The sequence below is a fragment of the Vigna radiata genome, chromosome 6 (assembly GCF_000741045.1).
Source record: "Vigna radiata var. radiata cultivar VC1973A chromosome 6, Vradiata_ver6, whole genome shotgun sequence".
In the NCBI taxonomy this organism is placed as follows: Eukaryota; Viridiplantae; Streptophyta; class Magnoliopsida; order Fabales; family Fabaceae; genus Vigna; species Vigna radiata.
In genome coordinates, this window is record NC_028356.1 from 33,918,704 (window position 1) to 33,990,792 (window position 72,089).

At 26.7% G+C, this 72,089-nt stretch overlaps 3 protein-coding genes and 1 pseudogene across 4 annotated transcripts in view; 3 read left to right on the top strand and 1 right to left on the bottom strand.

Moving 5' to 3' along the window:
* LOC106763752 overlaps positions 1 to 59 on the top strand; it is a 771-nt gene extending 712 nt beyond the window's left edge. The window contains exon 2 of the mRNA XM_014647913.1: positions 1 to 59. This exon is cut by the window's left edge and continues 387 nt beyond it. Within this exon, the coding sequence (XP_014503399.1) occupies positions 1 to 59 (59 nt within the window).
* A 32,174-nt stretch (positions 60 to 32,233) lies between these two features.
* On the top strand, positions 32,234 to 38,240 carry LOC106765067 (homeobox protein knotted-1-like 1). Of its 2 annotated transcripts, none has more exons than XM_014649560.2 (5): positions 32,234 to 33,149; positions 33,283 to 33,405; positions 33,683 to 33,815; positions 36,437 to 36,693; positions 37,683 to 38,240. In XM_014649560.2, the coding sequence occupies exons 1-5, from the start codon at positions 32,718 to 32,720 to the stop codon at positions 37,884 to 37,886; spliced, it is 1,149 nt and encodes a 382-aa protein (XP_014505046.1). In that variant the 5' UTR covers positions 32,234 to 32,717; the 3' UTR covers positions 37,887 to 38,240. The 2 variants fall into 2 exon arrangements, with proteins under 2 accessions (XP_014505046.1, XP_014505047.1); XM_014649561.1 differs by having other exon boundaries at positions 32,236 to 33,149; positions 36,440 to 36,693.
* A 7,352-nt stretch (positions 38,241 to 45,592) lies between these two features.
* Positions 45,593 to 47,732, top strand: LOC106763753 (annotated as a pseudogene).
* A 5,736-nt stretch (positions 47,733 to 53,468) lies between these two features.
* Positions 53,469 to 55,368, bottom strand: LOC106764097 (homeobox-leucine zipper protein HOX15). The gene is made up of 3 exons (XM_014648322.2): positions 54,744 to 55,368; positions 54,539 to 54,618; positions 53,469 to 54,051 (listed from the first exon to the last, which is right to left on the bottom strand). The coding sequence occupies exons 1-3, from the start codon at positions 55,293 to 55,295 to the stop codon at positions 53,739 to 53,741; spliced, it is 945 nt and encodes a 314-aa protein (XP_014503808.1). The 5' UTR covers positions 55,296 to 55,368; the 3' UTR covers positions 53,469 to 53,738.
* Between the last annotated feature and the right edge of the window lie 16,721 nt (positions 55,369 to 72,089).

Genomic DNA, 72,089 nt, shown 5'->3' on the forward strand with positions numbered 1-72,089 from the left:
CATGTGTTAATGATGTCTACATTTGGCCATCGTCATCTTCATCTGTCAACCATCTTTAACTAAATAAGTTAGTAGGTTGGCACCACAAGTTAGGTCATCCCTCCTCCTCAATTTTCAGTTTTCTTTCATCTATATATAGTTTTTACTAGAAATTTTGGATATTGAATAATAATACTTTTATTGTGTTTGTATATATATGTGTATGATTAGTGTATGATTAAATTTATGAGACAGATTAAAAAAATTTACTTCCAAATTCACTTTTACTTATCTCCAAATTCACTCAAATAAACAAAAAAGAAATTATGTTCAAATCCTCTCAAATCCACTTAATTACTCCCGCCCAAGAACAAGGAATAAAAGAATCTTATACTTATGCTCAAATACATAATATTGGTTTGACATCATAAAATCTTAAGTTTGGCCTTATAAAGATATATTTGACTAAACTCTTTTTAACATATCTTTAACTATATTTCAACTTTTGAAAATTTTGACCAATGCTTTAATAAAATTTTTTTATCTAAGCATCTTTGTCTTAACCTTGGTCCGGACATTTTTTGACATAATATAATCTAAATATTCCCTAAATTACCCTCAAACAAATAATTTTTTATTCAGACTTAATTAATATATTTTTGGTTTGACCTTAACTAAGACATTTTTTTTTACTTAATCTCAATCTCAATTTGACATCCTTGGTCTCTACTTCAATTAGAGCATCTTCATATTATATTGACTATCTAAGGCATCTTTAACTCAAATGTGTACAATCTCAATTTTGTTTGGATTATTTTTTCCTTAATTGTGGACAAACAACTTTTAACAAGAAATTATAAACTCAACCCTCATTTAAGTATTTTAATTAAGTTTTTAGCTAAATTAATTTCAACTCGATTCCAATTAAAGTATTCTCAAATTGATCTTAAATAAAGCATTTGAACTTAAATATTAACGAAAGTATTATTATGTAGGTTTTATTGACATTATCTTCAACTAAATTTTAACTTAATCTTAACAGAAGCGTTTTCAACTCAACTTCAACTAATCTTTTAATTTGTTTATACTAATGTTTCCTACATGATTTCAACTAGAATTTTTTCAATTTGGTTTCAACCAACATATCTTCGATTCAGTCGCAACAAAAGTATATTTAACTCAATCTCTTCCAAAATACGTTGAACTTTGTTTTAATAAAATTATATTTAACTTAATTTTCTTCCAAATCTTTAATATGGCATTGAATCAAAATATTTCCACTCCAATCTCGGTTGAAGAATTTTCAACTTAAATTTTAGGAAAACTATCTTTAACTTAAATTTGACCACAATATTTCCAATTTAATTTTCAGTTATATTATGTCAGACTTAATCTAATTTCAAATATTTTCAAATCGATATCGTCATAATATTAAAAGAATTAATCAAATTATTAAAATTTAGTATCTATAAGCCAATTCCAACCCACATGATTTTTAACTCTTCACCTTGAAGACTTATTTTAAGCATTAAGTAAGCGGATTAAAACTAAATTTAAGCCATTTTAAAGATTCTATCTACTATTTAATGCTGTATGCAACAGGTCGATATTCTTAACGTTTAACCTATAACTTTTATTATTATTATTATTGATCCTTATTTACATTAAATAAAAAATTTATGGAGCTTATTAGTTTGTGGGAAATTTATTTTTTCAGTTACATTTCACTATTTTTTTAAATATTTTTATTAATCCTTTTAAGATTCTACATAAAGTATTGAAAGGTGTTTATATTATTTTTCTTTTTCTAATTTCTAATGATTGTTTGCACAAGGTGGTGATGATGAAGATGAGGGTCAACGCCATCTATAACTCGAAACTTAATCATATAGATGACATGTGGAAAACATGCAACGAGATGAACTACTAATCAAGATAGAATTGAATCGAACATTTCCTAAATCATCAATTCAATCATGGAATCATTTATAAATGTTTTTTTTTTTCATCAATCACATTGGATATTGATGAAAAATGGAACATTTTCTTATCTCAGATTCTTGCTTTTTGCTGCTTCTGCTATTGTCAACATAGTCTCTTCCATTATTATGACGGTCATCACTAATGGAAAGGTGATTCCTTTCCTTTTATCTTTTTATTCTATTATATATATATATATATATATATATATATATATATATATATATATATATATATATATATATATATATATATATATATATAAATAATATCTATTTAATGGCTTTGAGTGCATAATGTATAAGTGAATAAGGTTTGAAGTGGCATGCATTATAATATTTCTAGACATGATATGAAGCTTTGCAAAAACTATCAATACAAAAAGAGTTGTAATCTTTGAGGCTCATCAATTACATGCAAATATAAAACAATTAATTGTGATTAGGAGATGCATTAATCATTGAATTTAAATTGTCATCTAATCTAATTTTTAATAGTTAATTGTTGGTCATTGTGTTTTGACTCAATTCTATAAATTTCTAACACAATCTGGTGATTGAAGAAGATCTTTTAAACTAATTGATTTTTCACACTTGTTGTCATCACTCTGATATGATGTAATCTCAATTTGTTATGAAAAGGGCAACATCAAATATTTAAATAAAGGTTTATATATATATATATATATATATATATATATATATATATATATATATATATATATATATATATTATATAACACAATCAACTCGTGTTCATTTGAAAGGAAAGAATATGATAAAATAATGATGGAGATAATGATCAGGTCATGGTTTGTGCTAAGAATGATGAGCACAGCAATCTTAAATTTATTTTTGAATAGCTTATATATATAATTTATGGATTTTGAGAAGTGATATTTGCATCCAAAAGATGAGCTCTGTCATCAAACAACACTATATCTATTTTCAGCAATTAGCTCTGGTTTGGGAAATAAAAAGTGAACGGAAATAATAGATAAATAATTAAGAGATAAAAGTAAAAATAAAAGTATTTAATTCAAGAGGAAAGTGAAAAAAATAAGAAATAAAATAAAAATAACTAAAGAATTCTACTTTTTTTTTTGTCTCTCGTTTGTTTTTACTAAACCCTCCCATAATTTCATTTTCACTCATTTCTTTCTTCCTTATTCTATTTTTCCTATATCAAAGATTATTTTTTAAAATACTAAAATCGAATGAACCACTTTAATTAATTTATTTTTATGTAACGCATTATATTTATATTGTAAATATAATAATTTACTTTTGAAAAAAAAAATCATCCTCATATAATTTTTTTTAATGTGTGGAAGCTATCATCTTGATCTTGATTAAATGAATAAATTATAAGGTTAAAGATCTAAATGAAGCATTACTTATGTATTTAATATTAGACCAAATAAAGGTTCTATTTAACAAAAAGTCCATTTAATAGGTATAAAAAGGAATACTATTTACGAAATAAGATGATTTACTAATTTATTATTACATTTATTATATTTGACATGACTTGAACCTCAGTATTTTTGTAAAGACTTATCGTATCTGAATAAAATATAAAGATTCATAATGATAAAGAACACGTCTTAAACTAGAAGGTTAAGAAGAATTCTATAAATTGGAATTTTCAATGGATTTGCAGTATATATAATAACATATATCAAATAATTTATTGGTTTTTAAAAAAAAAATACTTTCACTGTTATTTTTTCTGGAATCTACTGTTTTGATATTTATGCGAATTTTCTCTCTTTCCCTCAAATCGACTTGCTTATCTCTTTAAAATGACATCTTATGTCTTTTCCAAGTTTTAGTCAATAGATAGTGGTAGTTACTGTTCTCACAATATATTAATAAAGAAAATAACACCTTTTATTGACTAATAAGTTGTTTAGGACGCTTAATTAATTCACCTTTTTATTTGCACTGTTTGACAGCAAAGCAGAATAATAATTAATTTACCTAATAAAGCAAGCAAATTCTTTTCATTTTAAAACTTTCCCTTTTCTTTAAGGCAATAATTACATTTAATTATTTTGCAGCTGGAGTTCATTAATATTGATGACTATTACCATATGCTAATTATTTATATTGGAACCCAACAAGGATAGTGGATGATATTGTCGACATCATAGTGTTCCAACGTTTTGATGTTCAATTTGTGAATCAAAAGTTAAACATTATCCCATCGGATTCTTACTATAAAAGTTGATTGGTTGGATTAAAAATAGAGAAATAAGCATTATATAGAGATGAAAGACTCATTGTTTTAAAATTTTAAATAAAAAAGGTTGTCAGTCCCTGATGAACTTCCTCATTCACACTAATAAGATATTGTCCACTTTTGACCAGAACTTATGTCCATCTCTTATTTTTTCTAATGTAGGACTTTCTTTGTATTCAAGAATAATACTTATCTTTTTTCATCTTAAAAATTCTTCAGTTTTGTCTTTCTTACGCAACAAAGCTGTTTGGTATTTTGACTTATTAAATGTGAAAAAGCTAGCTAAACACATTTGATTTGATTTAATGGCAGACATGGGACCTCCATGGATAGTTTCTTGTTTAGCATATAATTTCAATAAAACTATTAGGATTTACTATAATTGATAGTGGCAGGCACATAAGAGAGGTGCTTCATTCCTTACCAGACAAAACTTCATAATCAAATTCAAAAGGGTATAAGAAAAACACAACTCTAAGACTATTTTTTTATTGCTATTATTACTCTTAGTATTCTCTTTTAATCGTTATATAGGACAACATGTGTTACGCCATTCATTTTTATAAAGTATTTCTAATGCGTGTATGCAATAAAATAAGTGATTACGAATATAAAAAATACAAGATCAGGGTTTTTTTTATTTTTTTTTTCCATTTTCAAATAACACGTTTAGATTATGGCTTAGTGTTAATGGAAAAATGCTACGGTAAACTCCATTTCAAAAGGTACAACAACACATTCTACATCGAATTTAGAAGGGTTTTAAAATTAGTTGCAACTATATTTTATTGATGTAGCTATTTGATTTCCAGAAAAAGTACATATTGATGACATCTTTACAACTTTGACACTTTCTTTGACACACAATACACACGCATATTGAGAGAAGGAACACGAACCCTAACTAACTTCTAGAGAGTTGTTACTAATTTTAAATGTACAAACTCTAATTTTATTCGTGTTTAAAAATTCTTAATTTTCTAAGTACAAAAATTTTAATTTCGTTCATGTAAAAAAATTACTTAACACATGTCATCAAACATTCAATTATGCGTCGCAAGAGATGGAAAGAAAAGCTGTGAACACACGTTATCAACGTTAGGTATATCGTTTTTAGCGATTTTAGTTTTGGAAGATACAAAATTAAGGTTTTTGTAAGAAAGAAGATTAAAATGTACCTTAATTTTAAAAATAAAAAGATTAAAAATAAATTTACTTGATAGTTTAGGAACTAAAATCATATTTAATTCTATATTTATGTATTTTCATACGCTTATTTTTTTTCATTTCCCTCTCATTCATTTACATTTATTTCATTTCTTCACATTCATCTCCTTTGTCTACACATATCTCCTCATTTGAATATGTTTCCTTATCATCTTTATTCACACTCTTCTCTTAATTTATTTCATCTTCTATAATTTCTTTTTTATTTTCTCTCGTTTATGTTATTTTTTTAAAGTGATGTTATTAGTGTTGGCCAAACCTATAAATTAAAAAAAAAATTAAAAATAAATTTTATTTAGCGCTGGCTAAATTAAATAAATTTTAAAAACAACACGCTTTAATTAAAAATCAATTTAAAAACTACTAATAAGTTAGTTGCAGTCCTAAATAGAGTCTGTTTTCTAAAACCAAGACTAAGATTCATTATTTTAGAGACCCGTACGCATGCAATACAAATTCAATGTTAATAATTAGGTTTACTTGTTTCTTTTATCCTTAATTTGATTGAAGTGTGTCAAATTCGTCTCATTTTAGAAAAATGTCAATTTCGTTCACATATAGAAAAAAATTGTGTTAATCAAGTCATTCCTTTAAATACAAACTAACGGTGTTAACTGCATTATTTTTGCTTAGGCTAAACTTTCTCACCTGAGCGAGATTTACAGAAAATTTGCTGATATTTTCGCTTAAGCTAAACAACTTTTGCTTGAACTAGATGTCAGAGCGGCTGCAGCAGAATTGTTAGCATGGAATAACAAACCAAGAGGGTTTTTAATATTAATGTGTGCCTTTTAATTTCTTCTCAATTTATCTTACTATGTAAATAATAAATATAAATAAAAGAGTAAGGTTGAGAGAAATTTGCACAGATGATTTTTATACTAGTTCGGATCTTACCAATCCTACGTCCAGTCGCTTATCTCAAACCAAGATAAACAGTTCACTAAGCACAAAACAATTACAAATTACAATCACAAAGAAACAATTTGNAAGAGTTTAGAAATCACCTCTCTTGATACCACAAGAGATGAACCTGCACCTTCTTTGAGTCTTCACAAAGGATGATACACCTCCTCCGAATACATCACGAAGGATAATCATCTTCCAAACACCTCCTTAGACGCACCAAGGATGAACCAGCTATTTCCTCTGTCACCGTAGCAGCACTTCACCAGCTTCACAGACAAGAGTTTCATAAGCCGAACAAGAACACACATTTCTCAAGAGTTTCTGAGTTCTTAAGCACAAGGGAAGAGTTGTTGTTGATGGATAAAGAGAGCCTATAAATAGACTCAAGCAAAAACTCTTCCATTCTTCGAAACTGGCTATTTAACACATTTAATTGATAAATATTAGTGTTAATCGATTAAAATGAGTACAACGGCTAGTTTTCAAAAGTAGAAAACTACAACGGTCACTTTTAATCGATTAAAATGAATTTTAATCGATTAGCTAATAGATTAAAATGAATTTTAATCTATTAAAACAACAAAAGTTGAGTTTTCAGCTTTTACTCGTTTTAATCGATTAATACTAGTTTTAATCGATTAAAACAGTGCGATTTTGACTCTTAACACTAATTACAATGTATGAAAGTACATGGAATCAAAACAAATGAAAATCTAAGTCCTAAACAATAAACTATAATTATTACAAAAGTTTTTCAATGGTAATGGATCTTCAAAAGTCTTCTTGGATATTGTATTATGCAAATCTGTACATCATCAAAACTCCATCTTCATCATTTTGCTAACACTAGATATTTTCGCTTAAGCTAAAATATTTTCTCTTGAACGAAAAATGTCCTGCAACTAAAGTTGAACCACTGAAACTCTTTCGCGTGAGCAAAACTTACTTCGTCTGAAGGTAACGAATACACCATTCAATTATTAAAGACCATGCAATGGAGGTAACATTGGATTCTCTTGTTGGATAAAGTACCATTAAGGTTAAAGTTATTCAAAATAATCATTTCCACCTTTCCATCACCATTGCACTTTATCCTTAGCCATGGCCCATCACACAGATTATTGTCACTCCACGAATCAACCAAAATTTGAGGGTAACCCAACCCCCTAGAAAATCCAATAGCGCCATCACCTCAAATGCACACATAGCTCCAGGCTTTGACAAGCAAAAACCATTGCTTTCAAAACTCACTTTATCCGCTGCAAAATAAGGGATCAGACCCATGAAGTGGTTATTATTCAAATCCAACCGCTCCAACTTCATCCCATTCAAACCACGTGGAATCAACCCAACAAACTCATTCCTATTAAGATCGAAATCCCTCAGCGAGACCAAACTCCCAATGTTCATCGGAATACTCCCACTAAACTTATTCCCATAAAGCCACTAAACTTGTGTCCAGTGAGCACCCCAAGTTTTAGCCCCAAACGAAGTAAGTTTCGCTCATGAGAAAGAGTTTCAGTGGCTCAACTTAAGTTGCAGGACATTTTTAACTCAAGCAAAAATATTTTAGCTTAAGCGAAAATATCTAGTTCAAGCGAAAATTGTTTAGCTTAAACGAAAATATAAACAAAACTTGTGTTTTAGTTTTCTGCAAATCTCGCTCAGGCGAGAAAGTTTAGCCTAAGCGAAAATAATGTAGTTAATACCGTCAATTTGTATTTAACGGATATGACTTGATTGACACAATTTTTTCCTATATGTGGACGAAATTGACATTTTTTTTAAAAGAGAACAAATTTGACACACTTCAACCAAACTGGGGACAAAAGAAGCAATTAAATCTAATAATTACTAAGGTCAGTTTTTATTTGTGAGCATAAACATTAAATTGATGCTAATTATCAATTTTATAGTATTAAACCACATATATCAATAATAAAAAAATAGTTTAAACATTTGTAAATATATTTTAAAATCTAATTACATCTTATAGTTGTTATAAAATATTATAATTCATTTCTCAACTTTAAGGTTGTGTTAGTTTAAGATGATAATTTGAGAAAGAAGGAATGAGTGAATTGTGTAAGATAGAAAATAAAGTATTAGAGTTGATATATGTTTTTAAATAATGAGACTGAATATTTTTAAAAGTTAAAATAATTTACTAATATAAATATAATTTTCTAAACTTGTCTCATTACTCAAACTCAACATATTTGAGAATTCAGACAATTTTAATGGATTAAATAAATAACTTAATGAATTAAATCAGGGAGCAAATTTATTTTTAACATCATACATTCAACACAAATGTTAACATCACATTCATTTAATAAAGTTTATCATAGTATTAATCATGTCAAGAAGATTTAAACATCATTTAACATAATAAAAAACAAATTAACCATTTGGATGACTTCCCTATCAACATTTAATTCCTTTATAATAAAATTACAACAATATTTAATAAAAATGTTAAAATGATATTTACATTTTTTTTATCATTGCAATGATATCCTTTAAATATTTATTCTATTTAATAAGTATTAGAATTCATTTTAATAAAAAAACAAATATGAGAACAAAAACGAACCAAATATACTAAAGTACTAATTAAACCCAAAATTTAAGAGACTCGTATATAATGTAAGAAAGTAAAAATATAATGATTTTAAAATAGTAGAAGTTTGTCCTAAAGTTTGAAAAGAAAAAAGAAATTTGATGTTAATTTAAAATATTGAAGTTTTAAGAGATATCATTATCTTTCCTCTCATATCAAATATGGAACAACGACATCAGTTTTTAGAATTAATCATCGCATTAAAATATTATTTATTTTAAAATTTGGAGATTCTGTAACAATTCTATCTTTAAAAAATATATAATAAAATTAAAAAAGAAAATAAATGTATTTAAGTTATTTAAGGTTTCAATTCTTAAATTAGGTAAAACATATGAAAAACAAATCTCTCAATTAATTGTTAAGAAAGTTTTTATTTCCATATATAACTCTAATATTTCAACCAGAAACCTAGCGAGATAATTAAAATAAATAATGTATTATCTTTTTTAGAATGTGAAAGTTTCACAATTTTACCTTTAAAATACATAAGGTTAAAAAAATTTAAATTATCCCTAATTTTAACTTTGAAATAATATAAAATTATTAGGTATATTCAATAATTATATAATATCATATATATATATATATATATATATATATATATATATATATATATATATATTCTTGATTCTTCTACGAGCAACTGTTAATTTGTTTTGAAAAAAAAAAGAAAAAAATAGTAAATAAAGTTTAATATATAGTTGTTTCGTAAAGTAAGAAATACATACCAATAACTTTTATTTCGTAAATTAGTTAAAAATAGATATAAGTAAAAAAATAATATTGACCGTTTTCTACAATGATATTTCTCTTCTGTTTCACTCCCACCAACCATTGTTTTATTTCCATCTTCACTCCTTTTCCATTTTTAAAACCAAAAACTTTAGTGCGTGCATGATAATTTAAGAATTAATTAAACTTCAAATTTCAAAGTTAAAATAATTTAATTTAAATATAAACTAAAGCTTTTGTTCAGATAATTATCTTATAGTGGCCAAAATATTTTTTTTATTAATGTGTATTCCTTCATGTCGATCACTGACAGGCCTTTTTTTTAGTACATTATCACATCCACATCTTTTCAATGTTCTTTAGGAAAGAACAAAGTCATTACTGCTCACGATTTAAAAGGATAAGTTGACTGAAAAACTATTAAAATAAATTATAATACATTACAGTAATTATTTCTAAAATTTCGTGAATTTAAATAGATATGAAACACTGTACGTTATTTAATAAAAAAAATACATAATTTAGTAATTTAAAATAGAATAAGATGGAGTAAATATTTATAATCTGATTTTTGTTTAAAAATGAGAATGATCTACATCTATATCTAGGGGGTCATAATCCGCGAGTCAATTCGGCTCACCACATGTTTGGGTCGGATTGGGTTTGAAAAAATTGAATTTTTTTTATACGGATCAAATTTCGACTTGGTTCATTTAAATCTGATTAATGCGGGTTGAATTCGTGGTGGACCGGGTTAGTTCGCCAATTCACCTACCTAATTTCTTTTTAATTTATTATTTTATTTATGAAACTTATGGCATATAAAAAACTTATTTGTATGTTTTTTTTTTTATGACATTTAGACTATATTGTACTTTTTATTATTATTTTGAATTGTTGTCAGTTTAACATCATTTTTTGGAAGTGAAATTTGTTTAAATTTGAATATATAAAGTTTGTAATTTTTTTATTTAAAAAAATTGTAATTAAATAGGCTAGTGAGTCAACCCGTTTACCTATCAACTCATGGTGGGTCGAGTCGGGTTCAGATTTTTCTGGCTCGCTAATAAATGAGCCGAGTTGGGTTGACTCACTAAGTGATTAATCCGTAGTAGGCCGGGCCGGATTACCCATTTTGCCAGCTCTATCTATATCCATATTTAGATAATGCAAATATTTTTTTTTTTTGTCAAAATTATGATAGGTTTTAACAATATTTATAAATACAAATTTGTCCAGCTTTTGTATTGAAATCTTTATATATAAGAATATTATTTTCAATGTACATTCGATTAGTATATTTTATTCAACATTGTACCACCACTTGTACCACTTTAAAGGATTTAATAATTGGATTCTTAGAAAAAAGGAGTAATTTGTTTAATCAAACAAACACGTACTTCAAAGTGATTTTTTTTTATAAGAATCTTATTCTTAAAAATGATCTTAACGTGGTATTAAATAATAGAGTCAAACAACATCTATGAATATTAATATTTAGAAAACTATAAAGTCTTGTTGTATAAATATTCCTATTAAGAGTGACAAAACAATTTGAAATGACATCTCCATTCATCTATTTAAATAATTACTTTTTGTACATATTTTAATTTATCAATCCATTTCACTTTTCAAGAAAATAGATCAAGATATGTAGTTGAAAACTAAACATCAACCTTTTGTTTTTCAATTTGAAAAAAAAAACATATTATTTTTTTCAAATTTATTTATTTTGTGGATATATTTTGGTTTGTCAATATAGTGTTAAATTCCAATGAAGTGCTATAGTGTTTTGTAATTTTTGTTGTTTTTCGTATCTAGATTTTATTAGAAATATTTTAAATAATATGTTTGCATGCTTGTTTTTTCAAAAATATTTTATACATTTTATTTTTTATTGTTAGTTTAATGGATTGAATAGTAATCACACACAACATTACAAAAAAAAAATCATTAAATAACAATTAAATTTAAAAACAAAAAATAATTAATTATTATATTTACTAAATTAGAAATAATTTTATAAATAAAAATTATTAATATATAAAATAGTATTTATTATTAATAAATAATTATCATTAGTTTGTAAATTAGAATCTAAATTAGTTTACCACTAACATAAAATACTAAAGTTTTATTTACTTATTATTATTAATTCTGAATTAGTTTTTAATTTAAAAATGCTTAATACATTCTGACTATACTAACTATCAATTCACGATAATACATAAATTCAAATAAAAAGTTTGAAGTATTAATAATAACTCTTTAAATATATAAGCAGATTGAGTTAGACCCATAATACAATAACATGTGTTTATATTTTTTATTGCCTTTCTCGTAGAACCTGCTGATAGTACATGTTTGACCAATATTACTATTTTTACAAAGCTCAACTTTTATACTTATTTTATATTTAGTTTCAAGAACAAAATAAAATGTATATTAAAATAAGTAGTGTAATAAATAACATTATAATAAAGATGATATACGAAAAATATTATCGTTGCTTCTTTATTCAATTTTTCATTATTTTTTCCTTATTGACGCATTTAAATATGGTGATTTTAAAATTGTTAAAATAAGAAATGATGAATTATTAACTGTAGAATTTTAGAAAAAAATATTAAAAATGATGGTAACTTTCCATTACATGTGATGTGATGGATTTGACCAATCTGTAGTACTAATGTAACTGTCACATAATTCGTAGCAAAATTTGTAAAGTCTTTTCTAATCACAAACCATATTTCAATGAATTCCTGGTGACAACTTAAATGTTTTTTTTTTTTTTAATATATGCTTTAAATTCATGTTATAAAGTCATCCTTTACACTTTTGTAATTAGAAAAAATAGTTACTACTCATATTTTTGTTTTAATTTTTAAAATAATAAGGTATTTTCGATATTTTTTCATAAGATTAGTCATTTTTTTTTGTTCTTTTTAAAAATATGATTATAAGAAAACATAAATGAATTTCCAAAAATAATCTATGCATATTTTAATATTATAAATTTGAACACAGTTTCTGTTAAAAAAATTCAATTTTTTTTAAAAGTAAGAGGTTATTTTAAATATTTTTGTTATAAAATTATATGTTTCCTTTTGAAATATATATATATATATATATATATATATATATATATATATATATATATTGTAAAAAACCCACATAATTTTTAATTTCTAAATTAGTTCTAAAACTATTTAATGTTATTTAATTGAATTAAAAATATAAATATATAAAATATTTTTCATATAGATATAAAAAAGATACAATGGACAGAAAAAGAGAAGAAAGCACGGAAAATAAAAAGAAAAAATTAACATTAAAACAATATACCATGAAAGTAACATAAAATAATAAAAGGTTTAATAGTCAATTTTGTCCCTAGTTTCGTTTACAAATCTTAATTTAGTCCCTCGTTTTAAAAGTGTTTGAAATGGGTCCTCACTTTCAAAATTTTGAGTCAAATTAGTCCCTTTTGTTAAACAGAAACAAATGGTCTTAAGGGTTTAATGATTTAGCATAAGATATATCTATAAAATAATATTTCTTCTGCCAAATCATCAAGCTCTTAACGTTGTTTGTTTCTATTTGATCGAAAGGACTAATTTGACTCAAAATTTTGAAAGTAAGGACTCATTTCAATCATTTTTAAAACGAGGGACTAAATTGAGATTTGTCAACGAAACAGAAGACAAAATTGACTATTAAACCATAATAAAAAGTTATACCCTTTATAAAGTAATATTCTATTTTATTAGTATAAAATTATTAAAATAAATAATGAAAAACTTTTAGATTTTTAAAGTTGAATATTTATACTTAAAAAGCAAAAACTTATCATAAAATTTACAAAACTAACATATATATTATATTTTACTTTCAAACTGAAACATAACACCTAAATATATTACAATATTGATATTCAAATATATCTGGATAGATATTTTATTATTAAGCTATGATGGATTGTATACTTATCATAGTGAAACAGTTGGTCCATCTTAAGTTATCATATAATATTATTTCGTTAAAACCTCATTTGCTAATATTAAAAACTTTCAGATTATAATTTTTTCTTACTCTCACCACAAGACCCTCAAATCAAGAATAAATGACCGTGTCAAGTAACTCCAAAATTGAGCTTTTATAATATTCAACAAAGTAAAACAAAAATCATATTGTAAAAGTACTAAATTAAATTAGGGTTAAATATGCTTTTAGTCCCTGAAGTTTCACTGATTTTTGGTTGTAGTCTTTGCATGAAACATTGATGGCATTTCATCCTCTTAGTATGAAAACAAGTATTTTTAGTCCCTAAAAACAAACGGTGTTAATTTTTTTGTGACATGGCTAATGGCACAGCCACGTATTCTCTTTAGACTGCTTGACACGTAGCATTTTTTTTAATTTGGTAAACCATAGCCGCCGCTACCTCCTCCATGGTAGCCACCCAATGACTCTCACCGGCCACCATGAGCTCACCCAAGGCTGTCGTCGCACAACAACCACCGCCATCATCATCGCGCCACCACAAAGTCACACCACCACCATCATCTTCTTCTCCTGCACTCAGAAAAAAACCAACCCAGCAACAGAAAGTGCCCAAACCACCGTGCTCCACCAGCGTTGCAAAGCCGCCGCAAGACGCCTCAGCCACCACCTGCACAAGCCCAATCTCCACCGCAACCAACCTCCGAGAAAATGATATCCAAGAATCCTATTCATGGTCGCCATTTAAAACCCAACCACCGCAACACTCATCTCCTCCATTTGAAACCCATGGCACAACCATCACAACAAAAATTCGTTGCCAACGTGAAGCTTCTCAGGCAGCCAGGGAAACCCAAAAACCACAACCACCATATAAACATCATTCAGAAACCCAAATCGTTACCCATTGTCATCGCAAGAAATCCCCAATCGAAAAAACCCTAATTGCAGTTTTTTTGCATCATCTTCGTCCCAAATCCAATCGTCCCAAATCCAAACTGCGAGTGACGCAGTTTCTCCACCACCTGCAACCACAACCAAACTTGCAAGACAAAACCCAATCGTGAAATCCATCATCGAGATCGTTTCCCTGCGGGAATCACTAGCTTCCACTGTAAGTGTGAGCGGCAGGCACAGGCAAAGGAATTTTTCCTCTTTCCCCTAATCTGAAACCCTAATTTTGGGTGGAGAAGACGTGGCTGGCAAGTGTACAGAGAAGACGTGGCTGTGCCGTTAGCCACGTCACAAAAAAATTAACACCGTCTATTTTTAAGGATTAAAAATACTTGTTTTCATACTAAGAGAATGAAATGCCATCAATGTTTCATGCAGGGACTAAAACTAAAATCAGTGAAACTTCAAGGACTAAAAACATATTTAACCCATTAAATTACTATTGTTAGGCTTGTATAATTTAATAAGTTTAGTTTGATTTCTATATTTTTTTTTTAGTTTTATTTTTAATACATTTTTAACATATGACAAGAATGAATTATAGCATGCCAACTAAGATAAAATTTCCCAGTTTCATTATAACACCAATCTGTTAAGCACTTTTTATCATGAAGACCATCAAATTACCTAATGAAGCCTATCATGGATGTATGTAGGAAAAGTGTGTTAAATTTTTTACATGAGACCATCATGACACATAATAAATACAAACGCTGTATAATAAACACAAACCATGCATATAAAATCGAGATGCCTATTGAAGATGTTTATAATTTTTAAAAGTTAACACACGATTTTTTTATTATACATTTATATGTAAAAGTTAAATTTTGTCTTAATTAGAAAAACAATAAAATTTTGAAATTTAAAAAAAGTAAAACTGAATTTAGAAAAATCCATATAAATAAAATAAATTAAAATTTTTCACGTAGATATTTTTTTTCAACAATAATATGTAATACTTTTATTATTACGTCATCCTATCTTTATCACGTTACAAAATCTTTATTTAATGTCAATTTTTTTTTAAAAAACAAAATAAAATTAAAAAAACCTGGACGTCATAGTTCTATATTAATGAAAAGAATATCAGGATTCAATTAAAATAATTGAAAACGAAATAAAATATTAAAATTTCAAATAGAATATGAAGACGATCTGTGCAATTTAACCATTATAATTTAATATCAAATTTAAATTAAAAAATATATTTAACCTAAAATAGATATTAAGGTGAATGAAGGGAGCATGACATGTGTATAGGTTGTATATAAAAAGAATAATAATACTTAGATAATATTTTTTGACAATATTTAAATATTATTAACGTATGATTATGAATTAATTTTGAACTGACAAAATAAAATATTGTCTTATAAAAAGAAAAAGACCTAAATCCTTAATTGGTTCCCACATCAGTACCTGCTTTTAAAAGTGTATAGATTGGTTCTCCCATGCTTTGTAATTTGTGTCAATTTAATTCCTTTGAACTATCAATTTGGCTTGAAAATTGCAGGTGAACAAGTCATTTTGAGTTGCAGCATGTTTATTAACTATTTGAACGTTTGGACACCTTTTAATTACTGTTACAAACTTGTTTGAAGTGTCATTAATTTACTAAATTGACACAAATTGCAAAACATAGAAAAGTATACACTTTAAAAAACAGGTACTAAACTGAAAATTCCGTATTAAGAAACCAGTTAAAAATTTAAGCCAAAGAAAAATGTACGGAGAAGATGCGAAGAACAGTAAAGTTGAATGACAAGTGAAGAGAAATGGAAGAAGATGGAAAAAGTGGATGGGTCCCACTGTTAGGAGCGCGGGACTCTCGGGGGATGCCTCTGTCGAAACTGCACAGAACCAACAAAACTTAAAAAAGCAATACTAAGGACCTCTTCTACTTTAACTATATCATCTTTTCCCCTTCTAATTTACTGCCATTTTTTCACCCACTTCCTACATATCATTTTATAAATTATCTCACTACCATTTTCTATTAAATATTTGTATTAATAATACATTTTTTTAAGTCAGAAATTAATTTTCTAGAAGTCGAATTTTAAAATATGATAACAAAAATAGGATGAAAAATAAGTTGGAGGAGAATTAAATTTTTAACTGCAATTTTACTTTCGAAGAAATTATTTATAAAAAATAATCCAGTTTCTTTGAAATTGAGCTTAAAAAACAGTGATACGTGTAAATGTTTAAAATAACATCTATTTTGGTATTTCTGAATTTGTTTTTATTAAAATTTGGAACATGAATATTTGAACAGGTAATAAAATCTGAAGAGATTGAGACATTATAATATATGTTCATAAAGTTTAAAACACACGAATTGATCTATAAAAAATTTTCTAACATTCAAATCATTATGAGTTAGATCTTTTTGAATAAAAGAAATAAATTATGAGAGAGTGTATTTTTTATGAAATATCATGTGTATTTATGAATTTATGGATCTAGTTCTCATGTGATAAAAACTCGTAATATAAAAAGAATATCAAATCATATTGATAAATATAATGAATTATCGTATATATGGTAATTAGCGAAATAATAACGACAATGTGATATCTTACATGATATACTATATATTTTGTAAATATATGGTATTAAGGAGTAATCAAACTACTGAGATTTGGTTACATATATTATTAATATATAAATATTTACACTAATAATATATCTCAGAATATCTTTCAACCATTTTAGGTTAGTAAAGCTGAATGAGTTTTATTGAGTCACATCACTCAACATATTTGTTGATCAGGTATGTACATAAGTCTCTCAAGCTCAAAAGTGTAATCAGCGTATGAGGATGCTTTGTTGCAACTGTAACTAAACTTGTGGTGTGTCATAGAAGGCTTTAAGGTTTGCAGGTGGACTAACCGTTCGACGAAATTGTGTGTGGAGGTCTTTAATCATGCAGCCGGATTGGGCAGACTTTGCTGCCATCTCATCTTAGCGATCTTTGTTGTATGAGTATTGTCAACTTATGCAGACTTTGCTCAGTGCTTCCGATTTAGGCAGGCTTCACTTTGTGCTACCGCCTTAGGTACACTTGTGTTCGGTGTTGTTGGCTTACGCATGCTTTGCTTGGTGTGGCCAACTTAGGCAGACTTTCACTTCATGCTCCTGTCTTAGGTAAGCTTATGCTCGGTGCTACCAACTCAGGGAGTCGACATTCCTTAGTGTTGTTGACTTAGGCATGCTTTGCCTGGTGCAATTGACTTAGGTAGGCTTTGTTTTGTTTTGTCGACTTATGTATACTTAGTAAAATTTGATGTGGAACTAAATAAAGTCGATATCAAGTATATGTTAGAAGTTGAGAAAGTGAACAAGATTTAGTTACAAAAAATTCTTAACGCAATGGATGTAAGTTGATTCACTATAACTTTAACTTTCTATTTGGGACCTTTTATTGTGTTCCTATCATGCTATTTATTCTTCCTTTTTATTTATTTCATTTTTAGGTTGTTAGTATTATAGATATGGACTAGTTAAAGTTGCCGATTTAATGATAAAATATGTTATTACTCCATTTGTAAATCATGGATGCCATCTTTCATTTTTAAAATGATTGTACTACTTACACTTTGCCATTCCATGTCCGAGACACTTGCTTGCACCTTTAACATGGGATATTGTTACTTAGTTACATGTGTTATTATTTATGGACATCATTCACAATTTCCCTTCAACTCTATGCTATTAGAAACTTAGATTGGTCGAAGCCCATATTTAAACACTGTGTGCTTTGCAATGAGTCTAAGGATGTGTATCCATATAAATACCATTTTAAAATAAGGTTATTCTAATCCCTGTCTATTTTCTTATCCAGAATGATTATTTGGTGGTTAGTTGTAGTGTTTGAAAATGCATTGGATATGGCCTTAACCTTTAGTGACTGAGTCTGCTTCTTCGTCAGTGACCTTCAAGTACTTGCTTATGTAATTACATTATTCGTCAAGTTATGACTATTTGTACTGAAAAAGGGTCGCATTATTCGTTGTCACCAAAGGTGAAAAGTTGATGTTTGACGATCTTGTAGGGGGCACATATGGTGATATTGTTCAAGCTCATCACGTAGTAAGTGTTAACCTCTTTTGGGTCTGTTTTGGCGGTGATGCTAGGTGACTGATCCTCCGTCGGGAACATCATTTCCATGTGCAGAGTGGACACAACAACTCCAAGCCTATTCATTCTTTTTCGTCTGATTAAAATGTTGTATGATGTGCCTGCCTCCGTTATGAGGTATCGTACCATTACAATGCAACGAGCTTCTGGCCTTCCAACAATGTCGAGCAAATCTATACAGCCTTTGGTGTGGACCCTTTCATTGGCAAAACCGAGTAGAATTGTATCAAATTGGTTGGGATGTCCAACATTTTGAAGGCATGCCAAAATAGGTTGTAATTAGTGTGAATACTAACCTGGATTGTAAGACGCGTGAAAATTGGAAAAGGACTTAAGAACCCTAAAAAATGAAGAGAATGCAAAGAATTTTATGAAATATTTTTTAAAGCACTCACATGGAGAAATGGCTCAAAAAGAGGAATGAACACCTACCTGTCGAGCTTAAATGGATTTAAAAAGGACTCGCTAGGATGTAACATAAGTTTGCTAGTCTGGCCAAGCTATGATGTTGGGCTATTGCACAACCAATCTCCAATTCGAGGCTCTTAAGATGTCGAGATCATAAGTGCTGGAATATTGGGAACTGAGCTTATGGATGCTGAGCTCATTGGAATATGTGCATTAGAGTCAAGTTATTAGGACCGACCTGATGGTATATTGTGATAATATTAGTGTCCTTTTTCTATTTGGTAATCTTGCGCAGTATCAACACACAAAACATATTAAGATTGATATTCACATTGTTGAAAAAAGTAACACGTGATCAAACATGAGTTATTCATGTCCCTTCCCACCCTTAAATCGATGACATCTTCACCAAATGACTACATTAAATTTTTTTCAATGATTTTCAAAGTAGGCTAAACATTCATGAATCTCACACTTAAACTGCAAAGGTGTGATAAATCTAAATTATTCTTCTGAAATTAAACCAATTAGTAATTAATTTTTTTACAATTAAACTAATCAAATCTTTGTAATTAAATTATTAAATATTTTATAATTATACATAATTACATTATTGATTTAGATTATATATATATATATATATATATATATATATATATATATATATGGGGTTTGTTAACACGCGTACGCCTGTTTTTCAGTTGGTACGTTTTAACAATGTGTACCGGATTATAGTAGACAAAAATACCCTCATTTATCATGGATTCTAAGTTTTAAGGTCAAGGATATTTAAATAATTTTCATTCTCAAAACTAAAAAAAAGAACCCCCAAAACCCTTACTCACCTCCCTCATTCCTTTCAACCCTTTCTCTTTCATCTCTCACTTCAACATTTTCTCTGTCATCCCTACTGTTGCCCCAATTGAAAAAAAAAAAATCAGAAACCCTTGCCAAAAGTTTATTCTAAAAGCCTGCAAAAGTTGATTCAGTGATAAAAAAGGGACATAAGGAAATTAAAGAAATAGGTATAGAAGAGCTCCCCAGGTGTACAATTCTTTCAATTCTAGGTTGTAATCTTACATCATGTATACCATACCAAAAGAGAAAGGAAAAAGAAACACTTTGTGTANAGGGGAAAGGACAATAGAGGGAAATATCTTGTTCTTTAAAAATATAATGAAATGTGGTGTAGATGTGTAAATGATGTATGAAAATTTAGTTGATTTATGAAGGTTTTATTTACATGATTTAATTTAAAAATGAAATTTAATAATCATAAGAAGAGAAAATATATAACACATCCTCCAAATGAATGAACAGAACAAGAGCAACAAATTACAATGTCGCGGGTTGTTATGTGTGGCTGAAGGAGAGTATGGAGACGAGAGAGAAACAAATTGAATAAGTGAGGAAGGTGAATTAGGGTTAGATAAGTGAGACGTACGCGTGTTAACAAACCCCATATATATATATATATATATATATATATATATATATATATATATATATATATATATATATATTTAATTCTCAAAATTATATTTCAAGATTTTTCACTCCAAAAATTTAGTTAGGGCATAACAGTGCTAATAAATAATCAAGATTTCTTCATTTGTTTCGAAAATGGTTAAAATTAATTTTAGACTAATATATATTACAAATGGTTTTGACACTAAATTGACAGTTGATATTAATTTAAATATACATTTAGGTAACATCTAATGGTTTAAAATTAAATATATCAAAGTAATTAAATTCTATCCAAAACTAATGCAAAGAGGCAACAGAGTAATGTTTTGGTGGTACATGATAAGGTCTTGCTGTTTGTATATTTCGTTTTTTATTTATTTTACTTATTTTTTACTGTATATTGTAATGATAAAAGATAAAATAATTAAAAAAAAAATGCCGTAAAAATATTAAACGTGTAGAACTGCTATATGGATTAGGTTTCTTTTTGCAAATATGCAATATCTGTGCTGCCAATTTTTAGTGTGTAATGGTGACAGTAATGATTATATCAGTGTTGAGCACACGTGATTTTGCAGTGGTCAGTTCTTTTGAACTTGCTGAAAAATAGTAAATTTAAGGGCTGAAAAATAGTAAATTTAAGGGCAGAAAAATGAAAAATAATAGTGAGTTCAGATTAATTCAATCAATTTATTTTAAGATAACTTGTAATTAAAATTCCGAATATAGACTGAATTACATCATCAATGCTTGTAAAATATAGTATACCCCAAAAGTGCATATTCTTAACTTATAAAATATCTATTAAAAAATACGTAAATGTTGCTTTGTGACTAGCCAAAAATTAAAAATAAAAATACTTTATCAAATGCATAGTGACAATATAAACACCTAAAAAGCATAATGAATAACATCAAAATAAACAAACAATGGCTTAAGCGTAATCAACCAATTCTGATATTATCATCGTGATAATGACATTTGAAATAGTAATAGATGAAGTGAGAGTTCAAAATATAAATTCAATACTAAAATGGTGAAGATTAACTTAGTGAAATTTTGATAAGATGTTAAATTATTTGATATTGTCAAACGTTTAATGATTCAAAAATCATTTAATGGTACAAGATTATTTATCTTGACAAGTTTGTTTAATTACACGAGATAAGAAATTATTTAACTAAAATATTCATGATAAAATGCATCAATTATCCTGTGAAGTTACGTGGGTCAAGTTTCAGACAAATCTCAAATCAAATCATAGAGTTTGTACTACATTCTTAAACATAAAAAGTTTTAACATAACTATTACTTATATCTTTTAATCTAATGATAAATCTTAGGTCCAATGATATTAAAATCACAAATTTAATTTCTGAAAAGTAAAATTATTACTTATATCTTTTAGATTAATGATAAATATTAGGTCTAATAAATGATATCAAAATTGTGATATTCCAATTATATATAAAGTATATTATAATTCAGATAGTTCACATTTTGATATAGAAAAGCAGTTAGGAGTAGAATGGTAGATAAGTTAGGATTACAATCATCCAAAACAACTCTAGAATTTAAAACTTAAACATAATAGAGTATTCAAAAGGACATAGGTTCAAAAACGAAATCCTAAGAAGACTAAGCTGCAACATCAGCATCCTCTAGCACTTGCTCCAGGGGAACCTCCTCAACATCTGCTCACATCCAAGTGGATGATCATTGCAAAAGAAAAACATATACAAGCAATATACAAACACAGAAGCAAACGTGAGCTAGGTATAAAAATCATGTTATACAATCGCATACAACATGCAAAGTTCATTCAAGCAATACTAAATTTGAATATAAAGACTTGTTATACTATGACTTGACTCGTCTGGACTAGAATGATTGTCGAGCTATGGCGGGTCATGCACTCATGGTGACATCTACTGCTTTGCAAAGCCATTGCCAATGGGTTTTGTTAGCAAAATGATGAAGATGAAGTTTTGATGATGTCCAAATCAAGTCAAGAGAAATGAAGATTCAAGAAGATCCTTTGAAGACTTGTTTGGCAATAGAAAGTTTTTGTAATAATTGTAGTTTATTGTCTAGGACTTAGATTTTCATTGGTTTTGATTCCATGTACTTCCATACTTTGTAATTGATGTTAAGAATCAAAATCGTACTGTTTTAATCGATTAAAACTAGTATTAATCGATTAAAACAAGTAAAAGCTGAAAACTCAACTTTTTTGTTTTAATAGATTAAAATACATTTTAATCTATTAGCTAATCGATTAAAATACATTTTAATCGATTAAAGTTGACTGTTGGAGTTTTCTGCTTTTGAAAACTAGCCGTTGTACTCATTTTAATCGATTAACACTTGTATTAATCGATTAAAAGCATTAAATGGCTAGTTTCGAAAAATGGAAGAGTATTTGCTTGAGTCTATATATAGGCTCTCTTTATCCATCATCAGCAACTCTTCCCTTGCGCTAAAATACTCAGAACTCTTTGAGAATTGTGTGCTCTTGTTCAGCTAAGGAAACTCTTGTCTGTGGTGCTAGTACATTGCTACTACAGTGACAGAGGAATAGTTGGTTCATCCTTGGTGCGTTTGAGGAGGTGTGTGGAAGAGGATCATCCTTCGTGAAGTATTCGGAGGAGGTGTTTCATCCTTCATAAAGTATTCAGAGGAGGTGTCTCATCCATTGTGAAGACTCAAAGGAGGTGCAGGTTCATCTCTTGTGGTATTAAGAGAGGTGGTTTTTAAACTCCTACAAATTGTTTCTTTGTGAATGTAGTTTGTAATTGTTTTGTGCTTAATGAACTGTTGATCTTGATTTGAGATAAGCGACTGGATGTAGTATTGGTAAGATCTGAACCAATATAAAAATCATCTATGCAAATTACTCTCAACCTTACTCTTGTTATTTATCTTTATTATTTGCATAGTAAGATAAATTGAGTAGAAATTAAAAGGCACACATTTATATTAAAACTCCTTTTGGTTTGTTATTCCACGCTAACCATTCCGCTGCAACCGCTTTGACAGGTTTCACCCTAAAACACTCACGAGGTTAATCTGTATCGTGCCTTGGAGCATACTAGAAGCCTCCAAAACTAAGACCTCCCACTACTACTCACGACATGATTCAATCTTCTCTACTTGAGAATGATTGACTATTGTGGTTTCAGGATAACCCCCAAGACTGAGCTTTCATGCAAATCATTCTACAAACTAATAGGGCACCACCATGGATCCTCTCCTTGAGGCCATGGAATTACGTCCAATACATGTAGGGCACCACCATGAATCCTCTCCTTGAGGCCATGGAATTACGTCCATGAAACATGCTTTGTTACATTCAATCATCAAACATGCCTCATGCTTTCACATACTTTTATCAAAATAACATTACAAAAATCATACTTTGCAAGGAAATCAACACACACACACTTAATTTACCCAAAACAAATAGCTAAAGAGTTTGAACCGAGCACTTTAGGCTTTGGTCGAGCACTAGGAGCTTTGGCCGAACATTAGGATCTTTGGCCAAGCACTTAAAGCTTTAGGCGAACACTAGGAGCTTTGGCCGAGCACTTAGAGCTTTGGCCGAACGCTAGTACTAGACCAAACACTCTTTAAGAAATCGAGTGTCAGTACAAGGCCAAAAACTCCTTAAGAGACCGAGTGTCAGTACAAGACTGAACACTCTTTAAGAGACTGAACGGTCATGAACTGGTAAGACTCAAAAGAGACTGACCCAATTATGACCTAGAGCAGAACAAGACCGAACGGTCAACACTGACCATCTGTAGCGTTCTGCATAATTTTGCAAAATTCTACAGAATTCTGAGCAACACCCAACATAACCATTTCTAACGATTTTTAATAACTTTTAACACCCTTAATTCCATTTTTATACTTAATTAAACTTACCTAGATGATTCTAAACATTCCAACTACCATTTTAAAGTGATTAAAACTCAATTTCACTTCTAAAACACGAATTTCAACAACTTAGGGACCCAAAACCCAATCCTACCGCTAATTGCACCTATTTTGACCAATTTAGTGAGTCAAGCAAGTCACAATACACCAACTAAGAATGTCCCAATAGTCCAAAAACGCTCTGGACCTCATCGTTTGCTCAAAATCACTACCTTACTTCCTCTAAAATGACCTAAAACACTACCAAATCACCAAGTTTTCTACCTAGCTAAATTTATAACAGATTTCGCAAATTCATTCCCAACCTGATCAATTACAACATATTCAACTCGTTCACATCACCCATAACATCACAGCACATTTCACAGATTTGCACATTTCAGCTCATACAACACGATATGCTTAAGCACATAAAAATACAACTTCAAACAGCATACCCAGTCAGAATTTAACATACATACACCTCATGCAAATAAATTTAAAGAAGTATTTCTAGCTCCCCTTACCATGAGTATGAACTGTTCAGTTCACAGGAACGTTTCAACAGTACCCTACTTTACCCAGCCCTTAACAGCACCCTACCAACCACCAATGTTGATAGAACAACTCTTAGAGCTAATTTTTAAATAGAGATATAAAGTAGAACTCCTATAGTGGCATGCATTCTGGTAAAACAACATGCCCTAGGTTCTAGAAACAACAAAGAAGAGGGAAGACAACTTACCCGACAAAGAACGCAAAACTAATTGGATGGTTTTAAAGCTCGTGACTCCGAGAACAAGTTGACTCCACCTAATCAACAATGCAATGACTCAGTAACAATCATGGTAGAGAAAAGGCAGAGGAGAAAGGGGATAAGAGTTCTAGAGAGAGAAGATCTTTAAGATAATGCACCAGACTTCGAAAAACCTTCTCTAAGATCAAGATGTCTTAATTTCTAAGGACTTGGTTGCATCAATATAAAACCCAACACTTCTTTACCCAAATTTTCAAGTCCTCACGAGAATCATAAATTTGATTTCTAGTAAAGTAATTATTGACAAAAAGAATATTATAAATCAATTATTCCGTGACAAAGATCAAGTAATGTCACAATCATAAAAAGTTAAAATGTAATGTTAAAATTTTTAGAAATAAAAAAACGATTAAATATAGATAAGTTTATTATCATATATTAAGTCACCTACTTCTTGGTGGCTTAAACTTTATAATTATTTAAGTTTTAATCTTTTCTAACTAGTCTTAGTTTAGTATCAAGAAATTTTTATTAAAGTACTATTGTGTACCGATAAGTATATTATTAGAAAGTAAAAATATAGTTAGGATTCTTCATATTTCCATTAAAAATAGTAGTATATCCTAACATTCACATGAATAAAGTGTATCCTATATGTATTATAATTCTAGAGAATCTAGTAATAAAACAATTTACCATAATTAAATTTTTTAAGTGTACTTTTTATATAAGAATAAAGTTGTAAAAAAATGGAAAGACATGCAATGTGAATTTCCTTTATTGCACTTCAATTTAATTTTCAAATACTCAAGTCACAAAAAAATTATATATCAATATGTATTTCATATTTTTGTATGAAATATATGTCATCTGATTACATTGAAAAAAACATTCTTTTGAACTCAATTAATACACATTCAAAAAATATATGCTCTCTCAAAATCTCAATAAGATCTCCAAATAAAATGGAAACGGTCAAATTAAATTCACCATAATAAAGTGTTTACTCCCTAAATAATAAAAAAATGCATATAAGCTGAAATTTAATAAAAATAATGTAAAATTTGATGTATTATATAATTGAGTAAAGATAATGAATACGTCTGCATTATTAAATTGAATATTTCAATATTTCATAACAATTATTGCTACATTAATTATTCTATTAAATCTCAAATAGAAAATTAGTGTTCACCAATGACTTGAGTATAAAGCAATTACAATGTTAATTAAAATGTAATAATGTAAACAAAATAGTTGTGTGGATTTCTAATGAAAATTTGATATATAATTCCACATTTTATTGTTTTTTGTAAACTAAATTTAACAACAGAGTTAAACCCGCCAAACAATTGCACATTAATAATATAATCTCATTACCGAGAGTCAATTAATACTAAACAAGTATAAATATTCAACTCATTAAGTTATCATACTTTCTAATGAAAATTCGACAACGATTCTTTAACTATTCTCAAACCAAATTTAACAATAAAGTCAAACCTATGTAGTAATAATATTGACAATATAGTCAATCTTATATCCGAAGTGAAACAATCTCGGAATTCAGATATTAAATATACATAAAAATCAATATCCAGTTTACTAAGTTTTAATTTCTAATAAAAAATTGACAAAACTTTCTCTATTTATTTTGAGCAAACGAAATGTAACAATAAAGTCTTACCAAAATAATTGCACATTCATAATATATCACCAATCTTAAACTTAATTATTTTTAATTATTTTTCTTATTGTATGAAAATTTATTAAAAAATATAAAATAATAAAAACAAATACAATGACTACACCAAAAATTTCATAAAAATTAGATTATATGACCGTCAAACTATACTTAGTATAAGAAAAATTAATAAATATATGAATATAAAACATTAAATCACTTATATTGATTTTACAAATAAAATTCAAATTAGCTAAATTATCATCTTAATTATTTTCTTCAAAAAAAAATGAGAAACTTTAAAAGCCATATGATTACAAAAATACAAATATCAATGTTATATTCCTCTGATATTCCAAAAAATTACTCGTTGATCCAAGAAAAATTGATAAATGAATCATTCTCTAACAAAAATCTCTTAAAATCCTATCTCATAAAGCATACTCTAAAGAATAGATGATTATCATAAATGCAATATAAAATAAAATTTAGAATTTCTAAAAATGCTAAAAAACTATTCAGATATTCATCATAATTTTTTTTTTAAATTTCAACACATATAGCTAATCCAGAAGAATTCCAAATTGCACCGTCACTATTCAATTTAAGTGAATTAACAAATAAAATTTGTCATAATACATTTGTAAATGAAACTATTGTATCCTTTCTAGATCAAATATAAAATTTTTCATCACAAAAAAATTAAAAAAAATATTATGTGCTTCCAATATTTATTTTTAGTTATACTTCCTACTTCTTATGAAAAACAACATAAATAGAAACAATTGGATCTGAATATGATTTCGAAACTTTTATGCATACAAAAATTAATAAAACATAATCCTTTTTTAGTTCGCTTTATGACTTCGAAATATTAAGAGCCTTACGGAACCTAAACAACTTAGTTGCTTAAGAATGAGTTTAGCTTTAAAGTCAATAAAATTACCCTTAAACATGTAATGTGAAAACATGACTTAAGTTCTCTTCTGAATAGAAATTTGAAGAGAACATTTTAAAATGTTCAATTAAAACATAACATGATAATCAATTATGTTAATATAATCGATAATGTTTGCGTTTGTAGTGTAAACATAATTAATAATCAATAATGTAATAGCGTAATCAATTATATTATGTAATATAACTGATTATTATATTGAATAACATAATTAATAATTATATGATAAAACAATTAAATAAATTTATACAATAATATTGTTAATAAAATAATTTTGAATAACAATAATAAATCTATGTAATAGTAAAATAAAGATAATAGTAAAATAACTAATAATAATAATTATAAATTAAAATTAAAATATTTAGCTGAAAATTAGTTTATAATAATAAGGGTAATTTAAGCATTTTATAAATCCGTTATTTTATAATTTTTTAAAATTTATTATATTAATCAAATCATTTACCAAACATTTTTTTTTTTAATTTTTCACTCTTTTTCTTAATTCAAATAAAATACTCTGGAATTATTTTTCTGTTCATTTTCTTCCTTTTCTACTCTCTAAAATTCATTCTTCAATTAAAAAATGTAGCACACCTTTCAGAACAACACTTATAATTTATAAAATGTCTATTGTTTGAAGAAAACAAACTTTGAAATCATCACTATATAATAAATTTACAAACTCTATTTATGTTGGAGTACAAACAAAGTCCCGAGTAGAAGAAGGGCTGGTTAAGAATTTATATACATATAGATACCTTCAATAGTAAGAGGTCTTTTGGAGTGGTGTCAAAAGCAAATCCGTGAAGACTTAATCCAAAGCGGACAATATCTTATCATGTATAGAGATTTATGTCTGTAATTACATCAATTGTTAGTGTCCAAATCAACAATTTCAATCCATGAAAACAAACTCACATTCATACAATTCACCAAGTTGTATTACCACAAAAACTATTTTATAACATCATAGATTGACTTATTTTTACTCAAGAAATTATTGTTATTTTTTTTTTGTTAATTAACTCAACCAATATATTTAGTTTCTAATTTTGTGAATTATTGATTATTTATTCCAACTAACAATATTATTTTCTTAAGTGGATTTAAAAAAAATAAAGAAAAATAATACATTAAATGTTTTTAATTTTTAAACATTGATAGAAAATTGAAATTCATTCATGTTTCAAAATTTTGAAATAATTTAATTCTTAAAATGAAAAATTGAATAGATGTAGCCACTAATTAATTGAGTTAAAAAAAATTATATGTCAAACAACTTTTCAAAAACTTGAATTACTCATTCTATTTAATAAGTTTTAAATAACTAGAATGTTAGTCTAGATCTTCTTTTAATATATATAAAAAAAAGTAAGGCTATTAGATGAAATGATTAATTCTTAAAAAGAAATAAGAGCACGAAACCATGAACGTGGAATGCAAATGTACAACATAGAATAACAAATTCATGAGATCCATCAAAATCCACGCACTCCCAACCCTGGAAATGTCGTTACAGAAAAAGATAACAAAGAAAACACAGAGAAGAAGTGAAAAAGGAACTTCATAGATAGAATCGGAAATTTGAGGTTCTATTCCTTTAGAACTTTTGTATTTGTACAGTTATATATAATATATGAAAAACATATGAAAAACCTCGTGTTATTTTAACAACATTTTTAATAATTTTTTGATAATAGAATATATGTCATTATTTTATTAATTTGTTTAAATTTATATTTAAAAAAATATTAAAAACGGATCCATCACAAATTATTAGTATAAAAGAATATTTTTTTGGTATGAAAATTCCTAAAAAATAGCTTTTAAACTAGAAAAAAAAAATAGTATATATGGCACGAGACAACATTAAATACGAGAAGAGAAAGAGAATGGGACTTTTAGGTTATATTTCAGCATGTTCAAGTTAGATTTTAGGTTCCAAAAGATGGGGGATTAGGTTTTTACATTCTTTCTATAATATATAGTAATAAAAACATCTTAATGTAAGTTCTATAATTTTTTTCTTTTTCATATAACTATTATGTTACACTAGTAATTATTCATATAGTGTGTATATATAGGGTTTCATTGATTACTAATATTTACTTAAGTAACAATAAATATTGTTCATGATTAATTTTTTATTGAAAAGTCTTTCTAACATTTTTAGTTAGGAATATCAAAGTGAGACAATTTAGTTTATATGAATTGAATTGGTTTATGAAGGATAAACTAAAAATAAGTTAACTTAACCTACCACATCTTTTTGTGAACCAAAATTTTCATCCAACTCAATCAATCTGAAGTTAATGGGTTAGATAGGTCGGGTCAATAATTTATTTTATATATTTATGATAGTATAATCAAAATATATTATAATTATACATTGTATTCACATATTTTATCAAAGTTAAAAATTAATGTGTCTTTCTACATAATTTAACAAAAACGTAAATATTATGAAAATATTTTTGAACAACATTCTAATCTTCGAAAAAATTTAAACTGTCAATCTATATAATTAAACATAGTAAGTAATTTTAATAAAAAAACTTGTGAAAAAATATAAAAATAATAATAAAAAGATTGTTGTTAATGGGTTATAGGTTAAGTAACTCTTAATTCGATACGAGTCTATTTAATATGTAATTACATAAACTAGATTCGATATCACTAAGAAATTATTTTTCTTTTCAACTCATCTTAATTCAAATCTTTAATGAATTAGATTAACAATAATATCTCTTGTAATACTTTTTTTTTTTTACTAGCTAGAGTTATAACAGAATTTGACGGTTAAAATGATGTAACCTAGTTACACCCAAATCAACAACTTATAGGGTAATTGTATCCAAAATTTAATGTTATAAGATACAAACTTAAATGCATCTCAATCCAATCTTGACGGATTAATAGTAGTCAGATGTCTTGCCATCACTATGTAGATTTTTTTTTTTCAATCAACTGTACTCAAACCTGTGAAGAATTTAAATCCATTTTTTGACATCTCTATCTTTAATTATATTTTTTAAATACATTTTTGTTCAAACTGAAACTTAAAATAATCTAATCTAGTTGCACCCAAATCAACAATTCAATGGTAATGTTAAGATACAAACTTAAACCTTCAATATGTGTAGAAAAATAGTTTTTAATTTTCAATATTTAAAAATTATTTAAACTAAAAAGCAATTGTAGTGCGATGAACAAGAATGGGGGTAAAATAAATTATTAGAGAACAAAAATGTCTCCTTCACTCCTAAATTAAACCAGCTGTGTACTTTGCTCTTTTATTTTACCTGTTACTATAGTTAGGAGGATTGACCGACCAAACAAAAACCTAGAAATTTATAAGAATGTAACGGGTCGATTCCACTCAAGTGGAAGTATAATTTTGTTTGATGAGAATGATAACAGATGCATAGAGAAACACAGCTGTTTGGTTTGAAGTCTGCAATAAATGGTAGTTGTGAGTAACACAAAAAGGAAAACAAATGAAGGGACAGAGAGTACAGAGAGCTGCTGCTATTACTAAAGCAAAGTAAACAAAACAAACACTAATCATTTAGACAACATTTTTTTTCTTTTACACATTTTAACATTATTTACGTATCATTTTGTAATTAGTTTAAAATTACTCCATAATCAATAATAATATCATAAATACCATCAATTATAAAATGATACGTAAATGGTATTCAAATACTGTCGTTTAAATATTAGGGTTAAATATGTTTTTAGTCCATGTACTTTGGGACGATTTTGGTTTTAGTCTCTCTTTTAAACTAAGGTACAATTTAGTCCTTCAACTTTAGAAAACTCTGGTTTTAGTCCTTTTTACCAAAATTTTTTAACTTTATTTGCTGTTTCAAGCACATTTTATTATAGCATTTGGATTGTTTATACTGTTTGACACATTTTTGCTTCAATGTTAATTGAGAAACGTATTTGAAACCGCAAATAAAACTAAAAACTTTTTGTAAAAAAGACTAAACCCAGAGTTTTCTAAAGTTGAAGGACTAAATTGTACCTTAGTTTGAAAGAGAAACTAAAACCAAAATCACCCCAAAATATAGGGACGAAAAACATATTTAACCCTAAATATTGTTATCCAATCATTTAACAAAACCCTCAAAAAAACAAACAAAAACTGAACTATGCACCTTAGGCTTATCTCCTAAGCTACACTCCCTTTTCCATTTTTTAAATATTTCTTTTTTCTCCTCATAACCAAAGAAAGTCTTGTCAACAACCCCCAACACGGAGCCATTACCGGTTTCTACCACTCTTTCTTTCTTTCTTTTTTTCCCTTTCTTTCTTCTCTTCTCCTCTCACTCACCCTCCGTACAAAACATCATGTGAGAGTTTCGCTGGTTTCTATCCTCTCCTCGCTGTCCATACCCCAAATTTGCAAGTGCAACCATCTTTGTCACAGTTTCTTCACTTCACCACCTTAAACTTTTTCCTACCTCCTTGGACCCCAACAAAAAAAAAAAAAAAACACATCACATAAGTGCTGCTGATGATAGCTATGTGTGGCCCTCAGACCTTACAACCATTCATTACCAATCCCTTTGCTATTTTAGGGTTGTGCAGCCCTTAGGGTTTTCTTGTTCCTCACTCCCAAAATTGAGCACCACTTGCTGTTGAAGCTCTTGTTCAGCTTGCTTAATTAGCTGAGTGGGAGGGCTTTCTGTTTCCCTGATTTCACAGATTAATGGAGGAATACACTAATAACAATCACTTGAGTGAAAACACTGCTCCAAGTCCAAGTCCAAGGCCTAATTTCTTGTACTCTCCCCCCAGTGGTGGAAACCATAGCCATAGCCATAACCATCATCAGTTTCCAATCAACACCTTCCATCTTCAATCGGGTGGATCAGATCATTGCTTTCAGTCTGATCAAGTGGCACCACACCCTTCTGTGAAAACCGAAGCCAGCACTTCTCAGCTCCACGCTCCTATTTTCCACTACCCTTTAATGAGAGGTACCCTTCACAACAACACGACCACCACTATGCATCATCATCCCCATCAACAAGGAGGGAGTCCTACAACCTCCACCACCGAAGTTGAAGCCATAAAAGCTAAAATCATTGCTCACCCTCAGTATTCCAATCTTTTGGAAGCTTATATGGATTGCCAAAAGGTCACCTATTCATTAATCAATTATTATTATTCGCTTACCACATTAATTACAGTAATGACTATGCCCCCATTTCACATAAATAATCATGTATGTAGTAACTCTTATCTTTCACCCTCTTTCTCCCTATTTTCAGATAGGAGCTCCACCTGAAGTGGTGGCGCGTATGGTTGCGGCAAAGCAAGAGTTTGAGGCACGGCAAAGATCCTCAGGTGGTTCCAGGGATACTTCAAAAGACCCTGAACTCGATCAATTCATGGTGTGTAAAGGCTTTAAATTGCTGCTACAGTATCATTTTTTTTTCTTTATAATGATTTCTTGATATTGTAAAAAAATTATTGATTAATTTTGACTGATGCGAACATAATTATGGTGGGATATGATTGTGATCACTGTATACTATTTTTTTAATGCCTTGAATGTGTGGTTTTAAGTTATTTTATTCCGTTACTATTTTTGGGGTTTACCCTTATCAGAGTTGGTACTTAATTTGAATGGTTGTTGGTGATGATTTATAACTATAACTATAACTGCAGGAAGCATACTATGACATGCTTGTGAAGTATAGAGAGGAATTAACAAGGCCTATTCAAGAAGCCATGGATTTCATGCGAAGGATAGAAACTCAGCTAAATATGCTATGCAATGGACCCGTCAGGATCTTCTCTGGTACTTTTTCATTCTCTTTATGGAGCACAAGAAGAGGGAGGATCCTATTCCCCTAATTCTCTCTCTCTCTCTTTTATTTTATTTATTTATTTATTTTATTCTTCTCCTCACAAACCATAAATGTTAATTAATTATTCATAAAAATTAATTAATTATCTAATCATGGATTACGCAAACATTCAACTATATATGAGTATTATGTGCTGGGGCTCAAAATTTTGGAACAGGTTCTGCAGTTCTTGGAAGTCGTAAACTCGAGTGTGTTCTGTAGTGAGCCAGGAAAGTTTGACCAAAAAAATTTACCTACTTACACATCGTAGGAGAAAAGGGTCCCAGACAGTGGAGATGATATTTCATCAAGCACAGAACCCTAACCTAATCAGTACCCTATATTATATATAATATTAATGAATGCAAATATTATAATAAAAGAGAAATAAGCAACATCTTTTTGTTTGCTTTCTTTTCAGAGATTTGACAAGTTTTATTTTATATTTATATATTTTATATATTCTGTTACAGAGTTGTCCATTCTTCACGACTCCAGATGAACTTTATAGTTTTGTTTATTACTGTTAATTTTCTATTTCTTCTTTTCATTTGAGACCCAAATTCACACGTTCGCGTTTTCTCGCTCCTATTTCCCAAGTTTCTGAGTTCTGACAAATTGATTCTTCTAGGGTTTCCTAGTTAATTCATTTTATATGGTCTGTTATGTCTTCTAAAACCTATTTTGGTGTATGCATTTCGTCGATTCGTGGGGTTTTTGTAGGATGACATTCTCACACTGTCAACACACACACACTCTCATCATTGTGCTGCTCAGATTTTGGTCTTGTTACAGAAAATTCCGTTTTAATCTCTTCGTTTATTCTTCTTTTTTCTCCTTTTGGTGTTTGAGTCCAATTAATAACTCAGAAAGACAACATTGGATGCTGCTGATACATTCCAATCTCCCACATCACAGTACGAATCAAATATACATTTTTCAGATGTTTAAAAATTATATATAACTATATATGTCTGTGCCTCCATATAATGTACAATAATACGAAACGTCCAAGTTTCTGGAAAATCCTTTTTTTGTTTTTGTTCCTGATAGTACCCTATATATATCAGTCATCGATTTATGCTTCTGCATAATATACTTTTTCATATTTTGTAATACGTAAAATACTCGACACTGATAAAGAAAGACACCCTGTGGTGATGTTTAGTTCTTATTTTGCTTGAAATTTCATCATCAAATCATTTCTCTCTGATGTGAATCACAAGCTGCATGTTAATTTCATGGTGGTGACCTAACATCTGATATAGTACAATATGGTGAGGGTTTTTGCAACCAACCATGTGATTTTTCTTTTAGAAGACAAAAGGTTTATATATTATTGACAGTGAGTATAAGGGTACTCAGTCCATGAACAACCTTAGAATGAATCTCAAATGCAAAAAACCAGATGTTGCTTGCTTCTGTCTAATTTACCTTTATGATTTTTTTAAATAAACAAAGTGTGATTTACCATTATGTGTGCCTAAAGTAAAATAGCAACTTAAGGTATTGCTCATATGCTTGTTTTCAATGAACTGGTCTTATGATTGGAGGTAATTTGTACACAGACACGAAAAAGATTTCCATTTTTCATTAGTATTTCAGCTCAGGTTACTGTCACCTACCATATCAAAGAGAAATGATAGGACAAGGTCATTCTTTAAAAAATAGTTTTTAAGTCTATCTATGCACACTGTATTCTTATATATCTTCAAACTGAATGCAGAACTACTCATATTTTTATTATATTTTCAAGATAGCAAGTATATTTTTCTATTTAGGATTTATTTAAAAAATAGTTAAATATTAGAAAGTTTAATAATAACTCAATCTCACAAATAGATTCTAATCACAGCTCTAAAACCATATTAGAAGGTTGGTATAAGTCTAATTCAATCCACAAAATCGACTTAGAAGATAAGATTTGTACCTTATTTATATATTTTAATTTGACATTATCTCTGATCGACTTGGGATTTTCAACCTCAAGAGAAAGAGAATGGATGTAAAAATACAAGAGGCACCACCAGAAGTACAAAAAATGAGTACAATAAAACAGTTCGTTATACAGTATGTGAGTTTGCATATGATCCAAAAGGATTTGAAGAAAATTGAATTGGATTTACAGTCCAATATTTACTTGATATAATTTGAATGATTAAGAAAATGTTAGAAAACCATGAACTTAGATTTATATATATCAGACAGGAAAATGAAATGGACTAATCAGCATGATATTATATAGTACTTATACATATAAAGACTACACAAAATACCACAGAAATGTCAGTTTTTTGAAACTTTTTTGGACAGTAAAAGAATTAGCCTTCCAAAACTATTAATTTCTGTTTTAGACCCTATTTAACTGGTTGAATTCCTCGTTTATTATGTTCAAAAGGGTTTTATGATTATCATGCGATGAAGCCCTCTGAACTGAATTACCAGCTCCAAGGAAACACTTATTTTCTATGCATTTTCTTTCATCAGCAATAATTTATAGCATCATTGAAGCATACATGTATATTCCAAGATTATGAGGACTAAGATTTTTGCTGGTATTAAAATTTTTAAGCAGAAGATAAATGTGAAGGGGTTGGTTCATCAGATGAGGATCAAGAGAACAGTGGAGGAGAAACAGAACTTCCAGAGATTGATCCTCGAGCAGAAGATCGTGAGCTTAAAAACCACTTACTGAGAAAGTACAGTGGTTATTTGAGTAGCCTTAAGCAAGAACTTTCCAAGAAGAAAAAGAAAGGGAAACTCCCCAAAGATGCAAGGCAAAAGCTACTTAACTGGTGGGAATTACATTACAAATGGCCATATCCTTCGGTATGTTATACCTCTCTTTCTTTTTTCTGAAAAATGGTTAGACTCTGTAAAATAAAAAAACAAAATTATTAGGGTAAATAGTGCTTAAACACAAGTATTAATATATTTTTAGTATAAAAATTTCGATTTCCTTAGTTTTTTTAACTTTCATGAAGTAACTAAACATGTGTTTGATATTTAATAATTGTCACTGATGATTGTTAAGAAAAAATTAAACTTAATACATTATCAACGTTAACCATATTAATGTTATTTTTCTTCTTAAGAAACAAATTTGACAATTAATTAATAAAGATGAAACAAATACTCACTTGTACTAACTATTAACTATTAATTGATTTCAAACATAATTAAATGTGTTAAAAAAATGATAGGTTTTCTTTTTCTTTTTCTTTAAAAACAAAAATATTGTATTATATTGAACCGAGTATTTACTAAAATATAATAAATTACTCCTTACTTTTAGCTTTTTCAAAAAATTATATAAAGTTCTCTTTATTCATTATAAAATACACATTAACGTATAAGAAATGTTGGCATGACATTTTTTTTTAAACAATTAAAACAGGGTGAAATTTTACCAAATTAAAAAAAAAAAAAAAAAAAAGCTTCATTAATGTACTCAAAATCATTTGCGGACTTAAGACTAAACATGATTATAGCCCCAGTTAATCTATCTGTAATACATAACCTAATATAGTTAATAAAACTCCATTATTACCTAATTAATCTATATATGATACGAAACCTAGATATTTCAATGAATAAAAGAAAGTTAACAAAATCTGATAACTTATTACATAGATATTGACAGAGATAATTATAAATCTATATATCCTGTAATTACTTCTTTACAGTTTTGAATGAATTTTAACAACCAATAAATAGGAAATATATAACATGATTTGTTTTATGTTATGGCATCAGTATATATGTTTTATGGTATATTGATTTTGTACAATGATGTTGGAAAAAATGGATTACTACAGGAATCAGAGAAGGTAGCATTGGCTGAATCAACTGGTTTGGACCAAAAGCAAATAAATAACTGGTTCATAAACCAAAGAAAGAGGCACTGGAAACCATCTGAAGACATGCAATTTATGGTGATGGATGGTCTGCATCCCCAAAGTGCAACTCTCTACATGGATGGTCATTACATGGCAGATGCTCACTACCGTCTAGGGCCATGACATCACATGGCCATGCTATATATTTATATATTATTTTATATTTTTATTATTATTATTATTATTATTATTATTATTATTATTATTATTATTATTATTATTATTTAAATGCAATGTATGAGTTTCTGATTAACAAAGAGACTGTGACCAAACTGGGTAGCAGTCAGCACTGTAGCTACTAGTTTCAGTGTCAAGCATACCATGAACATTAATGGTTTCTGCTTGTGATTGTGCAGTGTGATGAGTACTTTCAGTAGTTTGCCATAGTGATGTTCTACGTTCTATTAAACAGTGAGACCTTTGCTTATTATATATTATTTTCAGTATAATTAATATTGGCAGAGATAATTCATGAGATGTCTTACGTTTTCATTTTAATTTCTTTTATTGTTAACCTAATTAACTGTGTGTGGTTTTGTGGTGTGATTAGTGCACACACAAAAGGATATTTGCTTTCAATAAATTTTCTCAGAAGTATTTATTTGGAAAGAAATATAAAAAGAAGTTTTGATGTAAATGAAATTAATTTTTTCATAAATTAATTCAGTTTTTTAAAGGTAATAATACGTATCATAAAAAACTTTATACAGTAGAAAATTTGTAATAAAGTACTAGCTATAAAGCTTTTAATTTTAGTGTAACTGACACAAGCATATCATGAAACTTGTGATGGTTTACTTTTAAAGATTGCAACGTTAGGTCTCTTGTGGTTCTTCATAGGTTTCGTACACTTTTTTTATCAGGAACAGATAAATTTATATATAATATTTATAAGAGTATAAATTAAAAAAAAAATAAGACATACAAATATTAGATATTTTATATATTTTATCTTTATTTTTTATTTTTAGTTAATTTGTTATTATTTATTATTTTTTATTTATATTTGAGATTAATTTATATTTTTTCTATTATAAATAGATTATTCAATGTGTATATTCAATACAAGGAGAATAATCTCTAAATAATTTTTACTGTATTCAACATGTATCAGAGTCTAAGGTTAAAAAATGTTTGTTGTCCTGTCCATTATAATCATTGTCGTCATTAAAATTGTCGACACCGCCATTAAAGTCGTCACTGTTGCTATTGTTGTCATCGGACCATCATTTTCTATTGATGACCATAGTTTTGCTAGTCTCGGCTGAATAACCACAATATCGTCGATATCGCTACAATTGGAGTCCAAACACACTTTCATGCGCTAATCATAATTCGATTCTACTATACTTTCTAATCACTCGTTACAGCACATGTGTCATTGTCTCTAATGTTGACCACCTTTCGTTGGACTTACCGCAACCTCCTCTCTCTGGATCTGATGATTTGGTTGTGTTAATTCAACATTTTTCAGATTTTAAATTTTTATTTTGATTTTTAAATATCTAAAACTATCAGACATATCATAGTTATTGTCTTAATATATTAAGGTTTTAACTACTAAGATATAAATTTTAGACACATTTTTCATCTAAATTGGAAAAGAAATCGACGGTGTTGTATAAGTCATTATAGAGCTATTTTCCCTTTTATTCTTAGGGAGGGATTATGGTAAAAAAACTTTATCAAGTTTGCATGAGTTTGCTTTATTAGGGTTTTTTTTATTCGTCGTAAGAATCGAAAAACCATTATTATAGCTTTCGTGATGATAAAATTTTCACTACGAATTTTTTGTGATGGTTGTTGAAGTCGTCGCAGTATCTCAAATCAGTATTGAATTTGTGATGTCATTTTGATAGGTCTTCTTCAATGAGATTATTGTGACAAATATTACATTATCACTGTTCTCATAAAACAATTAACTAATTCTGCTGTAAATAATTTTCATTACTGAAAACTAATCAAAATATAAGGACATGCAATTTCCTTTGTCATTAGTAAAGTGTAATGTGTACGTGGATTGTTGTTGAAAATTCCAATTGCTGTTCATAAAACACTACAAAAACCGTTTTTGTTATTTTTTAAAAAATATAAGATTAATATCAATTAAAACTAAAATAGATATTCAAATAGTTTGAATATTGAAAGAACATGTTTTTTATTTATTATAAACGGTTTTAAAAAAGATAAATGTTAAAATTTTATATGAAATTTATATAAATTTAAATTTTCACTATCTAATAATTTAATTTTAAGAAAATGTTTTTTTTTTAAAAAATGCATTTTCTATATATTCTCTTTGTAATCTCTCAAACTTTCTAAATCTATTCTTGAACATACCCTATTCCATTAAAATTAAAATTAAAGTAATTTTTTCCTTTCCTACGATCATTTCTTGCTTTTTTTTCTTCTGCTCTTGTGTCTTTGTCGTAGAATATTATGGGGTTTTATGACTTTAGTTAAATGCTCTCATTGATTTAGGTTTTGATCATCACATTTTTTTTCCAGTTAGATGGTATAACTTACAATTAGAGTCGTTGTTGTTTCGATAGCAAACATCTATTGGGTGACGAAAATTAACTAAAGTACATTTGTTTTTCAATTAGATGTCTGAAATTAACATAATGCTATTTAGAATTGAGTATAACATTCCCTTGAATTGGAGATAGGTGGAGTTAAGACAAATTTGAACATGTGGAAATTGATGTAAGGGTTTAAAGTTGTCAAATTTGGATTTATATTAATTCTGTTTTGATATTTTAAATATGTTAACGTGGGTAATTATTTTGGATGTTCTTATTTTTTTTTTTAATTTGATATGTTTAAAAGGTAAGTGATATTTTTTTTTGTTTGAGTGTTATTTGATATATTTAAAAAGTAAGTGATATATTTTTTTTTGTTTGAGTGTTATCGTTCAAGCATTATGATGATGATTACTTAAGTAACACTAGTTTTAATACAAGAAAGGATGTGTTTAAAACAAGATAAGAACTATATTTCTATGGAACTTCCAACAAACATTGAGTTAATGTTATAAAAGGAGTTATTCTAGATATTAATAATATATCACGAGTCCATATATTTTAAATTAAATTAGGTGTTATTTTTTATTAAGTTTATTTAAAAATATTTCTATCAATGCATTAAAAATGAGAAAAATCATGTATAGAAAGAAAATATAATATAACATGTTTTTTTTTCAACTCTTTATATATAGAAAATAAGATAATAAATAAAATAGTTTGTCCAACAAACAACAAATATTTCGATCATAATAAGAAATTTTGTTATAATAAACTTTAATTCATGGTTCTGAAATTATATTAAAAATTGAATTTTAAGTTTAATTCAATCTCATAAAATAACTTATAAAATGATGTTTTCATTCATTTATATACTCAAAACTGGCATTATTATTGATGTAGAATTTTTATAAACTTATTCCTAATTTTTCTTAAGTTTTTATCTTTCATTATCTCATGTTTTCTACTTTTCATTTTTCAAAGTTTGTCTTTCATTATCTATGGTTTTCTACATTTTCTTTCATTTTCCATTTCTCAATTGCTCAAAGCTAAACATGTTATTTATGATTTTTTTCACCTTGTTGTCTTCTATTACTTTAGCTTTTTATGTTTATCTTATGTGTATTCATTGATGTAGCCTAATATATATTATAACATAATTTGAATCTTGTTTCTAATTTTTTTATTAACAATAAAAAATATATTAGTAAATAAATATGACGTTCCATCCAAAATATTTATATATACAATAAAGTATAAATAATAAGTACAATAATATAATTTATACTCTCCTAATACAACGTTTCAATACATGAAAAAATTTATAATATATCAAAATCACGACTTTACATTATATTATATGTTTTTGTATATTGTTTCAGTGAATATTAATTTGGGCCTCTACTCGCTTCAAATATTGTCGTTGGTTTCAACTTTTTCCTTTCCCGATTCATTTTTTTTTCTTTCTTATTTTAGTATATATAAGGCTGAATCAGTTGAGTTGATTTTATAATGTACTGGGCTTTCCCTAATTTTGTGTGTTTGAAAGTTCTATCTAGTAAATTTCTAATTACAGTCTCCTTTTTGCTATACACAACAACTTAGGTTTCTTTTATTTAAAATTATAGAACTACCATTAAATTTCCGTCTTCTCTTCTGCACTCACGCATTCCCATGTACTAAACACACTTGGTTTAGTTCGCAATGCTTTAAAATTAAGTTTGTTTCTCGCATTCATTAAAATAATTTTCACACCTTCAACATTCTTCTTTCTTTCTTTTTTTAGTAAATTTTGTACATAAATGTTATTGTTCATATTTCGGAGAGTACTTTTTTGTCGTATATTTTGATTTTTATGCTTAAAGAAAAAAAAACTCTCCGACCAGAATGTAAGAAAAAAAAAACACTCTTCAAATATTTTTCTTTTTATTTATAATGTACTTTCTAATATATATATATATATATATATATATATATATATATATATATATATATATATTTAACAGTATGTAAATTACTTTCTAGAATATTATTTTGGTTCCCATGTTCTAGAAGACATCTTTTCAAAATGTAAAAAAAAAATTAATCTTTTTCTCCACAAATTTCTTCAAAACATTACCATTTTACAATTTTTTATGTCATCACTGCATTTTAAATTTAGTAGAAAAAAGAAAAATGTAAAAGTTAAAAATGTCAATAGAAAAATATACATATAAAATTAGAAATGACATTCGTAGTATAATAATAATTCTACTACTACTAATTAATAATAATAATAATAATAATAATAATAATAAGGTCAAATATGTTTTTGGTCCATTAACTTTAAGTGAAAATTAGAATTAGTCTCTCTTTAAAACTTTGACCTAATTTAGTTCCGTAACTTTAAAAATGTATGAATTGAGTCCTTTTAACTAAATTTTGTTAGATTTATTTGATGTTTCAAGCACGTTTCATGATAGCATTTGGATCGTTTACACTGTTTGACACATTTTTGCTTCAATGTTAACTGATAAATGCGTTTGAAACATCAAATAAAATTAACAAAATTTAGTTAAAAGAACTAAATTAATAAATTTCTAAAACTGGAGGACTAAATTAGGCCAAAGTTTTAAAGAATGACTAATCTAATTTTCACTGAAATTAATCACCAAAAACATATTTAACCCATAATAATAATAATAATAATAATAATAATAATAATAATGATAATAATAATAATAAAAATAATAATATACAACTACCCTAACTTAACCGACCTTTCAATGGTTGTGTAGACGTATGGTTTGTTTATGTGTCCCAATCAACTTATGAAGATATATAGAGTTAAAATTTATGAGATATGTGGAAAAAATTATAAGAGTAAATTTGTTTTGGATTTAGAAATCAGTATTTTTATCGAAAGAAATAACTACCAACAGTGTTTATTTATCTTTAATTATTAAAAATACTAATAAACTATAATTGGATTAAACCTGAATAAATGTGAAAAGAAGAGAGATATTGTATTGTAGATAATTTTGGTGACTTTTTGCATGCTGAATTTAAAGTAGCTTTGGATGTAATTTATCAATAAAGATGCGATGGAAATTGTCGGACACATTTGCAAAAGATTACGTGGAAAAGTTACCTAATTCTTGTCATCAAGCATAGAATGCAAATAAAATTATTTGTATCCAATAGAAAGAACACGCAACAAATTTTGTTTCATTAATTATCATTATCAGTGCAGATCGAATGATTGGTCGTGTTCCGCCGACGAATATAGACAATTGCAAACATCATCATAAACTCGATAATCACAATAACCATTATAAACTTATCATCAACTACAACAACACCTAACAAAAAATAAATAAATTAGTATTTCAAAAGTTATAAATCATATCAGAATTGTTTCTAATCTATAATACATGATGGGCCTTTTTCATAAACAAGATTAATTTATATGAAAAATTAATATTATTTTTAATATAAAATTTGAGGTAATGAATTTATACATTTTTTAATAAAATATTTATTCTTTCTGAGTCAAGTAAACTAGGATCATGTGGTTTCATGGTGACGACAGTATCTAGGTCTCATCTTTTACACTATTCAATTTTATTGTTTTACTTAATATTAAACTTAAAATTCACACTAATACTTCTAACAATAAAATATTTAACATTATTTTAAGTTGCAAAAGATATTTATATTGTAAATAAATGACATAAATATAAAAAAATAACTAAAAAATATGACATATAATTTTAATAATGATTATTATATATAATGAACTTAATTTTACGCAAGTTACTAATAAATTTTAACAAAATAATATCATATTAAAAATAAAATTTAAAATATATTTATAAATTTATAAATATTAAAATATCAATTTGGATTAAATCACATATTTATGAAATTTAAAAGTACTATCCAAATTTAACCGCAATTATCTATTTTATTAAATTTAATTTATCAGATATTACTCAATGTAATTTATCAAATATTATTCATTACACAATCCAATTTAATATAGATAAGTAACACAAACTCTTAATATTATAAATTACAATTTAGAAGAATATCTAATAATGTATAACATTATCTGATCCACTGTGCTAGTTTGTAGTGGAGGACTAAGTTAAAGGATCTTATCCACTACTTAATATAGGTCAATGAATGCAATAAAAATACAATATTTGGAAAGAATTCTAATTAAAACACACCCATTTAAGACTGATTATGTGCCTGAATGGTATGAAAAGATTATTTCAATTTTATAAGTAACTATTTTATGATAATTACTTTTTAAAATTATAGTTTTTAACTATAATTTTTAAATTTTTGTCATGATCATAAAAGACTTTATTATACAATATAATATTTACAGTTAAATATATTTTTAGTTAAAAATTATTTAAGTTCCAAATTTTGATATATTTTAATCATTAATTTTAAGAAATGAATGGATCTAATTTTTTAAATTTAATTATTTAACTTTTTCTATGATAAATACTATTTGAGGTTAGCATTGATAAATAACAGAAATATAAATTGAAACACCGTTTAATATGTAAAAAGCTTAACATTGTTGAATTAAAAAAGTTATTTTTCATTCACTTTTAATGTTTGAAACAAAAATGTATCAAAATTCAGAATAAACACAGATTTTTTAAGCTTAGAGAATAAAAATATATTTAGTATTAACACTTTAATAGTTTCCTAAAGCAAAATTTATCTGTGAGAAAATAATAACTTTAAATAATTCATCCCAAAAATATACTTTCAGTCAAAATCCTTTCTGAAGAAAATATGTTTATTATACTTAATCTCAGAGTTAAAACGAAAACTATTTTAAATACACATTGGAGGGTTATTCATTAAATTAAAATGCATGTTATTTATTTTTTAAAAAGTATTTCAAGGAGTTTATATAACTAATTTTGATATTTAATTAAGATATATTTACAAAGATTATTAGCGCCACTAAACTTTCAAACATTGAATCATTAAAATGCAATTCCACATCACCAAAACAATCCTTGTTTGTTGTTTTGGATATATATATATATATATATAGGGTTTGCTAATTTATGTAAAGTGATTTTTCAGTTGGTACATTTTAGTAAAGTGTACCAAATTTTAGGTTACAAAAATATCTCTATTTAAAAAAAAAATACTTTAAGTATAAGAGTACTTTAGTAATTTTAAAATTTAATTTAAATAAAAAATAAAAAAAGTTAGTTATTCATTAATTGTTTTTTAAAATAAAAAATAAAAAGAAAAGTAGTTATTCAGAATAATATTGAAAATATATATACAAGAGAGTTTACTTGTCATCGAGCAGGTGTTGCTAAGCGAAAAAAAATTACTGAAGTAGAAAAACAAAGGAAAAGAAAAAGGTCAAGATGTAATTGTAGTGCAAAATTGTTGATATCTAAAAGAACATTTGGCTTCGAGGAAAAATGGATGGTTACATGTTTCGAAAACTCTCATAATCATGCATTACTAGATGAGAAAGAAATTCGATTTCTTCCAGCTTATCGTGATATCCCTATTAATGATCAAGCTCGTATATTATTATTGTCGATTGCTTGGTAAGTCTCATTATGAGAGTGCTTGAAGTGGAGAAAGGAATAGAGGCAGGACATCTACCATTTTTAGACAAAGATATTAGAAATTTTATTCAATCTCAAAGTAGCCTTGGTAAAGAGAATGACGCTTCAGATGTTCTCAAATTATGCAAAGGTTTGAAAGACAAAGATGATGCTTTCCAATATGATTTTACTTTGGATGAAAGTAACAAATTAGAGCATATTATTTGGGTATTTGGTGATTCGATACGAGTATATGAAGTTTTTGGGGATGTGGTTGTCTTTGATACTACGTATCGGATTAATCGTTATGATATGCCTCTTGGACTATGGGTTGGAGTTGATAATCATGGAAATTCTATTTTTTTTGGCTGTGTTCTATTAAGAGATGAGAAAATACCTTCCTTCACATGGGCTTTAAAGGTAGGTTGTAATTATTTGTTGTTATTTTTGTTTCTTAAATATTAACTTTTTTATTTTCATAATTTTTATTATTTGTTATATTGTTAGAGTTTTGTACACATTGTCAAAAGAAAATGTCCACAAACAATTCTAACCAATCAAGACCATGCACTTAAAGAAGCTGTTTCAACGGAATTGCCAAATACAAAACATGCTTTTTGCATACGGCATATTGCAACAAAGTTGCCAATTTGGTTTTCTTCCCTTTTGGGTACAAAATATGACGACTTCAAAACTGAGTTTTATAGGCTATATAATTTAGAATGTGCAAGTGATTTTGAACAAAATGGGATTTGATGGTTGGACGCTTTCATGTAAGTAATAACACACACATTGAGGCATTGTATTCTCATCGTCAATTTTGGGCCTTAGCCTATTTGAAAGAATTCTTTTTTGCTGGGATGACTACAACCGAATGTTCAGAATCTATAAACTCATATATTAAAAGATTCTTGGATGTTAAAACGAGTTTGGTGGACTTTGTGAATCAAGTAAGGATATATTTTTTTTGGTGCTACAAGTTTTTTTTTTCTTCCCTTTTTATAATTAACTTATAAGTTTTTCATATTTCCTTTTTTAAGGTTGGAGTTGCTGTGAACATTAGAAATCAAGCTGGAGAAGAGGCGAGAATGCGTCAAAAATATCATAATCCTCTAATGAAAACAAGTTTTCCAATCGAGGAACATGCTGCATCCATACTTACACCATATGCCTTTGAGTTGCTTCAACATGAGATTGAGTTGTCTACAAAATATTCCGCAGTTGTGATTGACAATGACTCTTACTCGGTGCGACATCATACCAAACTCGATGGAGGTCGTTTTGTAACTTGGATAAATGAAAAAAATTCAATTAATTGTTCTTGTAAAGAATTTGAATTTTCTGGGATAACATGTAGACATGTTATTTGAGTGTTGTTGAAGAACGATTATTTTAGTATTCCAGAAGAATATCTTCCTTCTCGATGGAGAAAAGAAAGCTCATTGATCCCACGATCAAGACACATAATCAACTCTAATGATAACTCTTCTGTTGAGTTTCGATCACTTGTGCAATGTTTAGAGGTTGAATCTTTAAAGACCAAAGATCGAGTTGAAGTACCTACTAAAGAGTTAAACAAAGTCATTCACTATTTAAAAAGTATGCCTGAAGTTCAAGAAAATTCAATTGATCTGAAACACGATGTTCTAAATGTTGATGAGTGTGATGTTGAAAATCTCATCACTTCTAAAACGAAAGGTCGTCCAAGAGGATCAAGGCCAAAAGGAGGAGTTGAAGCTGCAAAGAAGTTTCGTCGTTATCATTATCCTAACTGTAGTGGAACCGATCATGATTCACAAAATTGTCCAATCAAAAGAAAAAAAGACTCATTATTAGCTTCTCAATCATCTCCTAATAAATAATACATAAATGAAATATATATTTTTATCTTTTAAGTTTATTTTGCAATAACAGTGAACTAGCTTTTATTTTGTGTAATTTAGTCTTTTCTCTTAATAAGCTTTTTGTAACCTTAGTTAAATATAAATGATTTTTTTTTTCAATATGCTTGTTACTGGATGCACTTTTTTTTTCTTTACTATCTAAATGGAAACAAATGAAAAGGCTAAATAGTATATATTGTATTTAGTGTTAGATATTAAAAGCATGTGCTTGTAACAACTTGTAAGCCAAACATCCTGTTAAGATTTTCTCAAAGTACACTTCTAAAATAATATGTATTAATCACTTCTAAAATCCCATATTTTAACAAGGTTTTACATTAAATCACCTACTACACGAATGTTATAGGTAAAAAAATTATACTAAAAAGTCTTATTTATTTTATACAATCACATTCATTTATGAAAATTATATTCCTAAAAATATTATTAATTAAAAATATTCTTAAAGTCATGGAAATAAAAGTTGTAAAAAATATTCTTTAAATCATGGAAAATATGTTGTTTATGGATGTGATGTACCCATTTAAAAAAAACAACGTAACTATAAAAATTATATCTATTTAAAAAATATTATAATTAAAAATATTTCTTAAGTTATCTTTTTTTTTTATTTTTTATTTTCAAAAACAATTAATGAATAACTACTTTTTTTTAATTTTTTAATTAAATTAAATTTTAGAATTACTAAAATATCCTTATACGTAAGGTATGTTTTAATTTAATTAAGAATATTTTTGTAATCTAAAATTTGGTACACTTTGCTAAAGTATACCAATTGAAAAATCACTTTACACAAATTATCAAACTCCATATATATATATATATATATATATATATATATATATATATATATATATATATATATATATATATATATATATATATTAAATTTTAAAGATGAAGTAAGATAAAAATTGTAAGAAGGAAAAAATAATAATAGAAGAATATTTGTGTTCTTTTTAAATTAGCTATTTTCCATTCCTTTCAATATTTTCATATGCGAAAATGATTTAGTTTTATAACCTATTACTATAAAATTTTCATTAACTTCATTGATTAATAATCTTTGAGAAAAAAATATGAGTATTTTTTTTAAAAAGCCTATCTTCTGAAGGATGTTGTTCTTCCATTAATAAAAGTGGAATATAATATTTTATTAAAGAGAGAAAACTGATTAGGTCTTGAATGAAGAAAGATAATGACAACCATTGTTCTCGCATATTTTTGGTCCATAATCTAACACAAGTTTACAAATGCATAGTCCAAGCTCACCTAACTCCACCACTTAATAATAATCACAATCCAAAATTACAAGACTCTCTTCCTTTCGGAACAAGGATGTTGCAATGCTGCATGTCCATCATCATTCTGCAACAACATACTTCTCATCGTTCATGTTTATTATATCACAAAATAAAACTTCATATTTCTTATTTCTTTCATTTTAGTTAATATGTTTTTTAAGATAAATAAGAGTTTTTCGTCTTAAAAGTAATTATTTAAATTATTGATAAGTGTGATAATTATCTATTATTCATACTTAATAAAACTTTTATTTTATTTTTATATTATGTATTTTTGTGTTGATCATTTCATAAAAGGATATAGGATTTGTATATATTATTTATAAGAAGATACATATTCTTGTGTGTAAATTATTTTGTAAGAAAAAAAAAATTAGAGAAGAATAGAGAATTGTTGTCAAAAGTCTATTGTCTAATTATAAGAATTTCTTGTCCAACAAAATAAATGAAAGCACACTCATCGAAAAAGTCTTGAAATCTAACTAGTGGAGTAATTCTAACATGTCAGATAAGTTATCTCTCGCCTAAATGAAACTATTTAGCTATATAATCAATCTAATTGTATTGAATCTTTTGTGAATTTTTTTATCTTGATGATTTGTTTTGTAACCTCTAAGAAAAAAAAAACAATCTTATATCATATCCTAAAAGAGCAAAATAAGTTTGGAGGAAAATATGATTAAAAGAGTAAGAAGTGAATGATTTGGGAATTATTAATTATAATTACATTGTAAAACTTACTCAAATTTCAATCACCTTTCCATCAACTAAACATGATTCCAATCCTAATAAATAATTTAATATTACTTCCAACTAAAAATCTTGATATTTATAAATTTTCTTTATTATATTATTGAACTTTCTCTTTTTTAATTAAATGTAAATTTTAAATTTATACTGAAATTTCAATCTTGTATGATATACTGAACAAACACGAAAATAGAATCTATTTTAGGATTAAAAAAGGGAAACACAATACTAGAATACACCTCACCCTTCCTTTCTCGAAAAAGACCAACCAATAACTACAAAAAATTTGAGAAACTTTTCTTCATAACTCCCTCTTTTGTGGCCAAACATGACACTAAGAACAATAATCAAACATGACAAACTACTACTCGAGCCACCTCAAACATGAGACAAGTAACAAAAGACTCGCTAACTAAAGTTTAGGATCTTCATATCACCTTAAAAATATTGTCGTGAAAATGTTTTGAAATTGTACAAGTCTAATCCAACAATTATGTGCTAAGACTAGGAAGAATACATGGGACCACACCATGTCTAAGGACCCACAACATCACTAAATATTTAATGGAGGAAGCATCACCACCGTCAAGCCAATCATATCCATCTCCAATGTCTTGACATTTGAATTCTACTACAACTTCATTATTATTACTCATTATGATGACCTCATCATGGTAAGTTGCAATTTTTTTTTTCTATATTGTCCTAGTAAAAACAAACGAATTTATATAATCACAAAACTTAAATTTAAGGCTTATAAACGTACTTTTTAATATACAAATTAACACACATGTTTATAATAAAAATTGTAGCAATTATAAATTATTCCATAAGCTCAAGTAAATTTTCTTAAACTCTTTTCAATATTGTAAGATAAATCTATTTGTGATTTTGTTTCGTTCTGTTACTACTTCGTTAAATTAGAGTAATCTTTTTAGAAGTCTCATATCGACTAGAGATAAGATCAATTTATAATATATTAGTGGATATAAATCTTATTTTAGAATTGAGTTAAACTCAAAGTGTGCCTTTTCATAATTTTATCTCAAAAAGAGTTTTTACATGTAAAAAAAACAAAAGTCATTCTTTGACACGGCAATTTATTGTTAACATTGAAATGACATGATGAGTCTCACTATTTTAAATATTTTTTTAAAGAAAAAGAATAATTTTGAAAGAAAAAAAAACAGTGTCATTTGAATATAATTGACACGTGTCATTGTACCATAACCCAAAAATAATACTTTTACTCCATCTTTTTCCGATTTATGATATCTCTTAGAAAAAAAAAAAAAAACTCTTCCAAACATTCTAATATTCCACTGATTTGTGTTGCTCAACGATGTCATATGTCTTGGAAGTGAGTTAACTATATTATCCTTTGTTTGCACATGTTTGGTGATGAAAGCTAGCATGTTTTACTTAAATTTAAATATTGCTAAATATATTTAAAGAGGAAAATGCCCTTAATTTTTATTTTTTAGTAAAGAATTGCAAGGTATGTATATCAACTACCAAATTATAAAGTTTAGTAATAATTTGATTTGGTCTCTAAGTACTTAAATCACAAATGTGTAAAATAATATAGTTTTTAAAATAATTAAATTTGTTGAAGGGTACCAAAATAAAATTTCATGTGCACTAGAACTTGGTAGATTGGTTTAATGGATATCCTACACATGGCATTACGCACGCTAGGTTACAACTTACGTAAAATGGTATCTTTTATTTAGTGATATATTTCTTTATTTAACTTTTAATTAGTACATAATAAATGTGCTTGGTGTAACTTATCTGAAATGATAATGTATTTTCACTACTTCCTTCTTAAAGCTTTTAATACCTTATTACTTTTCTAAATTTCAGCATTAATGTCTTGTCTTATATTTAATTCAGTTTAAATTTTTTTATTAATTTTGTTTAATTCAATTTCAATGTTTTTAAAATGAAACAATTTGATCACATCATTCCAATTTAAGACCAAATTTAGTTTTTATATAATGTTATATTAATTTTTTTTATTAAAATTGTCATTTTTATTAGCTAGTATTTCTAAAATTATTTTTTAACGAACTTTAATAATTATATCCTAATAATATAATTAGAGTTTATTTAAAATATAATAAAAGTAAAGTGAAATCACACAAAATTTAAAATGACAAAAATAATGAGGTCATAATATAACTAAATTTAAAATAATAAATCAATGTTAAACTTTTCTTAATATACACATTCAAATTTAAAGAAATATAACAAATATAACTTAAAAAATAAAAAAATATAATCAGTTAAACATTAGCCTTCATTTTTTTTTTTCAAACTTCACAGTTAAGTTGGGTGATCATTTAAAAATAAAAGATAAATTTAATATTATCACGTGATTTTTAATATTTTGAAAATTATTTTATCATATTTTAAACTAGCTTTAACCATATTATTATAATATAATTATTAAGTTTAAAAATAATTTCAGAAATACTAATTAATAAAAATATAAATTTTAATAAAATTATTAATGTAATATTTATATAAAAACTAAGTTAGATTTAAAAAGGGATAAAAGTATTCTATTTTAAAAATATTTAAAAATAAATTAAATAAAATTAACCAAAATTAGAATTAAATTAAATATAATATATATAATACAAACCTAACACGTAGATAATTTATTTAATAAAACATAAAATAAAAATTTTAAAAATAACAAAAAGCTATTAACTAACATATAGTATGGTTACAGTTAATTAATTAAACAGTTTAAAAAACTTAATCAAATAAAATTAACTAAAATTAAAACTTGATTGAAAAAAATAAAAATTGACACAATATTAGAAAAAAACTGAATGAAAAATTGAGAAGAGTAACCAAAATATTATTTTTAACCATCGTACCCTCTTCATAATTTAGGCATTGATCGTGCTTTTTCCATCTATCATCAGCACTATATATAGCAGTGAAATCCAGAGCAAAGCTTCTTGCATCCATATAAAGACAATTATGTTCTCTACTTTACTAGTATATATACCCATAATACATTATTAAAGTATTATACATACATACATATATATGAAAGGAGAATGATATGTTAATATAAATTTATATATTTTAATGTAATATACGTATTATCTAGTTTAAAATATATCATATAATAATAAATAAATAATGAATAAGTAAAAAAATAACACATGTATTATATTAAAATATTATAAAAAAAAATCTGTATGAAAATATATTTTCACCTATTAATTAACTATTTATAAAGAAAATACTATGTTTATTGTATTTCTTATTTTCTAAATACTTATATCGAAACGTAAAAATATAAAACAAATTGCTCTTTATACTATTATAGCCTTTTAGAAATACTAACAATACTATTATATCCTAAACAAATGAATACATTAAAGATAAGATCAAAACTTTTATAATTACTTATTTAAATAAATAAAAGAAATCATGCATAAATAAGATGACAGACTTGTACGGAAACATCTTTAAAGCAACTTGCGTTTAAGATTGTCGTTCTTGCACTATTTTAGATTATTCCACAGCCTCTCCTCGTAAGCAAATAGTTCTTACCATTCAATATGATGATAGGCTTTCATTGTTGGTCATATATAATGTAAGCATACACCATAAATATAATATGTTACATATATATATATATAATTAAATTACAACATATTAGAAAATGTCTATATGAATTTTTCTTTCTAGCTACTTTTGTACTATATGTATATAATCAACCACGTGCATACATTAGAAGAAAACATGTGGTTGGGATTGATCTCTAAATTAATGAGCTATATATATTTAATTAATTACATTGTAAGTAATTAATTATGAAATGATGGTTGTGATCAATTTGTGTGGTGTTGATGAATAGCATTGATCTTGAAAGACAGAGAGCTTAGCATGCTGCAGATGAAGAGTGGGAAAAAGGATAGTTACTTTTGTAAAAGTGATGTGTTTTTGAAGGAAAAAGTAATGAAGAAGTATTGTTATTGGTATTTTCATCATCACTTTTACTACCACAAATTCTCTCACAAGAAGGGCATAGGGAAAGTGTGGCTGCTGGAATCTGCATGTAAAGAGGCACTGACATTGCTTGCATTGACTTTAGTTCTTCAACCTCCTTTTGCAACCTCTTGTTTTCTTCTGTCAGACTGTCACAACACTTCTTCAATACATCACAATCTGACTCAGTTTGTTTTAGCTTTGTCCTGTCCATCAAATTCTATATCTTACAACCTTTTTAAAATTAATCAATATTATTATTCATTTCATTCACAATTAGATATTAAAACATATTAAAGTAGGAAATTAATAACTTTCATAAAATTAATTTAGAAGTAACTTATCCCTTTTCTTTATATATATATATAGAGAGAGATCTCAAGAGATCAAGTCACTCTAAAAATTAACAATTCACTTTTTTTCTTTTCATAAAAATTTACTTCGCGATTAGATTAAAAGATGAAAAATAAAAAAGAAAACTATTATTCTAAGAATAATTTGATATTTCCTCTATTATATAATAAACGAGAAAAGAGAAATAATATTCTTTAAATTATTACTGCTGGTGTAACTTGATTCATTTTTGTAATAAATACTTTTAAAATATTTTTATTTAGTTTTCTTATAAAGACTTAGGTCTAATTACAGAGAAACATGGTAAAGAAAAGCGAAGTAGGGTAGCAGTAATATTACCTGGCTCTCCTGTTCTGAAACCACACCTCTACTTGTCTGGTTCGCAGATTCAGCTTCATTGCTAATTCTTGCTTTTGCTTCTGAGGGAAAAACGACAAAGGGAATCAAAAGTTTAATCAGTGATCATTAAAGATCTAAAACAAAATTATGATCAGACATCAATCATAAATAATATTATTTTCTATATTAGTGTATAAGTACGTACGGGATTGAGAGTAGAGTGTTCTCTGAAGTTTTCTTCCAAGATTGCTGATTGTTCTTTGGTGAGTCTAAGTTTCTTTCTGGGGTTACCATCTTCGTCAGCATCTGCAACCCTTGTTTGAACCTTCTCTACTTCTACATCAAATTCTTCTCCCATGGCCTGATCTCGCTCCCTCTTGATGCTAGAGGAGTTGGAAAATGAAGAAACCACACTGGGAGAAGAAACCTGCGGCCGAAAATATTCATAGGACTCTGTCTTTGAACTTGGTCGATCATTTTTCAGTTCTTCATGATCATCATCTTCTGGTGGTCCTAAAGTAAGTGAAGGGTATGTCTTGTTACAGTCTGATGGATTCTCCACCCTTCTGGTGTTGTGGGCATCACTCTTCATGCAGTTCTCTGATTGATCATGGAAGGAAACAAGACCAAGGCCAAGACCAAGACCAAGACCAAGTCCTATGTTTGGTGTTTCGTGAAAACTCATAGTATGATGAATTCTGAAGGTGGAAAGTGTTGAAGGTTTTGATTGTTGCAGAGGTTGAAGTGTTGTGAACATATATAGATGAAAGAGAGTTGTAAAAGAGGGTGTGAGATTGTGTGAATGAAGAGCATTTATTATGATTGGGTTTGTGCATTTGTGGGGTCTCATTTGCTTGTTTATTATTAGGCAATAAGAAAATGAGAAGGTTATTATATTCTGGAAAATTAATATGAAATTAGTGAAATTAGTTTCCTTTTTGTGTGCTTTTTGGCTCATAAGTTGACCATGGGAAAGTTAATGACTCCTCCATCTTCTTTTGAAGAAGGACATGTTCTGCAAAATAACAAGGAATTGAATCATGATGAAGTGTATATGGTATATAGTATACGTGGAATCACGTGGAAAGTGGATAGCACGCACAATATGGAGCATATTTCATGGAGAGAATATTTTTCTCTCTTTTAACCTTTTCACTTTTCTACTTTTCTTCCTCGGTTTTTTATTTCGCCAACTTTTTTTCTTTTTTTTTTCCATTAAAATGCTTTTTATCTTTCAAACTAGATTTTAATTCAACTTTTCATCATGTGATTTCGTATTTTTAGATTTGCAAGATGATTTTGTTTTTGTTTTTCCTTTTTAATCTTGTTACTCTTTGTTAGTTTATTTATTTATTTTTTACATCATATTAGCTTGTGACGTGATGTGGTGTCCAAATCATATATTGCTAAGTTTTTATTTTACTTTTACTACCTCATTATTATAGTTGAAAAATTAATTTTTGAGTTAAATATGTTTTTAATCTCTATATTTTGGGGCGATTTTAGTTTTAGTCTCTTTTTCAAACTAAAGTACAATTTAGTCCTTCAACTTTAGAAAACTCGAATTTTAGTCCTTTTTACCAAATTTTGTTAACTTTATTTACTATTTCAAGCACGTTTCATTATAGCATTTGGATTGATTACACTGTTTGACATATTTTTGTTTTAATATTAACTGAGAAACGCGTTTGAAACAACAAATAAAGTTAAGAAAATTTGGTAAAAATGACTAAAATCAGAGTTTTCTAAAGTTGAAGGACTAAATTGTATCTTTTAGTTTGAAAGAGGGACTAAAACCAAAATCACCCCAAAGTATAGGGACTAAAAACATATTTAACCTTTAATTTTTTAATTAGTGTAAGTGCAACTCGTGAATTATGTTGTTATTATATCGACTGTTAAGTTATTGAATTTTATAGGAAAAATTTAAATGTTAATATAAGAATTAAAATAACACAAATTGCAATATTTAAAGGGTTAGATTCCATAGTATAATTAGAAACTGAAGAATCAAATTACGTAGTTGTGATACCTAGCTAACGGATAGAAAGAATATGATTAAGTTATATATATATATATATATATATATGAAATTATATGTATTTGCAAATGCGTAGTAAGAATTTGATAGGTTGATGTAGGGATTAATTACTCTGCTTTTTATATTCATGTAATGGGGAATCTCCGTTAGATTTCTACATTGTGTAAAAACTCATAAGGTCAACTATAGTTTATCACAAGCATATTAGTTTATATTCCAAAAAGTTAGAAGAAAAAAAGGAACACATGTGAAAAGAACTTTAAAATAATTTATAAAATATATCCAATACTTTTACACTGTTTACTTTTTTTAGAGACACTTTTCTATATAATTTCTTGAATTTTTGTTTTATATATATTGTTTAAATTAGGACTTGGTTGATCGAATAAGGTTTAGTAAGTGACATTTAATATTAGTGTAAAGTGTTTTTACATATTCTTAAAAATATTTAGGGATTCTTTAATTGTTTATAAACCTTCAATCTTTAAAGTAATGGTCTTGTTTTTTAGTATTATTTTTTTAAGATAAAATGGTAGTGTACTTGTAAAAAAATACTTTAATGTTCAAATTAACAAGGAATAAATACCTAATTAATGAAATGCACTTAACATACCACGTGAAGTATACTATTTATACTTATTATTTATAATCTTTTACTTAGATGGACTTAGGCCTATTGGTCTAAATATTTGTTATCTTTTGAATCATCGTAATTAACCATATGGATTATAGTAACTAAATATCTTGTGTGATGTTGTAGTGGCCAAATAGGGATGGGCCAAGTACATTGTATAGAACTTATAGTAATCTAACATGTACTTGTCCTAAGTACAAGTTCTATACTCGTATAGCCGAGAGGTACTCAATCATACATAGTGCACCAACCTCTAAGCTTTACATATTATATGTTAAAGACTAATAAAGAGCTTTAATGTATCCGATATTAGAATATGGTCTTCGGTTTTTTGCTTGTCAATAATGAAATTGGTACTCAATAGTCAGTCTTCCAAGGAAAATTTGTATCTTTGATATATAACCTTATAGGTATAGTAGCACTGGGCCTTGAGAAGTCGTAGCAACGAAGAGGTTATAATGATGAAGCAACAAATGTGAGGTTATGGGAATGTTGTTTTGCACAAGAAATTATGCAATGCTTTTAAGGAGCAGAGTAACAATCCTTAGCTTTCAAATATGAAGAGATCTTAATGATTGAGGGGAAGGGGTGGAAAAGTTAAAGGTTGCGAATTTTGTTATAAATAGGAGTCTCATTTGCTAGATTTAAGTACCAAGTTTTGAGAAATTACTCTATTGTCGATATCTTGTGAGAATAGTGAAATACTTCAAGAGTTGATTGCTCAAAGGTATTTCTTGTAGCGGGTCAAATACGGGTTCTAGAGAGGAGCTGAATAGTAGTAGGAATAGTATTTGAATGATATGTCATTGTACACATCATCGTCCCCATCATGTGTGTGGAAATGGACGTGATTATTGATACTCCCAACTACCTAGAAGGGAAGGGTATGAATGGTAGATCCTTTAGTTAGAACTCAATTTTCCATATTTAAGTGGTCTAGAATTTCTAATTCTTGGTTGAATAGCATTTATGTGTTTGAGAAATAAGTGTTTGAGGACATAGTCTCACTTAGGAGGGTGAGTGTCATTGATAATGTCTACCATGATCAAGAGGGGTATGAGAAGGAATTCTTTTTCCTTCAACTGCATGTATGGTTACCCTTTGATACCATGGGTGTTCTTAGACTTCTGAATGTTGCATCAACACAACTTCATCCAAATAGTTGGGGTAGCCTTCAGGCTTTTAGACTAGTATGATAGGCTATTTATTTATCTCCTTCACTTTAGTGTTTTCTCCAAATTTACTTAACACAGCTAAGGGATTCCATTATCCGATTGTCCTTGGTGAGCAAACCAAGTACATGTTTGTTAAGTGTTTGCTCTTATTCTTTTAAGAAGTTTAAGAATAGGTTCTTCAGGGTAGTGATGAACCTGGTTGGTCGTTCACATTTTTATGATGTTAACAACGACCCAAAATTTCTCTTTTACAAGACTGATAACCCCCTTAGATATTAAGAGTATTCTAAGAACATATTGTCCGATAAGGATCGAAGAATAATTGGGATCTAAGAGCAGTCCCTTGGAAGTTACATGTTAAAAATATAGTTAGAGTTTACTTGTTTCCTAAATCGGTTACTAACTAGTGTGATACATATAAAGTAACTTATAACCTTAGCTTTTTTAGATGATCTGAAAATTTTGTGGTATTGGCAATGTAGAACATGTTTCACAAATTAAGAAATTGTCACTTATGATACCAAGAAAGCTAAAAAGACTTACTTTAATAATAATAATAATAATAATAATAATAATAATAATAATAATAATAATAATAATAAAATTTATACTGTTAATAATTATAATAAATAATAATACTAAAATAACATTTATATGAATTTATTTGTGGTAAATTATAAAATTAACATTATTAGTTGTATAATTATATAATTAAAATTTTGAATTAGATTTTATAATTAAATATTATATTAAATAAAATGTTTTAGTTTGTGTTTTGTTGTTCGTAAATTTATGATACTATTAGTCATTAATAATAATCATAATAATAATAAAGTTAATGTTAATTCTAATATCAATAATAATAATAATAATAATAATAATAATAATAATAATAATATTTATAGTATTAATAATTATAATAAATAATAATACTTCTATAAATAAAATAAATAATAATAATAACAATATTAAAAATAATAACAATAATAAAAAAATATTATTATTATAAATTAAATAACTAATTATGTGTTCTTTTATTATAAAAAATAAAAAATAATAAATAATATTATATCAATATTAAATTGTTTATATTAAAGTAAAATATAGACATATTATAAAATACAAAATAAAAACATGAATTTGATGTTAATAGTAATACTAATACTAATAACAATATTAATAATAACAGTAATAAACTAATGATAACAATAATAATAACAACAATAATATAACAATAATAATAATAATAATAATAATAATAATAATAATAATAATAATAATAATAATATTAACTACAATTCTAATATAGTTGGAAGAAATTGAAATTATAGGTTTCAGGTAGAAAAACAGAAAAAAAAAAATGCATGAAATGAAACAATGTTGATACGTTGTAATGATGTATTACAAAATACGATTCTTGATTATTAATTCGTACTAAAACTAAACTAATAAACCTTATTAAATGAGGAAACAAACAGTAAATATATTACTTTGTTTTGTATAATAAATAGATGTTATCAAAATTTGAATAATAATTTGTTTTTCTTCGTAAATTCTTTAAGAAAAAAAAAATGAAGATTTGTTACATGTGGAATGTATTCCTTCGACTTATGTAACCTGTCCATAATGTTATTTCATTTTGTATAATAGATATATAGTATTTTAAGTAAAATTGAAAATGTCATTAATATATAATTTTTTCATCGTATGTATGATCGGATATATAATAGATATATGTACAAAAGTATTATAATCTGAATATTTTTTCAATGAAAATAAAGTATTTTAGAAGAAAAGCTAATAACAGGATTTATAAAGATACCAAATTTTTGACAATACTATGATTATAAAAAAATAATAATAAGAAAAGCTGACAAGACAAAGTTATTGAGAATTGATGTTGTTGACTTAGACGTGTGATCCAATTGGCTGGTTACAGAAAGCTTCATTAATTAACTTCACTGAACATTTCTTTAGAAATATATTACTAAAATGTCTCATTTACTTAGCCAATAAGATAAAGAATCGTGTAGATTTTCAACCTTTCCACACTAACAAATAAGCATGAAAATTGCAACTCAACAAAATTTTCATACAAGTGATTCTATTCATTAAAGTCATTCTAGAGATAAGATTAACATATAAGTTAAAATTAATTAAGATTCATGTATATTTAGACTATATATAAAATATATTTAAAGTATCCCTTAATTATAATTAATTCCGGTTCAAAAACTTTTAGTTTTAATTTTTCATAGCTAAATTATTAGTGAAGTTTCAAAGAAATATTCCAGAAAGTGCTCATTCATCCATACATCACGACGAAGGAATACATTAATGTAAGTTTTCTACAAAATTTATTTACATTATATTTTAAAAAACCAAAATAAGTACCTTTCTTGTAGTTTAAATTGTATTAAATTATAATTCCTAAAGTTTTTTTAACCATTTTATTATATTATAATATAATTCTACTCGTTTTTAATCCTTTAGAATTTCAACTTTATTTAAACAGTTGAGGTTTGATTCTTGTTCAAACAGTTCAAGATTTAAAATAAATAGGGATTTAAAGGATTCAATAGAACGTACGATCCGCTAGAGTTTGAAGAGGAAATTGAGTACTTTTATTTTGAATCAATTTAATATGTAGAATAAATTATAAAAGTCTTCTCTGTGATTTTTTTTTAAATTGTGTTTAATTTTTTAATTATCATAATAACAAATTTTAAGTGTAGTATTTTGAAACTTAAATTCAAGGGACGTGTAATGCAAAAAAAAAAAAAAACATTTTAAAACAAATAAATTATAAAAAAGCCAAGTCTCAGCGTATAATTTAAGTAAAATTTACTGTAATGTTTTTTTAGTAAGTTTTGAAATATAAAATATTGAATATAAATTTCTTTTAAAGAAAGAACTTGTGGAAATTTAGTTCAATGGTACATTTAATTTAATGTTATTTTGTCACAACTATAGTTTTTTTAAAATATAATATATTTTAAATAAGCAATGAAACTAGAGTGAATCGATTATTCTTATGGTAGTGTTGAGTTAGATTAAAGCAATTTATAACGTAAGATTCCATCTTGTATTACTTTTGAAGCTACTTATTATATATTTATTTTAGGGTATAAGTTTTCAGTGGAGAGATCCAATACATGATGTAGTGGTTGAATGGTATCCTACAATGGTCCACTTAGTAATATATGTTATTACTAAACATGTTTCATATTGTTTATTTCCTAATTCTATATATATATATATATATATATATATATATATATATATATATATATATATATATATATATCATATATGAATGAAAGAGATAAATACAAATGAGAGTGAATGAAAGAAATAAATGAGATGAAAGAGATGATGACTCATGAATTGTAAAGAGATTTATATAAAAAAAAAAATAAAAGAAAAATTGTCAGTGAAAAAATTTGTTATTTTTATTAGATAAAAAATATTATAATTTCTATTCTCTAACACAAATTCATAATATATAATCAATACAAAGTTATATAAATATTATAAATATATTATGGGCCTAATAAATAATAGTATAAACAAAATTAGCATCCATTAATCAATAATAAATTAAATAGTTATAAATATTTTAAAAAATAGGATTATGATGAATTAAACTTAAGTTAGCCTTATTTATTTTTATTATTTTTTATATAGTTAGTATCAACTAAGTCTAGCCTATTCGGACACAAACATGAATATTTTTAGTTATTAAAAATAGTTAGCATCAACCAACTTTGTTAACATCATCCAACTCTATTAACATCAAACATTGTGTGGACTTTATTAGTGTTGGTTAAATTGAAGTCTGTCACTAATAAAAATATTTATCTATTGAAAAAATTTAAAAATAATTAACATTGTTTTAGGATGGATTTTTTTGAAGTGATTTACTATTTGTGAAAGAGTACGAGCAAATGATTTGGTTGTTTACTTCTAGTTATTTAAACTTATTTGTAAATATTGATTTGAAGGACAGAGATTGAATTTCATCCTTGTAATTGATAAAGGGATTAGAGGGGAAACACAACAAAACATAGATATTTTAAGTAAATATCTTTAACTTTTATTTAAATTCCTTTATCAATCAATGAGAATAATAATAAATTTAAAATAAAAACTTTTAAAAAATTAATGATGATTATTGTTATTATTATTATAATTATAAAAATAACAATAATGATAATAATAATATTAAGACTAATAATAAATAATTATTAGTAGTATTATTATATATTACGACATTTTATTTCATAAAAAGTTTGAGTATAAAGATAAATTTGTTATTTATGAAATATTTTTTTATTTATAACATCAATCAAATTATTCATAAATTTTTTTAAATTTTATTTTCAAATTTCTTCACTTGAGCTCTTTTTTCTCAACCATTTTATTTTTAATTTGTACCTCCATAATTACTTTAATACCTTTTAGCTTGCATAGTTTTGTAAAATTAATAGAAGTTAATGATGACATTAATTATTGCTCCCCTTTTCACCAAGCAATTGAATCAATTCAGGTATCTGCACCCCCCACATCTTGGAAACACATTGCAACATACTCTGTTTTGCTACTTTTTTTTCTATTTTTTATACATCTTGGAAACACATTGCAACATACTCGTTTTGCTACTATTTTTCTATTTTTTCTTTTTGTTTTTGCTCGTGATTCCTGTGGTAGTTGTGGTGGTATTCCTAGTGTGCTATTGTTGGTGGTGGTGTTGTTTCTGGTGTGTGGTGTTATGCGCTGCAAATCAGAAGACTTCATTGGAAGTACGTTTTAAGTTAAAAACCTCAGTTGAACATTGAAGTAAATGTTTTATCAAGACGCAATTCGAGTTTCGGTAATATTGTTTTGATTCTTTGTATTTTATGTGTTTTTATGTATTTTTTTTCTGTGTTATTATGTGTTTTTTTTATTTATTTCATATTTGATTTGTTTTTTTATATATAATATGTGTTTTTATATATATTGCCTTTATATTTCATTAATTTTTATGTGTTTTTTCTTTGATGCTTTTATAATATTTGTTATGTTTTGTTACATATATTATGTTGATTTACATTTAATTTTATATATATATATATATATATATATATATATATATATATATATATATATATATATATATATATATAATTACATAAATAAATACTTTTAAAATATGTTGTATTTAAATTATTATATTTTAGAAACCTTAACCGAACTTTAAAGTTCAGTTAAGGCTTCTAAGTCTCCATTCACATCATTAAACCACAAATTCACACAAATCTAAACATCCACTAATAGATAACATGCGATCCAATCCAATTTTTATAGTTCAATCATGATACTTCAATCCAATTTTTACTGCAATCCATATATACATGCAACAACATTGAAATGGAAACGATAATGGATAGGAGCAGAGAAAGAAAGACCAACCTTTAATGCAGAAATCAAAGTCGCGGAGAAGAAATCCTAACACCACCCCAACACGAAGGCGATTGACCAACGACGACCAACACCGCGACAAATGACAGAGACCCCGCGACAGATGACCACGACCCACAAATGGTGAGGGATGACTTCAAAATGTAGAGATGAGGTCACAATGGAGGCCATAAATCCAAAGAGTTGCTCCAGATGAAATACACGCACGGAGGAGGACAAACTTACACAATGAGGGATGAGAGAGGGTTCTAGTTTCATTTCCGAAGGCACGAGAGAAGTGATGCTTTGGGGGGTGTAGGGTTTTGGTTTAAAATTTTCAAACTCAATCTTAGTCAAAGATTCATTCTAAAGGTATGCACAAGTTTTGCAGATTTTGAGAAGGTTAAGGTAATTATGGGATGCAAGATGAAAATATGGAGGTGTAGGGGGAAGAACTCTCTTCACTTTCACCTTCTTATCTCCGTTGGAATTGAATATAAATTTAGAAAAGTTAGAGAAAAAGAAGGTGAATATAAATTTTTTTGCATTAAAAAAAATGTGGTGTGATTCGAGTAAATTTGAAATAAAAGTTTTTTATAATGTGATGAATATGATTCATTGAAAATATATTTTAATGAATAAAATTAAATTATTACCTTTTTACTTGTAAAGATAAATCTAATATGAATTTAAATATAAATGTTGGAAATCATGTTAAAATAAAATTGAAGTTGTTGTTTAAAATTACAAAAATATTATTATTATTATTATTATTATTATTATTATAAACTTAAAAAGTAATGGAATAAAAAAAACTGATAAAATAAAAGTTACATAAGCAATAACAAATAAAAAAAAAAACAATAGAACTTGAAAATGGTATAGTCGATGTTTTTCAAATCGATTCTATGAATTCAAAAGGATCCAGAATCGATTCTCCTTAACCATAATTTATTTTTCCTCCCTTTGCTTTCTACTTCAATTGCACTAGTAGTATGGCTGTGAAGGAGAATTGAAACTGCTACACTCGAAAATTTGACAAAAGTAAAAAGTGATTAGGTAAATTTAATGTATTTTCCTTCAAATTCGTTGTCGCATATGAACACAAATCAGTCAAAATTTCATCGTTCGAAACAAACACACCTTAAGCTAACTCTATCAATAATTAGATCATTTAAAAATTATTTTATACTTTTAAATTTGTTTTCTCAACCATCTGCATACATTAGAATTGAGGAAATTGACTCTAATAGTATCGGGACCAACACAAAATATTTATAGACTAGTTTAATATTTTACTATTATAAAAGTGAATTGTAAAACCTCTTTGTGATCAAAGAAACTAACGCTAATAACAAAAAATTTGATTGTTTTTAGTACACTTATCAATATTACATTTGGTCATACCAATTGTTGAAAGAGCAATAACTTTCAAAAAAAATAAAAATTAACTACATTAAATTCATGCCTGTCATAATTTATATAACTATAATGCTATCAAAGTTGAGATTATTTCACACCTTCTTATAACCCAAAATTTGAGAACATGATAAGAGAGAGGCACGACTTTAAATTGATACTCCGTAATTAATTTTTAAGAAAATAAAAATTACATATAAACTTAATTTAAATACGTCATTTTGACCTCGAAATTATTAGTTAATTAATATTCAAAAGTGTATACTTATATATTATAATATATAATTGTATCTATGTAATAGGTATAATTATGTTAAAACTTGAATTTTTCATGTAGTGTATCTATGTGTATATAAATCCATGACCAATCCTATCAGAATTGAACAAGTGGCTCTGATACCAGAATTGGATAGGTTTGACAAACACATAGATTTCCACACTTGGTAAGATATTGTTCACTTTGGGCCAAGCCCTCACGGGTTTGCTTTTGGTACCACTCCAAAAAATCTCTTACCATTGGAGGTATATATGTGTATATAAACCCATGACCAATCCTTCTTTTACTCGATGTGTGACTTTGTTTGCATCCCAACAATATTTAAATTTTCAACATATATAATTAACCTATGCGTTGATGGCTTATAAAAGACATGTGTACATACATTGATATCTAGAATCCATTGTTAATGTGTTTTTTTAGTCTTATATAATTGTTGAGATGGGAATATCTAAAATGGTAGAGAGAGATGATGGGATACCACTTCAAAAGAAACAAAAGGAGTTGATGGTTTGAGTTGAGAGACAGCCCCACAAAGGGAGCAAGTCAGAATGAAAAGTGGAACACAAAATCCATATCCACACACAAGGAAACATGTTTCTCAAGCTTTCACATAACATTTTCTAATCAATTCTCACCCTTTCTTTTCTTTTCTTTCTAAATTATCACATTTTACTAATTACAAATCATAAACCCTAAAATATATTATCTTTCCACGCCAAAAACTTGTTTGTGTGATCTATCAAGTCAATTTCGATATGTTACGATAATCTAATAAACCTATATATTATATAGTTTACATGTTATGATTAAAGACAAATTAAATAATATTTTTGGGCTGTCAGTCAAAATAAAATAAATTTTAAATATATTAATTTCAAGATATTTTTTAAAGATAAAATTGTAAAAGTCATTTCTAATTTTAAAATAAAGAATATCTCTAATATGATAATTAACCTTAAAAACATTATCTATATGGATTAAGTCAGAATATTTTTTATTTTTTAATGGTCTGGATCAAGATAAAATAGATGACATGCATTATATATTATTTTTCACAATAGTGTAGAAGAAAGTTTGGTGACATTACAAGAAAAATAATTAATTTTAGTCATTATATATAGTATTAATTTTTTTTTCCTAAAATTAGTTGATATTTAACAATTTTCTTATAGTATGATTGGTTAAGTTTTGTTTAGACCGAAAGTAAGTGATTCTAAAAATATGAACAGTTTCATCATTTCTGGTTATAAGTATATAAAATATTTTTTATTAAATAGATTTTTATCATACTTTTTACTTTCCCATCCATTTATATGTATAATGAGCTCAAAGCTCAAAGCTCAAAGTTTTATATATATATATATATATTATGTTTAGCTTTTGCTCAGTTTTTTTAAAGATGTTATATAAAAAATAATAATTTTGAAAAGATTAGATTAAGACTCACATGATAAATTATATACCGGCAAAGAATTGCTATTACAGTCTAAATTCTCTCTATATATATTACTTTCCCATCCATTTATATGTTTATATGAGATTGAAGAATCAAATCATCACGTAATTCTCATTAATAATATAGACTCAATTAAAATTATAAATATTCTAAATGTTTAATAAAATAAACTTTTAATAAAAAAACTAAATTAAAAATATTCAAATTTATAAAATATTTAAAACTCAATTAAATTAATTTTAATTTTTGTTGTGAAGACACGTAGGTACAATAACTATATAAAAGTAACAATCATGTTAGTCTAGTTGTCGTTCAAATCAAACTGCAGCAGGAAATGTTGGGAGGCGATAAATGAGGTGTAAACTCTACCTTACAAGTTGGTTTTGTAGAGTTGAGTTAGGTTGAAATTCATTTTTTAAAATGGTATCAGAGTCAGGTTAAAAGCCTATTCTAGTGATATTTTCATTTCTTGGGGATCCTTATTGGACCACCCAATTTCTACTATCACACACGATATGTCTATACTTCGACGTGAAGGGAATGTGTTAGAAGTTTCACATCGACTAAAGATAAGCCAATTTATAATATATATATATATATATATATATATATATATATATATATATATATATATATAAGTGAGGTGCAAACCTCACTTTACAAGTTGGTTTTGTGAGGTTGAGTTAGGTTGAACCCCACTTAATAAAAGCAAAATCGTTTAATAGAAATTCAGCTGAAAATTTTTAAACGAAGAAATTTAAAGCTTAATTGAATTATTTTGTTTATTCTTAAGCTATGATAATGATGGAAAGTAACTTTCCTTGAAGATAAAATCAACCACTAGAAACTCAATTGAAAAATATGCAGATCTTAAATATTTAATATCTTACAAATTTTTAATATCAATCTGATTAAAAATATCTAAGATGAAGTTAAAATCTAATAAACCTTAATGTTAGTAATTACACACAAAACAGTCAATGTTAACATTCAAAAACATAAATATATTCTTTTTTTCGTTTAAATGTCTATAAAATAGGTTTACTTTTAATAAGGGGTAAAAGTGGTGGTTGAACAAGTGAAGTTTGCTTTTTCTGATAAAGGTAATTAGTGTGATTTCCAAGTCAAAATATGAATCAGTTAAGAGATACATATTAGAAAAGAATTAGAAGAAAATAAATAGGAAAAAAAAAACGATTTAAAAACAATATAAAATGAAAAGTGTGAAGCAAATTCTTTATCCTCTTGTTATTTTGGAATATCTTCACATTAGTAGTACGAATAAGGGAACTTGATTCTCTATTTTTGGGTGTAAAGAATATCAAATCATTGTTACTCATCAACTTTTCCATGATTACTCAATCTAGTAAATTAGCTTGCTTCTATATCCATGTAAACTTAATTAACATGAATAATAATTTATAGTAAAAAAATAAAAATATAGACATGCCATTGAATCGCTAAACGTATTTTCCCTTATTTATAATACAAAGCTTATTCAGAAAAAAGAAAAAGTTAAATCATAGAAAAAGAAAAACACCTACCACCATGATTTCAAATGAATATCATTAGAATATGTGACAAGTAGGTCCTAGTTTATTTTTTGGAGCAATTTTCAGCAATACTTTATATCTAAACAAATTCACGGTTAGTATTGCCTTAGAAAAAATAGTTTTCATCAATAATAAAGTAGTTTTTTTTTTCTGGGACCAACAAAAAGCAGTATTGTAGCTCAGTGGTGAAAATAAATATATAATATTTTGATAATATTTTTTATAATATTTTAATATTATATACATATTATTTAATTATTGATATTTAAGATAATTATTATTATTAATTGTAAAATAATTTTGAATCAATCATAAAATAAAATATAAATAATATTAAAATGTTGTATAAAAATTGTTGTAAAAGAATGTTATAAAAGAAATAAATGATAAATGTTAGGACATGATTGATAAGAAAATCACCGACGAATCAATTGATTCAATGTATCATGATTGAGAAATTGAAATTGATGTGACGGATATCATCAAATTACATGAAGAAAAATTCCCCCTACTCAAGCATGGTTTAAACTTTTACTTCAATATGTTCCATACCTACAGTGGTATCAAATAAGAATGTAATATGAAGGAATATTACAATTTGACGAAGGAAGTAAACCGCATAAGAGTAAAAAATTGTTCTAAATAATGGTTTTGTGAAATCTAATTGTAATTTACAATAGTAGTGCTACAAAATATTATAACATGTTTTATAATTTACAATTTGATATATTTTATCTTGTTCATGTATTTGTAAATGGATTGTAACATTCATAAGAGGCCACTTTTCATATAGGATTTTTGTATTGATTAGAAATAAAATAAATTTATAATAAAATTGAGTTAAAATTAAAATTTATTTATTATTAAGATGATATAAGAGAATTATGTGAAATTTATTTTTGCAAGATTTGTTGTTGTTGAGTGATTATGCAATGTGTTATTAAATTATTTATTAATATTTAGTTTTATATTAAAAAAATATATTTATATTTAAATATAAAAAAAATATGTTAAAAATCATATATTTAAAATAGAAAGAGTTTATAATATATAAATAGATATAAATTTTCTGTCTCATAGATCACTTTTAAAAAGTTTTATTAAACTTATATTCATTTTCTAAATTGTTGATTTAAAAATTAAGTAATAGCAAGTGATTAAAGGTCTAATCACTTCAAGGTATTAATTATTCATAAAGATTAACAAACAATTAAAATAATATGTTTATTTTCGTTAACTATGATGAATTTATGTAGAAGGATTAACAAACAATTAAATAATATGTTTATTTTCGTTAAATAATATGTTTACCTGACCTTTATACAAACTATCCTTTCTTGTGTTGCAAGTGGTGAGTTCTCTCCACTTTTCTTAAGATGGTAGTTCTTGCAATTGAAAATGGTGAAATTGTTGAAAAATGGTTTGTACAATATATTTTTAAAATTTAAAGCTTTTAAAAATAATATTTTACTACTTTTATTTTATTTTAATTTAATTTCAACTATTGACAATTTATTTTATATCAATTTAACCATGTATATAGTGAAAGACATTATATTTTTAATTAATTACATCTACTACTTTTTTATTTAAAAACCAATCATAAAACTTTATTTTGTATTACTTTTAATAATAATAACAATAATAAATTTATAATATTTAATTTTTACCTATTAAAACGTTTTTCTTTATCCATCACATCTCTATCAAAGTTTTTACCAATTTTATTTTGAAATTTCTTCATTTTTACTGTGAAATTTTTTTAAAATATAAACAACAAAAACTTTATCTTTAAATTCTTACAAACCTATTCGATGTCACACCTTCAAATCAATTCTTAAAATTCAACTGAAATAGCATTTTGAGCAACTACTGATTTCTTGCACAATTAAATAGGATCTTGACTTTGTCACAGTAGACAATATTAAAGCATTGTTTAAACCAAAGGATGATTGGGAATAATTGGGATTAGACAACACAACAGTCTCTTGCTGGAATACTAAATTAGACCAAGAAAGAAAGTAAGAAGATAGAAACTAAAGAAAGACGAAAATTAAGGTTAAAAGTTAATGGATGTCCCTTTCCATGACATATATATAGATGCTGCTTCACCAATTACTTTTGATGTTTAGCCTCATTCCAATTATAAAATGGTTTAGAGATAATCACATTTTTAGGGTTATGATTAAATACTTTGATTACTATAAGTTTCTTATGAAATAATATACTTAGATTTTGGTGTATTATTTTAGTATTTCTTTTACAAGTTTTAGATCACACTTAATCTTAAGCATATTTTTGAAACCAAACATGTTTAAGATAAACTTTGCATGACTAAAAAGAATTCCTACATGATTGACAAGAAAAACCCTAAATTAATTATAAAAAAAATCTAGAAATTTACAATGGGAGGTTGACAAGGGGAGGCAAGAGATAGGATTGGTGGGCCAAGAAAAATAATATGGCATGATTGGGCATTTGATTATTATTTTTGTGAGAAATTAAAAAAATATATATATAATTGGCATTTGATTATAAAAGTAAGATTATGATGATAATGATGATGAAGATGATGATTATGGAGCGTTGAAGATAAGGTTCCAGGCTTTAAGGCCACTTGGCCAGTGAGAGTTTGTGTTTGTGGTATATGTTTGGCCTTTCCATAACTCTTTTTTCTTTTCTTCTTCACCAACCATTCATGTCAACTTACAAACCCAACACTTTTGTCTGCATTTACAACACAAACTTAGTATTTTTATTGCAACCTACGTAATCATTTACTACACTTTGTGTGTTGTTGCCTCTCTTAACCTAGCATCCATTTCTCTATCATTACTTCATTCATCTATTGCCCATATACAACATTCCTCAACCTTCTTCTTTATCTTCATCATTCACACATACCAACGTTTCTTCTTTATAATTATGCAAGTTTATCAAACTAAAAACTTATGTCAAATTTATATTGTAATTTAATTTTATGTAAAATAATAAACTTAACCGATAATAAATTGTTCTAATAGGTTTTATCAACTTTTATATCTGTTAGAATTTTAAATGTGAGTCTAAGTTTCATATTGGATAAAAATGAAAAAACAGACCAATATATAATATTGAAGATTCATTAATCCATTATTTTAAAATTTTGGATAAAGAATGGTATCAATCTCGTGGTTAGATTCACATTTCATTGACAAAAGATTTTAGATAAGAATTTGAAAGAGACTCGCTTTTAAAACAAAAAATTGTTAAAATTTAAAATATGAATTTAAGTCTCACATTAATGAAAATGAATTTTAAACAAAACTATATCTTACAAAATTATATCATAAAATATGATTAGCATTTATTTATATATTACAGTCTATTATTTTTAATTAACTTGATTTGAAAATAATGAATATTTAACTTTTGTACATGAAAAATGTTTAACATTTTTAGGGTTGCGTATGAATACAGGAATTTGTTTTCATTTCAAATTAAAAAGAATATTTAGAAGTAAACCTAAAAAGAGTCACGAATGATTATTTTCTTTCTTTCTTTCTGAAAAC

What these genes read in the sequence shown, in the direction of transcription:
- LOC106764097 (XM_014648322.2), bottom strand. Translation starts at nt 55,295, where the DNA reads ATGTTCACAACACTTCAACCTCTGCAACAATCAAAACCTTCAACACTT. An exon ending in AACACTCTACTCTCAATCCC is followed by an intron (nt 54,619 to 54,743) that starts GTACGTACTTAT and finishes TTTTTCCCTCAG; the next exon opens with AAGCAAAAGCAAGAATTAGC. An exon ending in TTTCAGAACAGGAGAGCCAG is followed by an intron (nt 54,052 to 54,538) that starts GTAATATTACTG and finishes TTTGATGGACAG; the next exon opens with GACAAAGCTAAAACAAACTG.
- LOC106765067 (XM_014649560.2), top strand. Translation starts at nt 32,718, where the DNA reads ATGGAGGAATACACTAATAACAATCACTTGAGTGAAAACACTGCTCCA. An exon ending in CTGAACTCGATCAATTCATG is followed by an intron (nt 33,406 to 33,682) that starts GTGTGTAAAGGC and finishes CTATAACTGCAG; the next exon opens with GAAGCATACTATGACATGCT. An exon ending in ACAAATGGCCATATCCTTCG is followed by an intron (nt 36,694 to 37,682) that starts GTATGTTATACC and finishes GGATTACTACAG; the next exon opens with GAATCAGAGAAGGTAGCATT.